Here is a 72,089-nt window from a genome sequence, read left to right as displayed (position 1 = left end):
AAGAAAAATAATTAGATGTCAGATATTCATCGGGTGTGTACTATCAAGGTTTTTTGTGTTAAAGATGACGTTGTAATGTTCCATGTGAAAATACAATTCTACCAACAGAATGTGGTATCTATTTCCTCTACTGCAAGCAAAAATGTTATAAATTAATGTTATTCCATCTCATTTTAGAGAAGTTGTAAGCAAAAAAAGGCAAAGCGGTTAATGTTGTAAAAACCTACAAAATAATCAAGTGAATGGTTTGATTTTGAATACATTTCAGGTGGACACTTACTTGCCTCAGTGAATTGAATTTATTTTTCTTTTTTTCCCCAATGCTATTCTTTATCTCTTTCACCAACATGATCAGCTTCTAAACTTCAACTTATGCTAATGTGAATGAGATTGCACTTTTCTTGAATTTCCTCGTCCCATACATTCATAATCTAAGTGGTATATATTATCATCCAATGAAAGTTCATAAGCTCATAAGTTCATACATGTTTCCTAGGCTTTTGCTGATATATATTAACTTAAGTGTTGTGATTTCTTTGGTATACAAGCTATTTCTTCCTAGCTTGTATTGTATAACTGTTTGCCCTGAAGTGGTGATTCTCAACTGATAGTTATTTTTTCCCCCAGAGAAATTTGACAATTGCTGGAGACATCTTTGATTGTACAACTGGGGGAGGGAGGAATGTCCTGGTATCTAGTGAGTAGACACCCAGGATATTGCTATACGCACAGGACAGCCCACACAAGAAAGAATTATCCAGTTCAAAATGTCAGTAGTGCTGAGGATGAGAAAACCCAACATGGAAAATGCTGAGATTTGACATTAGTTTTGGGTGTAGTGGCAACAGGGGTAGTTGTGGTAGATCTTAAGAAGAAGTATCCATTCCAAAGCATCTGTTCAAATGTGATTATCACAAGGTTTTTCAAAGCAGAAAAGTCTAGCCTTTTTTAACACTGGATAGCAAGATAACTTTCACTGATAAGGGAGCCTCAGAATGGCGTGTGGGTCCAAGACTGTCAGTTTCATTTAGATCCAACCAGATGTCCCCATTGCAAGTTTCAGAATTTTGTTCTTTTCCACTTTCCCATGAGAAACTTAGCAGGAGTGTGGATTTACCTGTCATTGTAATTCAACAACTCACACAATAACATTTTGCATTTCATTTTCACCAATATCAGTCATGTGGCTACAAGAAATAAGATATTTTTAGGAGAAACTCTCTGGTTATGAAGTTGCAAGTTAAGTTTAGAAATAATGAAGCTAAGATTGTTATTTCCTCTATATAAGTGCTCAAGTACACACAAAAATATTTCATCCCACATTCTAGTCATTATAGAATTCATTACTTCCATCTGGTCAAGTGTAACAGCCACTCGAGTTCCCAAGAAATGTGCTTCAGTTGGCACTTCATTACAATCAACCGCAGTTGGTAGCTTAATTAACTGTGATGCCACTCTAAGTCATGGATTACTAGCATCCATTTCCCATTGACAAAAATGCTCCGCACTGTGCTAAAGCTCAAGGCATTGCCAAACAATCTCGAAATCCCGTCTTCAGGCGTCTACCTCCTGAGCCCCGTCCAACTTCTTGTACCCATTCTGAATCGGTCTGGGTCCAACCAGGAGATAGAAACAACACAGTGTTTCAAGCAGAAGTTTAATATAAATAATTACTAACCTATGATAAAAGATGTAAGAAAAGTCTATAATTCTTCTTACAGCTATGGGAAGTACCTAAAGAAGTGAAAACTGGGAATGAGGGCTCCTTTCACAAGACTGTGGTTCAGAATTTATCGAAGAAGTTACAGCTGCAGATATTGAAGGGTGAATTTGGAGCTGAGAAGCAAGAAATTGATATCAGGTACATCTTCTATACTTCACTGTCTCCTCTTTCTAATCTCCTTCTAGTCATTCTTTTATTGGGCCAATATTATTGAGCATGTATTACATCTCAGGTACTCTTTTCAATTCTAGAGATAACACACTAGGCAAGACAAAGCCTCTGCCCTCATGTCATTCTATTAGAGGAGATAATAAACAAGGAAACAAATCAAATAATGTATTCTCAGGTTATATTGTAAAGAAATTAAAGCAAATGAAAAACAGTTTTCTCAATAATTAAAAAAAAATTTTGGAGGGAGGGAGAGAGCGAGCCAGGTGGAGGGGCAAAGGGAGAGGGAGAGAGAGAATCTCAAGCAGACTCCAGGCTGAACATGGAACCCAATATGGGGCTCAAGCTCATGACCCTGAGAACATGACCTGAGCCAAAATCAAGAGTCAGATGCTTCACTGACTGAGCCACCCAATCTCCCCTCCCAATAATTTTTTTAAAGAAAAGAAAGCAGATTATGGTGGTGAATGTGATTTAAGAGATATGATTATTTTATTTAAAATGGTCAGCAAAGTCTTTCTGGAAAGGTAACTTTTGAATAGAAACCTACTGCTCACCATTAGCACCTACCAACTAGCGCTCTTCTAGTTTTCAGTCAAAAGTCACAGTCAAATTCTAACATTTTCTTTCATAACTCACATGTAGATTAAGCAGATCAAAACTAAACTTAATAACAAAAGTGGTCAGAACAAATCTCTAATCCTAGAAGGGTATGGTATGCTAAGCAAGATATAAAGATGGAAGCCAAATTGTTTGGACTGAGTAAGCCCAGAGGAGGGTGAGGAAAGCTATCTCTTATTTGGCACTTACGTATATTAAGGAGACCAGATGTATGGAAAACTGCAAAATTCTAGACATTACAATAATGGCTTCTAATCTGCTTCCTTTTAAGACTTGCTCAGATTCAGTATTTGATGATTAGAACTGAGTTTAAAGGATTCAAGTGCTCAATCCTCTACCTAGGAAGGTATTTGAACATGTGAAATGGGAAGAGGTATTTGAATGTGTAAAAGGGAAGGAAAGGGAGTTGACACTCTGAAAGTAGCCACTGTAGACTATCCCAGGTCCTTATTTACAACATGTAATAGGTAGTTTCAACCTTTTACAGATGAGGAAACTCAAGTATTAGAATAAAATGTTTACCCTCCACCTCTATGTTTCCTTCCTTGCAATGATGTGACACACCAGGCAGGGAGATTTTCTTAATTTCAGAAAGCTCACCTTGGCATGCCTTGCAGAGTTCTTTTCTTGTTTTCCCCTCTTGGGAATTCTCTATGCCTTCCCATCTTATGTTTCACTTGGGCTGGAGCCTCCTATGGATCATTTCCTCTGACCACAGACAGTATACTTCATTGATGGAAAAGCTGTGTGCCCTGAAATGGTCCATCAGAGCTTGTGATTGAGATTCACTTCATAGTTTCATTTGTCATTCACACTAAGCTCTGTCCCCCTACTGACATCCATTAAAAATAAAATGTTTTAATTTCCATCTGGTACTTTCTTGTTTACTCCTGTTTTCCCAGAACCGGGAAAAATGAAAGTTGACTCTACTGGTCTCCCACAGAGGTTCAAATAGGAGATTGTGAGAGGTTAAGTATCTTGCCCCAAATCACATAAATTAATTGGTACCAGCCAGGATTCAAATCCTATTTTGGTTCTACCATAATTCTCAAAATATGTGCATGATAAATTAGTCCCATCATGAAAAAAAAAATCTATGATCAAATAAATTTGGGAATCACAACATACCATACCAAACCTCTTATATTTGGATTGTATATTTGTGTACTAAAAGCTCTGAGAGATCCAGGATTAAAGGGAGAAAATTTTGTTCATTTAATTATTCATTCATTTAACAAATACATATTGAATCTTGACTGAGTTCAGGGCATTCTAGGCAGAAGAAAGAATATATACAAAGACCCCAGGACAAGAAAAAACAAAGGACTTATTTGAAGAACTTAACATTAGGCTGATATGGCTGACATGTGGTGGTGCCAAGAGAGCCGTAAGGGATGAAGGTACAGAAGCTAGCAAGGGCCAAAGTGCACAGGAGTTCACGGGCTAACAAAAGAAATTCCCAACACGATCAGAAGCCACTGTTGGCCCAACATTAAACTTATTTGGTCACAATCCTCTTTATTTACATAATGTTTTAATAAACATGTGCTTCTTTCCACTTTGCTGACCCCCTTTCACTGCTGGAAATGGGTAGTAACCAAGATGAGCTCTTCAAGGTTTGAGACCACTTCATAGTCATTGTGAACCCAGCAACCTAGCATTGACTCTTCACAGAGTAAATATTCAAATAAATGATTTGTGGAGTGAATTGAAAGCCTGAAAGGATAGAAAACTATGCCATTTATAAATGTTTGAGAGAACTTGAAATGTTTTATACAGACATCTAGAAAATTTATGTTCAGAAAATAAGACATAAGCTTTCAAATGTTTGCAGTGGTACAAGAAGGTGAATTAAACTTATCTTTTAAGGTCCTAGAAGGTGGAACCAGGCACCATGAATGGTTGTTCCGGAAAAGCAGACACTAAAATGGACTTGTCATGAGGTAGGAAATTTCTTATCATTTGTTCTTAAGCGGAGATTGTAAAACAATTATGGAGAATATCACAGGAAGAACTTACTCTTCTCTTAAAGACTAGATTCCATATTTTAAAAGCCTCTTTCTACCCAATACTGTAGGGTTCCTAAGAATTGAAGGAAGGAAAATGATTAGATAAAGAAGTAGGTGTAACTGGAAAGAACTTTTGTACAACAAAAAAATTTTTAATTTTGCAGTTAAAGGAGAATAAAGAGAATTATTTAAAAGAATGGGAAGCAAAGGACTTTCGATAAAAGATGTCAGTATAAAGATATTCTTTTTATACCCCTCATTCTGACACTAATATGGAATTAAAAAAATAATGAAAACTACAGGAAAAATTTTATCACCAAGAAAGTCTATAAAACTCCCAGAACGCCAAGTCAAAACCTGTAAAATCTGTCAACAAAACTAAAGAATCTCCCTAATAATTCATAGAATTTTTCAAATTTTTGTAATACACGAGAAAGCCCTAATAATAGGAAATTTAAAGAGGTAAAGAGTGGGTTTGTGGAAAGGTCACTTTGTCCCTTTCCCTACTCTTTGAACTTTTTAAGGTAAAGATGTACACATTTTACATTTTAAAAACAATAAAAGGATAAAAGTGATGGAAGTAAGTTTGTACTGAATGTTTTCAAGGAGACATATCTTCAGAGTTATAAATCTGAATACACAAACAAATTAGGAGCTCCCTGAAGTAAAAGCAAAAGGTTAGCTGATATGAAATGTATTCTACTTCTACACCCTTCAATCCTATAAAAAACAAGTTACCGGAAACCTGAACTTCCAATATTATTGAAAAAAATTTGATTCCCACTACTCAGTAGAGACACCTGGCAGTTAATCAGAAATAACGTACTCATTAATAAAAGTACAGTCCTCTCAACAACAAGCACAAGTCCGTGTATAAGGTTGTAGGCATAGGCTGAGATTCTAATCTAATTATATCCTCTTCGTAGCTACTAGAATTTAGGTATGCAGCCTATGGGTAGCACCTTGACATGCTAATTTCAGTGGGAAAAAAAATGAGTGAGTGGGAAGGTATTTTCCCCAAATTCCAAGGTTCAAGTAGATTTCGCTGAAGAATACATTTTGTCTTATGTGAAATTTATTATGTTGGAAATATCCTGAATCCTAAGCCATGTTTTAAAGGGAAAATTACTTTTAATGCCACTTATAAGAATTGACCTGGAGCTTTACAGAATTCCATTCGCCTTTCTTTTTTAAGAAATCTACATTCCACCCAAAGCATCTGTAGGCTACAGAATATTATCAGACAACTAATACATCCCAATCAGACTGAATTTATTTATAGACAACGTTCTTTTTGCAATGTTAGATGCCTCATTAACTTGATTCAGCTTGTGCATAGCAAAAATATTCCCTCCCTCTTCAGATTTTTGATAGAGTGAATTATAATTTCTTGTCTCACTCATTATAAACCTTTAGTCTGGAGGACATTTCAGAAATGTGTAGTGCCACTTATGTGAATCCTGGATCACTTGTCCTGGATTAATTATGTGCTTTATTTATTTTTCTTTGGGAGGAATATGAAGTGGCGTAGCGGCCATTCTTACTTTTTACTTTGCAAGGAAAATAAGTTAAAATTTAATTTTGCTATAAACCTCTTCCCAGGAAAAATGAAAAGTGACTTTGTGTTTGAGTAGATCCCATTACATACGCTATTGTCAAGTTAGTGGGATATAGATGGGATAGTTGGGGTTTTAAATCTCCTGGAGCCTTAATAATTCAACTTACTTTTTAGATATGTTCATTTGAGAACAAAACTAAGAAGATACTATGTTACACATCTTTAGAATTTGAAATTTCCTTTTGAATATCACTATGCTCTTTTAATTGGCTTGCATTTTCATAAGCACAGGGAGAAAAAAGAATTTTTCTTTCTGAATTTTCTACTACAACTGTTTAAGATTTATCATTTTTTAACCAGATTTAATAGGTTAAATTGAGCTCAGGAAAAAGATAGTAATTTTAAAAACTCACTTATATTTCTTTTAAATTCAACTTTCCATGCTTTCAATGAATTTTCACACAATTAAATAAGAATATTTAATGTTTGGTATAAAGTGGCCACAAATTATACTGGGAAATATTTCTGCATTTTATTTTAAATAAGATGGTAATTTTGTGAAGAAGAAAAAACAGTTTTCTTAAATTACAGCCTGCAAAGTTTTTAATCTATATGATTTTATTAACCTGTTCTATATGCCAGAATACAGAATATGCAATTTATATTGTTTTCATTGTCTGCCAGATAATGGAGACATACTGTCTCATAGCTCTGTTATATTCACAATTGTTTTAATCAAAGTTGGTCATGTAACTTCAATAATAAGAAGTAGTTTCACTGCTGAGTCTCAACACTTGAAAATATGTAGCAGAAATAGGAACACCTCAAGGAAGTTTTAGGACTTCTATTTTTAGTTAAGGGAAAATATAGAAATTCTTTCCATCCTGCAAAGCAGACTTTCTATTTTGTTTTGTTTTTATCCCTTATTATGTGTCTTCTAAGTGAGCTGTTCAGAAGAAAAGATTAAAAGGAAATCTCTAAATATGAAATCCCCTATGTGATTGGAAAAGAAAAAAAAAACATTTTTGTAATTTTTTAAAAAGTACCTTTACCCAGTGTTTTGTCATCAAAGACCATGACAATAACTAGAAAGTTTTCTCCCCTTCTAGACCACAAACAGTCCTGGATCCATGTTGTTTCATAAAAATTCTGATTCTCACAAAAAAAATAAAAAAAAATAAAAAATAAAAAACCTGGGAATTTATGCAGAACAGTATGACCTACATCCATCAGATGGAATACCGTTCTTTGTGATGGGAGTAAGAATGGAGAGTTGAAAGGGTTTAAATTTGAGATGGCATTCCTAAATTCTTGGTATTGGTCTAGTATGCCAAATGTATGCCAGATAGTATGGATCATGGTTTAAGCATATATGACTGGCCAGTTCATGAGCTGTCTTTTTCAGAATATGTAAATGAAAGTTATTTGTAAGCCAATGTTTTGGTCCCAGAGAAACTCTGGGTTTACCTATCAGGCTTTGAGGCTTCAGGGTACATATGGTAAGCCCAAACTAGCCACCATCTTCTATTCTAATCACAGTTAAAGTCAGCTGTGGGAGGCTGCCGCCCTTGAATGGTTTATAATCAGCTTGAGACATGAAACTGACTCACTTCTGGAAGTGTGGGGGCTGTTCTTTCACTCTTTTCAGTACATGAATGCCACCATAAAATAAGATTAAATGCCCTGGGGTTTCCCCCGCTGCTTCTCTTCCCTATTTGTTAACTTTTCATGGTATGTGGGCTCATACTGTATTTATATTTTCTCAGCTTCAAATTATCTCACTCACAATTTTGCATTGGGCAGCCTGCTTTGCTATACTTCTAAAATAGGATATATTTTCCTATTATGCTATATTTTTATCACATTATTTTAAAGAGGTGAATACTTTAAAGATAAATAGATGTAATACTTAAACTCATTAAAGTTTAATATCTGTCTTGGTGCCCCACTCCTTTCATTGTCATCTCTTGGGAGATTACTTGTGAGCTTCTTTCACACTGTCTAAAGGTAGCTGTAAACTTGTCCTCTAAAATACCATTATTAGGGAATCACACTGCAATTACAGACTTTCTTCCTAAAGCTTCTAAACTTCAAGCTATAGTGTTTTATTTCCTTCTTTTAAAAGTATATTTGACTTCTAAATTATGGACATATCTTCTAGGATCTTATAGATATTTACCTTATTTAGGTTGTTATTCCCTCGAATTTTGAAAAATCTTGTAATGATCTGTCCCACTTAAGTTATTCTTGCCATAAACCTCAAATAATCTTCCTGAGCAATTTCACAAAGGTAAAAATCTGGTGTGACTGTAGCAGTCTGGGAATTATTCCATAAAGGCTGTTAACTTACAACCATAATCTAGAAGTATAAAGCTTATTGGTACCATGGAACAGAAAAATATATAAAAAGCATAATAAAAAGATACTTTTAAAAACCTTTCTCTATCATGGACACAGACATAGGCAGACTCTTTGAAACTCCCAGGATGCTTAGCATAGCACTATTGCCAAGGAGTGTTAGCCATGTATTAATGCACACCTGTGTTGGCCCCACACTGGCTAAGGTGCTGTTAGTTCTTACTATGATGGAAAAAGATAATAGGCTTTCTCTGAGTTCCAAGTTCTCTTGTCATTGGCACAGTATCTCTGCCCCTTACCTGGCCTGGAATAATTGTCCCATGTGGATAACTGCCTTCTGCATGTTTCTCAGTTTAGTAGTCATTCAACTCTGACATTTCTGTTCCTTCTTCAATACCATCCTTGACATTCTCCCTCGTTTTTGATAGTGTATTTGTCCTCATTATGCACTACATTACCCACCTCCATCTGCGGTCTTTGATCCCATAATTTTAGTCTCATACCGCTGATCATCCAGCATCTATAGTACATTCAAGATGTATGTTCCATTTTATAAATTGCAACTGCATAAAGGCATTAAAGCATGACATTTAAAAGGCATTAAACAATCAAAAAATTGATTCTTACCTCTAGTATTAACATAGCTGTATGAATCAGGATTCTCTATTTCTTCCCTTGAAAATAAATTGAAACTCAATTTAAAAAATTTTAAAGGGGCGCCTGGGTAGCACAGCGGTTAAGCGTCTGCCTTCGGCTCAGGGCGTGATCCCGGTGTTATGGGATCGAGCCCCGCATCAGGCTCCTCTGCTATGAGCCTGCTTCTTCCTCTCCCACTCCCCCTGCTTGTGTTCCTGCTTGTGTTCCCTCTCTCGCTGGCTGGCTCTATCTCTGTCAAATAAATAAATAAAATCTTAAAAAAAAAATTTAAAAACTTCACAATTCCAATTTTACTGAACTGGAAGACACTTATAATCTAGAATTTCCAAATTGATAAGCAAGATCCCAAAGCCATGTGAGATAAAACAGAAATAAAAAGTTATGTATGGGGCATGTGGGTGGCTCAGTTGGTTAAATGTCTGGCTCTTGACTTGGTCTCAAGTCATGCTCTCAGGGTCATGGGATCTAGCCCAGGGTGGAGTTTGCCCTTAGCAGGGAGACTGCTTAAGATACTCTGTCTCCCTCTCCCTCTGCCCCTACCCCCTGTTCTCTCTCTCTCTAAAATAAATAAAATAAAATCTTTTTAAAAAAATTTTTTTAATGTTTAAAGTTATGGAATCTTAGTAGGAAGATCACCCTGTAACATCAAATCTCAAAAAGTGCTACCAAAAAATACAAGCCCTGAAGGAAAGAGATATGCACTGAAATGCAAAAACTGTACTCCTATAGTTGTGAGTGCATGTACTGAGGTGAGCTGGCCTGTGTCGGCAATGACATTACTGACCCAGTCTGGTGCTTAGACAGAGGAGACAGGAAGATACAAAGAATAACACGAACGCTGCACATGTTCTGAAAATGTCTTTCTCTGGCATTTGAGTAGAAAAGAGACTTTGTGTTGTGAAAACCTAGCAAACTTACAAATCTATTCTGACTGTTCTCCAGCCTAAGAAACTCTTGCAAATAGCTAGTTGAGGAAATACAAAATAAGTCAGTGATGAATAATAAAAAGTAAATAGCACAGACATTAAAAGGAGAAAAAAAGTACAACATAGGCAACAAAGAAAATACTCAGCAGGAAAAATGCTACAGAGAAAATACACTTGTAGCAAAATATTTCGGCAACAATTTTAAAAACACAATAAAGCAAACTCCCCTCTGAAGGAAGACAGAAATACAGAACTCAAAGAAGAGATGGCAAAACAATAGAAAGAAATAAATTGTAAGCTGGTGGTCTTTGGAAAAGAATTAGAAGAAAAAAAACGTCAGTGTTAAAGACAGAATTCAGACAACTACAGGAGTTAAACTTCTCCCATGATGGAGAAAACGGTACAGGACTTACCACCTACCATTACCATAGAAAAACGGGAAAATACAAATAAAGTGTTTTTAGACATTGTACAACAGGCATCATATGACTGTGATCACTAAAAGAAGAGAAAAGAGTTAGGTGAGCTTTATAAGCAAACTAGATTTCTGCTTGGAAGAACTTTCTGGACCATACTGTGAGGCGGTAGATCCCAAGCAGAGCTCAGTCATACAGGTGTAGTTTGAAGCAATGACAACAGGGAGTGTGTGTCAGACATTTCCCAAAATTCACAAAGAGGTGGGAAAAGTTCAAGTTCCCAGAAGTCAGAGGGTAGATTCCTCACTCACTGAACACCTAGAGCATTCAATAGAGACACCAAGAGAGCTAAACTAGGCTAATGTAAAGACTGGCCCAAACTGCTCTACCACAGCTTCAAAGGAAGTCCTGATAGGATAAAACTGAACTGTAAGGAACTTAACTGCCTGGCAGAAAACAGTTATAGAATAAAAAACAATTTGAAGGAAAAGTTTAAAAATACAACACTCAGGAGCATGAAGTTCACAGTGTACAGCATTTAATAAAATTGTTACACATGTGAGAAAGCAAGAAAATTAAATCCATAGCTAAAAGAAAAATCAATCAGCACAAAAAGACCACAAGTTTAAAGATGAAAAAATTAGAATAAACTAACTTTCAAATAGGTATCAAAAAATATGTTCAAGAATTTAAAGAGTAACATGAACATAATGAGGAAAAACATGAAATACATAACAAAAATATAAAACACTAGAGAAATAAACACAATATGTGAAAAGATAAATTCACTAGATGAAATGAACAATGGATTAGACATAAAATATTTTAACTTCTATAAAGGAAAATTGAGTATTTAAGACAAATATTAAAAATTCATTTAAGGGTGCCTGGGTGGCTCAGTTGGATAAGGGTCTGCCTTTGGCTCTGGTGGTGATCCTGGGGTCCTGGTATCAAGACCCGCATCCTGCTCTCTGCTCGGTGGGGAGTCTGCCGCTTCCTCTAACCCTCCCACCTGCTCCTGATCTCTCTTTCTCCCACAGTCTGTCTCTCAAATAAATAAGTTTAATAAATTCATTTAAAAATTTAGGTAGAAATAAAATGTATGACAAAAGTAGCACAAAAATGGTAGGAGGGAAATGTTTTACTATTATTTGAAGATATATGGTGATGAAAGTGTGTCAGTCAGACTCCGAACAGGAGAGAGAACCACACAGCAGTTTGAACAGGGTAAGTATAGTATAAAGACAACATATTTAAATCTGTTTATTTTTTGAAAATAAAAACATGAAATATAAACCAGAGAATGATAAAATTGGTCATCTATATATACAGAGTAGAAAGAATCACATGGAAGGGATATGGGATGGAGTGACACTGTTCTGAGTATGACTTTTTAAATAGTTTCTGTTTGGAGGTATTCATAATCAAAAACTTAAACTAAATCAACACTTAACAAGAATGGGGGGGAAACACCTAAAACTAAATGCAAACCTGAAAGAAAGAAAGAAAGAAAGAAAGAAAGAAAGAAAGAAAGAAAGAAAGAAAGAAAGAAAGAAAGGAGGGAGGAAAGAGGGAAGGAGTGAGGGAGGAAGGGAGGAAAGAAAGAAAAGAAGAGAAGAAAAGAAAATAAAAGAACCCAGCAGTATTTCAAATAAAGGACATAAATGCACTGAAGGAGGAAAATATAATAACACAAATAAGTTTTGAACACAATGATTTTGTTATATACTGTCAATCTAGGGAAGAGAAAGAACTAACAAATTTTGAACTCTTCTTAGTACATTTGTTACTCTGTGTATAGATAATTGAATAAATGAGTTGATATTGTTGTGAGTCAGGGTTTTCCCTGTGGAAGAAGGGAGATACAAATATTAAAAAACCCTATAGATTTGGTTTGCAATTGAAGGCATCAGTATGCACTCTTAATTCATATATACATACATATCATAACTCTGTTGAAAGGATCTGGAGGCAATAATACACCAATAATGAGCATATCTATTGCCACAAAAAAATCAAAGGTGAGTCAAGAAAAGTATAAAATGAGCCTAGAACATCTTATTGTGTAAGGGGGATAGTATCCAAAAAACAGGATGAGGACAAATGCCAAGAAGGTAGAGAAGTTAGAACATAGGGTCTCCTGTTGGTCAAATCTGGAACAATTTGAGACTCAAAATAAGTAAGGTAGTAATGGAGTATAACCCAATGATTAAAATAGAATCCATAAGTCCATACTGGTGAAAGATGATAAATACATAGATGATAGATTGATAAATAGATGATAGGTGGAGAGAAAGAGAGAGAAATGATACATACATACATACATAGAGAGAGGCACACAGGAAGAACGTTATCTCCATTACAGTAAGATAACACCACAAATACAGAGAGTGATAGAATTGGAAAATTGTTGTTTTGCAACCCTCATAGTTAAGAGTGGTTCAAATAAGAATCACCAATGGATGCTAAATCTAAGGGTAAAATTATGAAAAACAGCAGGATTTTTACATGGTTCTTAAATGCCTCCCTGCAGAATTACTTATTGGTTGCAAGAAGAAAATAGTAATCATGCAGCAGAGAACCGGTTGATCAAAATTAATATCAGCAATATGGACCCATGAGTATGATACCATGAAAAGGATATCTCTTTTGTTGTAGTCCGGCCAGGTTGGCACAACCTGAATCTAATCATAAAGAAAAATCAGACAACTCTAAATTGAGGAACATTTTGTAAAATAATTGGCCTTAAAATAGGTCAGTGTTATGAAAGATTTTTTTAAAAGTCTGGGGGTGCCTGACTCGCTCAGTCAGTAGAGCATGCGACTCTTATCTTAGGGCTTTGAGTGTAGAGATCACTTAAAAATAAAATATTAAAAAAATATATTAAAAGTACTTTTTAAAAAGTCTGAGGAAGTTTCCAGCTTAAAGTAAACAACAACAAAAAAGACATAGAAATTAAATATAATACATGATCCTTGAGTGTCTGCTATGCCACTATTAAGAAATATTATAAAAGGGATGCCTAACTGGCTTAGTTGGAGAGCATGTGACTCTTGATCTTGGGGTTATGGTTTCAAGCCCAATGTTGGGTATAGAGATTACTAAAAAAATAAACTTTAAATAAAATACTGTATGTTCCCAATAGGGAACATTTTTAAAAAGGCATAAAAACATTCTTTCAAAGTTAAGTTTCTTAAATTTGATAACTATACTTGGATTACATAAAAGAAAATTTTTTCTTAAGAAACAAACACTAATTACTCAAGTTTTAAAGGAGGAAAGGGCTTAATATATACAACCAACTCTCAAATGAGTTAGAAAAATAAATCATACATACATATGAGAGAGAGAGAAAGTATGCATGAAAGAGGTGATACAGCAAATGTGGTAAAATATTAAAAATTTTAAAATTGGTAAATATGAAAAAATATCTGACATTTTGTGTACTATTCTTATAACATTTCTGTAAATTTAAAGTTTTTTCAAGAATTGGTTTAAATGTCATTTACAAGTATGTGTTGAATAGCGTAGCAGTTAATGTAGCAAGTACTATGATAATAATATAATAAAACTAAAAAACTATAGCATGGAGATAAAAATTGAGATATAGGGTACTTACATAAAATTCCTTATCTTTCTTATCAAGTATTTAATAAGTTATTATATAAAGGTATAGTGTGATAAAAGTCTGTTTGGTGAAGATGAAATAATAAAAACCAAAACAAAATATTCAAAATTGGCAGAAAGGGCATGCTATGGAGAGAGGTAGGAAAGAGACTTACTTTAAATAAATAAAATGTTAGCAATACACACAAACACACACGCCTACTTAAATAAAAAGGTTTAAACATGTAGTGCATTCAAAGTCTGCAAGTAAGCATTATCTGCAATAACCAAATTATGGAAAGAGCACAGTTGATGTCCATCAACTGATGAATGGATAAAGAAAAGGTGCTATACATATACAATGGAATATTACTCAGCCATCAAAAATAATGAAATCTCACCATTTGCAACAATGTGGATGGAACTAAAGTGTATTATGCTAAGTGAAATAAGTCAGAAAAAGACAAATACCATATGATTTCATGCAGATGTGGAATTTAAGAAACAAAACAGGTGAACATAGGGGAAAGGGAAAAAAAAGAGAGGGAAGCAAACCATAAGAACCTCTTAACTATAGAGAACAAACAGCGGGTTGCTGGAGGTGAGGTGAGTTGGGGGTGGGCTAAATGCGTGATGGGCATTAAGGCAGGCACTTGGTGTGATGAGCATTGAGTGTTATATATAAGTGAGGAATCACTAAATTCTACTCCTAAAACCGATATTACACTGTATGTTAACTAACTAGACTTTAAATAAAAATTTGAGGGAAAAAAAAAAAACAAAACAAAAACAAGGTCTGCACGTAGTCACTATCAGGACTATAGATGCAGATAATGGTAAACAATCCATGACAAGGAAGTTATAAACAATGAGAAGTTATAAAGCAACAGAGGGAGAACAGAAGGGACAGGACATACATAGCACCAGAAATGTTTTTGGTTTTTTGTTTTGTTTTGTTTTTAAAGATCTTATTTATTTATTCGACAGAGATAGAGACAGCCAGCGAGAGAGGGAACACAAGCAGGGGGAGTGGGAGAGGAAGAAGCAGGCTCCTAGCGGAGGAGCCTGATGTGGGGCTCGATCCCATAACGCCGGGATCATGCCCTGAGCCAAAGGCAGACGCTTAACCGCTGTGCCACCCAGGCGCCCCAGCACCAGAAATGTTTTTAAAAGAAAGCCTGACATAATGGACTTTGTCAGCTTATGCTGCTTTCCCATTCCCTTTACCCTTGGTGAGAGTTGATCTGACTGAGCCAGACCTGCAGACCTCAAAGTTTCACTGGAAATAAAGATTGAAAGACAGTCTGGCTCGGTAGAATACAGGAATGGAATCCAATAGAGTGTTTAGTAAGGACTTGTCTGTATAACCTTTTATTTTAGAATAGTTCTAGATTTACTGAAAAGTTTCAGAAGTCATACAGAGAACTACCATGTACTACATATTGTTTCCCCTATTATAAACATATTAGTATGGTACATATGCCACAATTAATGAACAAATACTGATACAATATTCTTAACTAAAGTCCATATTTTATTCATTATTTCCTTATTGTTTACCAAAGGCTCTTTTCTATCCCACAATTCCACCCAAGGTATCACATTAGCTGTCAGGTCTCTTGAGGTGCCTCTTGGTTGTGACAGTTACTCAGACTTTCCTTGTGTTTGGTGATCCTGCCAGATTGGAGGAATACTGCTAAGGTATTTTGTTCAGTGTCTCTCTGGTAGGGGTTTATGTGTTTCAGAGAGGAAGATCACAAGGCTAAAGTGCCATTCTTACGTATATCACGAATACATAGTATTGATATGACTTGTCATATGTTAACCTTGATCACCTGGCTCAGGTAATATTTGTCAGGTTTCTCCACTGTAAAGTTACTCTTTTTCCCCACCTTTTCATTCTGTACCCTTTGGAAGGAAGTCACTATGTGTAGCCCACTCTTAAGATGTAAGGTGTTATACTCCATCTGCCTAAGGGTAGAGTCTCTACATAAATCATTTGGAATTCTACTACACAGGAGATTTGTCTCGTCACCCCTATTTGTTTATTTACTCAACCATTTATTTATATCAGTATGGATTCATGGATATTTATCTTACACTTTGGATTATAATATAATTCAATACTACTTTATTTTGATGCTCAAATTATGTGAGCTTTGGCCGTCAGGAACTACTTCAGTTGGCTTCTGTATCCCTTTGGCATACTGCCACCACTCTGTGTGTGTGTGTGTGTGTGTGTGTGTGTGTGTGTGTGTGTGTGTGTGTTGAGTACTTCCTTACTTTCTGACATGTAAGGTTCTCCAGACTCATCTTGTATATTCCCTGCTGCAGCCCTAGAATCAGCTTTTTCTCCAAGGATCCCTAGTTCCTTTAATTGGAGAGTGGCTCTAGAAACCAAGATCTATGTATTAAGTGTGCTAAGTGTGCTTGCTGCTACTAGGTGTCCTTGCTTCTAGGCCCTCTCATCTAACAGAGTAAGGAAATACATGGGTTTATATTAACTTTTGTACATACACATATCTATAAATATTTCTATATGTATCCCTCTGACTCTGTATTAAGCTAAAGTCAGTTTATGCTGATGTCTCCCACTCTATTTTATTACCAAATAGATCATTCTAGTCTTTTCTTATTTGCCTTTATTCTCCAGTTCCCAAGTGACAAACTTGGCTTCTACCATCTGCCATCCATCTACAACTGTTCAATTTTAGTATATATGCATAGTGGCTTCAGAATTGTTAGTCCATACCTTATGGAAAACAAATATTAACCAAAGTTGTAACTGTTTATGTGCAATTCCTTTGCTTTTGGTCTTACAGACTCCACTCATTTCCAAACTTATAAGGCCAGAACCTTTACGACCCATTCCTGCAGTGAGGTTGTTTTGTTAATATCATACAATTAGTTTTGTGACAGTATGCATTCCATTCTGAGATCTTCCAACCTTCTAAAATATTTTTTATTTGCATACATTAAAATTCATTCTAGTGCTATAAAAAGTCCTATGGGTTTTGACAAAGGCAAACTGTTGTGTATCCATCACTCCTGTATCATACATAAAACTTCTCTCCACAAACCCCTGCTTCTTGACCTAAACCAACCTGCCTGCAAATATTATCAATGGCCATGCCCTTAAAAAAGTAATTATCCTTAAAAAAATTCCTAAGGGGCACAATCCCCCTTACTTTTAATTTTCCATACTCCTCAGCCCAAATCTCCTTGGTTTCTTTTTTTCCCCTACTTCCTCAACCCCCACTCCCAGCTTGCCTGCATTTCCTTAAGGAAGGGTTTTTTTCCCCGGTCTTTCCCTCCCACACTGTAGGACTACATGAATAGGCCAGATGAGCAGTCAAATTTTCCAAGAAGTAACTTCACCAAAATGTCCAATAATAGGCAAAGATCCAATGATGATACCCCCAGCACCAGCAGTGGTAGTTCAGATGCAGATCAGAAAGACCTCCCTGCTCCAGACCCTGAAGAAAAAGAAGAAAGAAAATCCTCTGTCACCCAAGGAAAAAAATATACCAAACTCTCCAGAAAAACCACTGCTGAATTATCTGCTATTGTGAAAAGACTTCAGAAGGAGCTAACTGACGTCATCCATGTTGCTCCTCCCTACTTCCATGCTGGGCCTAAAGGAGGTAACATTTATGAATGGAGATTAACTATATTTGATGCACCAAGTTGTGTGCATGAAGGTGGTGTGGTTTTTCTGTATACCACATTTTCATCCAGTTATCTATTTAAGCCACCAGAAGTTACTTTTCACACCGGAATCTATCACTGCACCATCAACAGTCAAGGACTTGTGTGTCTGAATATCCTTAAAGACAACTGGAGTCCTACTTCGACAATTTCAAAGATTTTGCTGCTCACTTGTTCCCTTTGGCAGACTGCAACTCTGCAGATACTCCAGTGGGAAGCATTGCTTCTCAGTATTTGACCAACAAAGCGGAACATGGCCAGAGATAGGCAACATAATTCACAAATTTCTATACAATGTAGAGGAATAGGGACATCCTCTTACTGTGCTGCAAACCTTTTTTAATTTTTAAAGATTTTATTTTTAAGTAATCTCTGCACTTAACATGGGCTCAAAACTATAACCCTGAGATCAAGAGTTGCATGCGCTACTGACTGAGCCAGCCAGGTGCCCCTGTGCTGCAAATCTTTATAGCTTTTGCAGTATGGACTTCTGCTGTTTTGGGGGAGGGAAAAAATTTTCCTTCTACCATTCTAGGGTTTTTTGGCTGGTCTAATAATCAAATTGACATAAAACGGATTAATAGGAGAAAATCAAATTTAATTACATACATATGGAGATCCCATAAAAATATGAGACGTGGGGATAAGTCAGGCAGTTGAGGCTTACGTGCCATCTCCACTGAAGGAATGAGATAGAGGCCAGGACTTCAGAGGGGAGAAGGGTGATTCACGGGTTAAGAAGAGCAGATGTTTAGTAATTAGATGTTTGTCCTGCCATACAGATGAGTCATTCAGATAAAAAAGCTATCTCTTGGTTATAGCACTTTCTCTGTGCTAGGCCCCATATATAAATTTTTTTTAGCTAGTTTAAGGGAGAGGTAAAAGTTTTTCTTGAGTCTGCTTGATTGCTTTCAGTTCAAAATAGTCCACATGCCAAAGTAGCACATTTTGGGGAGAATTGTTCCGAACCCCTTTAGTGTATATGCTTCTTTTCTCTGCTTTTATCCCTTGGAGACTGAAAGACTCCCCAAAAGTGTAAATGTTATCAAGAATAGAATTTTGTAGCTGTAGATTAGTATGTTTAAAATGTCTACTTGCAAGTCTTCATTCTTTGTGATACTAAAGTGTGTATTGTGGTGTACTAAGGATAGTGGTCCTGAAGTGTACCAAATATTATAGTGCATTTTATATTTTATATTATACATATGTAGTGTGTGTGTGTGTGTGATAGTGCCTTTTAACTTAATTTATTATCTGCACAAAGTTATAAAGGTATACATAGAGGATCACAAGTGAGGTTATTTATAGTAAACCTATATCTCTTTCTGACTGTGTGGTTCATGCTGTTGGGAAAAATGTTTTAGCTTTTATTTATGTCAACTTGTAATAAGAGAATGTTTTTTTACCCTTTGTAGCTCAGAGACCACCTGATGTATCATTTCAAACACCATAAGTATGCTCCTAAAGGCAAAAAAAAAAAAAAAATCCTAAGGGATTTAACAACAGCTTTATAAAATACAGGATCTGAACGGCTATATTGTAATTGCTTCCTTGAATATTTATAACCTCATGAGAGCTTATCTATATTACCATGAGCACCCATGCCCAGCACATACCTAGCACACAGTAGGAACCCAGGACCATTGCTGAATAAAGGTAGCAATCCCAGTTTATCCTAATTAAAATAACCTATGCATGGTTTTCATTCTAAAATATTTCTGATTTTCAAGTTTTTTCATTGGAAAATGTGGAAAGGTAACGAAAGCCGTGAGAGTCAATATCTGTTCTGTAGGTATATTTATGATGCAACACATTCATTACTAACAAGCTCTATAGAGTCCTACTAACTCAGAAGGGATTCTGCATACACATAAGGAATATTTCAACATGTCTTTGCCTATGTATTGGAAGTGTGAACAATTTTTTAATGGCCTATATTTCCTCTTTTAAAATGCTACAAGAAATTCTGAATAAGGGAATTTTACATTTTTATATCCAAAACAAAAAATGTTCACAAATTTTATTTTCTACAATTTGGAATATGTTGTATCTATAGGCAAACAAGGTCAAGCTTATAATTTTCATAAATGTAATTTTGCAAATTTCATAAAAGTTAAAACTCCTTTTACTTAATGTAATGAACAGGTGATGGCGACATGCATAATGCAATTTTCACAAATGAAGGTAAATGTGAGTTCATATTTCTGTATTCAAGAAAAATATGAACTAACTCAATAAAGATGAGCAATATTAACCTTAAGGAGTTAATCATCAGAGTGAATGAGGGAAAATAGTATAATTAGCAATATCTGAAGGTAGTCATTAAGGTGAACCAAGGCACATAATATAGTTTGCAATATAATGTAAACAAAGGCAAAGTTCCCATAGCAACACAAACTTTTCTTCAACGTACACATACTGTATTTTGGATTACCAGTTAGAGTCCTAAATTTATAGTTTCTTATGCATGTGTGTAATAAGGGTATGTCAACGTGATTCTGAAAACAATGAGATTTATATATTCAGATTCAAATATGTTTAAATTTGCAAGCCTCACACTTAATTTTCTATATGGCTGACATCTCCTAAAATTATTCTGGCATTCAAGTCAATGCCATGAAATTACATTTCTTTCCATCATGGCAATGTTTGTAAGTACCTTTATTGTTTAAGCTTGTATGTTTTAGGATACATGTATTATGTGGTGCATGAAATTCAATTTTTAAAATTTTGATGATTAAATCTAGTGGCAATAAAATAAAAGGTTATGTAAACAGGATATCTAATAGCTAGCTCTAAATTATTTCACATAACATTTAATAGTAACTACCATAAAACAATATTATTTGCTCATCAGGAACATTATATTGTTATTCTTTTTTCAGGGAAAAAATGTTTTTTCTACAATTCCAGTTCAAATAATCCACTCCATTATACCTGTATCTTTACTTTGTTTTCCTTCTTTATAAAACAGGGCTGTTTAAACGTACATTTACAAAGTTCTTTACAATCATTTTTATGCCATTGGGGATAACTCTGATTACTTGTAGTTTGCATGTGGAGAAAGAGGCAAACACCTAAGGTCACACAACAGTAACAACTAGACAAAGTAGTCACTCATCCTACTAACTTTAAGTCTTATTTATATAGGCCAAAAAATAGGGGGGAAATCTTGTGTTTTATTTCACATTCTTGTCTTTTATTCACCTGAATACAAATCCTTGTTTATTTTTATTAAGAATTGATAATCTAGTTTAACATATTCTGGAGAATCCTAGTGACTATTTCAAAGAGAAATTCAACTCTTTGAGGTTTAAATTATTGACAGATTTTACTCATGGTAATATGGAAAGAGTTTAAAAGAGGCTCAGTTTTATTAATGTATCTTTCCTCAATTCCAAGGACCTCAAATATTTATGTCTTTTGAATTATACTATGACAGGGACAGAAGGATCTATCCTAAGTGAAGATTAGTGTGAAGCTTTAAAAGTAACCATTTGGAATTCAGACTCTCAGTGGTGCATTACTGAGCATCTGACATATGGGAGATAATATTATTTTCTTATAATTTGAATAGGCAGAATAAAAATATAAAAATCTCACCAAGCTTTCCAGAAAACATACATTGGTATCCTTCTATTAGTTAAAATATATAAGAAGTCCAAGAAGTTGAAAACAAGGACAAGGGTTTAAAATTTCTCTTCTTTTAAAAATGAACCAAAATAGGGGCACCTGGGTGGCTCAGTGGGTTAAGTGTCTGCCTTCGGCTCAGGTCATGATCTCAGGGTCGTGAGATCAAGCCTGGTGTCTTGGCTCCATGCTCAGCAGAGAGTCTGCTTGAGATGATCTGTCTCCCTCTTCCTCTGCCCCTCCCTTCACTCACATTCTTTCTGTAGAAAATAAATAAATCTTTTTTAAAAAATGAAGCAAAATAAATAATAGTAAGAAGGATCATAGACAGCATTAATATTTTAGCATTTTCTAGCACCTAGACATGTTCTCATTGTGGTACAAATATAAATGGTTTCATTCATGTTGCTATTAAAGTGAAAATACATGTGTCAAGATACAAATTTTAAAACAAAGATGTCCAATTTCAGGGGGGGGAAATCATCCCTTTTGAAGATCATGATAAATATTCAAGTTTTCCTTCATGAAGGTAATATTTTTTGTCTAAGTCAACATACTTTACCATTTTTAAACTTTTCTCATCATATTTTTGACAGCAGGTTTTCCAATTTTGACAGCTCTTTAAAAGTAATTTTAACAGCCGAGTGATTTCTCTTCTAAGCAAAGTCAGATTATGTGAAATGTCAATGTAAAAACTATACACTCTGACACATAATCATTTTTAGTTGAATTTACTTATTAATTTTGCTTGCTATTACTAATAAAACATAAGTGCTTAGCTAATTGTATTGCTTTTTGAAATGTTTTAGAAGTATTAAAACTGTATCCTTTTCACTACAAAATGTCTCACTTTATCAGAATTAGTTTCCCTTCCGAAAATGGAGAGGAGGGGGAAGTAGTAGCGGGGCTAGGTAGATAAAAGGCAATTGAGAGACTGAGTAAAGTGGCTACTGTAAAGTGGAAATACAAGCCTGCACTGGTTTAACCAGCGTGGAGGTGTATCTGAATCCCCCGAGGACCTCTTACAAAATAGATGCATGTCTGTTCTCCCCTTACCCATACGACCCTGTATGCTCAACTCCCATTGCTGAAATTCTGATATACTCCCAGGGCAGAAGGATAGAGAATATCTTTTCATCTACCCACCTGATTGAAAACCTCTGAAAACAATTTAAATAAAAACTGACAATTTTCTTGACTGAATTAATCTAGTTAGTTTCCTCAGTCCTTTATTTCATAATCAAAGTGTTGCAGGAGGTGAAGTAATTATCTGGTAAATATAAATAAATGAGTTGTCAGTTCAAAAATGATCTTCTCTTTTTAGTATTTGCTCTAAACTCCTGTTCGCTGATCACTTTACTTTGGCAGTTGAAAGCTTTTTTCTCCATGGAATGACTTTGTCATAACTTTAAAGAAAAAGTTTTACAAAAAAGGATTTCATTTAGTTAATGATCTCCCACCATGTGTTAACTACCATCTGACCACTATTCTAAATGGAATTAAAATGTCATCTAATGAGTATCAAAAGAAATGCCAATAAAGCTAGCAAAAGTTAGAAAAGTCAAATTAGTGTCATTGGACAAATTCATTGAGGAATATACATTGTCTAGACTGTTCAATTGGATTTTAAACTATTCCGCATTCTCCTTCATTGTAGAAATGTTCCACTTCACTTTGAGGAGACCTACCTGAGAAGAATTGGGGGCATTCAGTATATTTTGTAGTATAAGCAAGTAAACAACACAAAACAGTTAAAATCACAAAAAGGAATTAGTAGCTCAATAGCATCACTCAATAGAAAGTGGAAAACAATAGAGAAATAACTTAAAGATACTGAGAAAAAAGTTATCTTACAAGGCTATCAATCAAATATAATAATAGAATATCATCTTTCTAGATAATGTCTCAAATGACTTACCTTCCAGGTAGCCTTTCTCAGGAAGCAATTAAAGGACATACTCCACAAACTCAAAGACATGAGTCAAGGAAACAGAATCTAGCAATCCATAAACAGGGAATAAAATTCAGGAAAGAGACAAACATAACATTTTGAGAAATTGCCAAATTGTTTTACAAAGCATTGCACCATTTTACCATTCCTCCAGCAATATATGAGAGCCCCAATGTCTCCACATACTCATCAACACTTCTTATTGTCCGTCTTTTTTATTTTAGTCATTCTTATGGGTGTGAAGTGGTATCTTCTCATAGTGGTTTTGATTTGCATTTCCCTAGTGGCTAATGTTGTTGGACATCTTTTCATAGGATTATTGGCCATTCAAATAATCCTTTAGAGAAACATCTATTCAAATTTTTTGTCCGTCTTTAAAATAAGTTACTTTTTATTGTGGAGTTGTAAGCCTTCTTGATATGTTCCAGATACATGGCCTTTGTTATATATGTGATTTATAGGTATTTTCTCCTAATCTGTGGGTCAGGATATTCTTTTAATCTAAAATTTAATTACATTTTTAGGATAGAGCTATGTGAAGTGATTGTTGGTGGGTGGGTGCTGGGAAGGGATTTGATTCACTTGACAATTATCTTGCACTTGAGACTAGAACAGAGAAAATCCAGTTTGTACAATTGAGTAATATGTTTGTTTTCATATTATGCAAATAATATGAAGTTGGTGAAAAGAAATTTTGAGTTTTCCTCAGTTTTTCCACATTCTCTATTCTATCTCCTCTCCTCTCTCCCCCTTAGTCTACATATACAAACAGGGAGCTGAGATAGAGAGCACTTGGACATTACTTAAAATGCTATTATAATGACAAAATAAAAACTTGACTGCTAACACTGAAGAGTTAAAAGAAACAAACTTGACAAATCAGCCTTCTGCAAATTGGCTTTTGGGAAAATGATCTTCCTCAGATAAATTCTTGTAAAGGAAACTACCAAAATCCTAGGTCAGTGTGATATGCTTGTTCTGTGTTAACAGAGTACATTTATTGGGTGAAGGTTCTTGAAGACCTTTTGAGTCTTACCAACACAGACAGTAGAAACCAATGATATGTGCCTGTATTCATTATTAATTTCACTACATAGAATTGCATTCAACACCATGTATTAAATACTTATTATGCACAGACACAAAATGCAAAAATGACCAAAAACAGAGAGCTCCTGTTTCATTCTCTCAAGTCTCAATTAAGTCCTATCTCTAGAGGGCAAAAATGCCTGGAACACTAAACCATTATTAAATGTTTGTTCATATTTTAGCCATTGAGTTTTGTGAGATGTATACAAAACAAAATAAGACAAGAGCCCTGCCTTCAATTTGTTTGAAGTCTATTTATTTTGAGACTGAAAAATAAATATTTTCTCCAATATGTAGTGTCATGATAGAGGCAAGTATGGCCCTTAATCCCATTTATAGAGATGGAAATGGTTAAGAGAAGATTTTATCAAGAAAGTGACATCTAAGCTGAGACTTCAAGGACAGAGATTGAAAAGTTGAGAAAGGAGTAAAAGCATACTGAGCCAAAAGAAAAGTAGATACAAAGGTCCAGAGGGGAAAGAGATCATCACACGTTCCTTCTGTTGTAATTTTTTAAATTCCAGGATAGGTCATTTTAAATTACTTTCATTCATCTGTAATGAATTTTATAAATAGGCACTAACTGGCATCCTTTTTCAAGTAGATAAGAAGATTAAATTATTACATGCCTGATATCAAAGCCTTTGAAATCAACTAGTGCAATGGCAGAGTTGGCAGGTCAGACCAGAAGAATCAGAGAAGAAAAATACATTATTGATTGTTTCCTCAATTCATCAGACATCACATAATTTGTAAATAATTACAAAAAATTAAAGTTTAATAAAAATATTTTCTTTACACAGCTTTCCCCAAATCTTCACTCACTCATTCATTCATTCATTCATTCATTCATATATTCATTAAACAGATACTTATCAACCTTATCTTCGGCCATGTTTTCAGCACTGGAGATTTATTACAGACAAAATAAGATGAAAAAGACAAAACCCCTGACATCATGGAGCTTGCATTCTAGTGGGAAAGAGAAACAATAAACAAGATAAATAAGTAAAATATATAGAGTGTGTTAGTTAAATGATAAGGAGAAAAATAAAGTAGGGAAAAGTCATAGGAAGTGTGGGAGAAGGGTTGAGATTTTTGATAGTATAGTCTGGGAAGGACTCATTGAAATCTGTGTAAAGGAAGTGGGGAGTCAGCCATTTGTTTGTTATATGTGTGTATGGCTGGGGCAGGGAGAGCTTCCCCAGCAGAGGGAATAGGAATGCAAAGGTCCTGTTACGGGAGCAATTTTTGTACCTTTGAGAAACAGCTAGTAGGCCAAAGTGGCCAGACAGAGTGATGGCGGAAGAAAGGAAGTGGCTGTAAAGTCAGAAGGGTAAAGAAGAGCACAGGTCATGCAAGGCCTTCTAATCTTTGCAAGGATTTTGGCTTTTAGCCTGGCTAAAATAAGAAAGTGATAGGAAGTTGAACAGAAAACTGAGATTAGCTGAGTTAGATTTGAACATTTCCTGGCTACTGGTTGAGTAAAACTAAAAACTAACGCGAGACAAGGGCAGAAGCAGAGGCTATCTTAATAATCCAGGGAGATAAAATGAATGGCTTGAACCCAAGATGTGCCAATGAGGGTGGCAAGGAATGGCTGATTTTTGGATACATTTTGAGAATAGCACCTACATAAATCACTGACAGACTAGATGTTGTATGCGGAGGGGAAAAAAGGTAATAGCCAAAGGCCATGCTAAGGAATTTTAGTTTGTGTAATTAGAAGAATGGAGTTGACTTTCCCGGAACAAAAAAAGAATGGGTGAAGAGCAGGTTATGGGAGGATACCAAAAGGTTATCTTTGGACATGTTAAACTTAAGATGTATATTTGCTACCCAAGTGGACATATCTGGTGGGTAGCTGTAAAGAATGTAATTCACAAAAGAAATCTGAATCAATCACTTATCTTTATATGCTGATTTATATACAACATGTTTATAGGTTTATATACTATGTATTTATGTAGTATATTTTATATATATGTATGTTTTATATTATTATAGATTTATATATTATATATTATATATGTATTATTTATACATTATATATTAAATCATCATAGCAAAGCCTTGAGAGTGGATGACTTCAACAAAGTAAATATTAAGGGTCAAAAAAAGAATTGATGTGAGTGCTGAAGAACTGCAATAATTAGGAGTCAGAGGAACTGAAGGAAATATCAAAGAATCTGAGATGGAACATCCAGAGGTAGGAAAACAAACAAACATAAAACAAAACAACATGTAAGCTTGTCTTCCTACAAGCCAAATAAAGCAAGTGTTGTAAGAAGGAGAGTGATCGATTGTGTCAAATGTGCATGAGAGTCCAAGTTAGATGAGGCTTGAGAATTGACCATTTGATTTAGCAATATGGAGTTCACCGACAACCTTGATAAAAGCCATTTCGGTGAAGTGTTGGCAGTAAAAGTTTGTTTGGATTAAAGAAAGAATAGGAGAGAGAAATTGGAAACTACATATAAAAACTCTTTTTCAGGGAATTTTTTTTAAAAGAAATGAGAGAAGAGGAAAGGTTGTAAAGAGAATGAGCCAGAAAGAGAAGTGGAGTCAAAAGTGAGTTTTTTAGAAGTGAAAGAAATAGAGTGCACGTGTGTGTGTATGTGTGTGCTGATGTGAACCACCCAGTATCAAGGGAAGTATGTGGTGCAAGAAAGAGAAGAGAGAATGGCTAGATTCACGTTGTAGAGTAGGGGACAGAAGGATAGGATCTAGTAAACAAGGAGAGAGCTAGACTTTTGCTAGGAGTATGGTAATAAAAGATTCAAGTAAATTTGCACAAATATAGATAGGTCAGTGATGCAGTAGAAGTAAGAGCTCATATGAGATGTCCATGGACAGATGAATGGAAAAAGAAGATGTGGTACATATATACAATGGAATAGTATTTCAGCCACCAGAAAGGATGAAATCTTACCATTTACATCAACGTGAATGGAACTGGAGAGTATTATGCTGAGTGAAATAAGTCAATCAGAGAAAGACAATTTTCATATGGCTTCACTCATAGTGGAATACAAGAAAGAGCACAGAGGATCATAGAGGAAGGGAGGGAAAACAAAATGGGAAGTCATCAGAGTGGGAGAAAAACCGTGACTCTTTACTATAGGAAAAAAACTGAGGGTGCTGGAGGGGAGGTGGGTGGGGGATGGCGTAACTGAGTGATGAGCATTAAGGAGGGCACTTGATGTGAGCACTGGGTGTTATATGCAACTGATGAATTATTGACTACTACATCTGAAACTAATGATGTACTACTCTAAGTTGGCTAACTAAAATTAAAAAAAAAGAAGAAGTAGGAGCTCATAGAAATACTCTTCTGTTTGTTTCATTCTTAGTGGGGTAGAAATTATGGCCGCAGTTTAGGAGGAAGATGAGGAAAGACATGCTGGAGATTTTGAGGAGAGATGTAAAATAATCATCTGCATCTTATGAATGAACTAGGAAAACGTAGTATGAGTGCTACACAGTATTAAAGAGCTGCTTGTGAAAATTGACCCCAAACTTAAGATGAGATCAGTCAACATTATTTTGTTTTGTTTTTCTCCAGCCACAGTCAATTGCAAGTGGGCAAATGTTGAGTAAGTTAAGGGTTTGATTTAACAAAGGTGGTGTTTATCCAAGTGAACTGTAAGGAAGCGAGAGTAGGGCAAAGGAGTGGATGATGTTTGCTGGTGAGTGATTATCACGGATATAAGTAGCATTAGTAGAAAGTTACTCCAGTTTAAAGCCCAGACATATTTTAAACACTTTCAGATTTCATCAATTGCTAAGTTTTATGGTCTTCCCTGATAGTACAGAAAAAACACAAAGTTTTATATGAACCTTCTTATTTTGTGATACTAAAAAGGATGCTTTATTCCCTGCTAGTTCTTTAAACTGTTGTCATTTGAAAACCAGAGTGCTCCATTATCAATATAAGTATTCAATTGTGGGCTTCTCTAAAACGGCAAAAAGTAAAAAAAAAAAAAAAACCTTAAAATCAAGTAACAAGTAATATTAAATTATCCCTGAGTGCACATTATTTAGTTCCTCGTTAACTTAATTGTTTTCCAGTAAAAGTGAAATGTGCAATATGCAAATTAAATAATATTACATGTCAGAGTTTGAAAGAAATATTCATTTAACATTGGAAGAGGGTTTTTTTTTTCCCAGGAAATCTTGTTCATTTATTTTGTGAGAATTTTTGTTTGTCGCTATTTGTTCAAAACATAATACAATTCTGAGATCCAGTGCCTGCTGGCAAAGTTGGAATAGCTGTCAGCAGGAAATGGCAAACTAATAATAAGTGCTGGTAAAATATTTATATTATAGTTTACTGGGAAGCTGAATGTAGTTTTGTATTTCATTAGTGCTTGAGGCAGTACATAGTAACATAGTTGTGCTCCAAAAAAATGGATAGAATTCTAAATACTGTAGTTACTTACTTATCTTTCAACTATCTGCTGAGGAAAAAAAGAATGACTAATAATAAAGCCTTTTACAAGCTGAAATTTAAGAAATTTTCAATGAGGTCCACAGGGCAGTAATTAGTAGCATCTCACGTTCGGTGTTATTGGACACTAGGCTGCTGGATCAACTACTTCTGTATGAGGCCTAGTAATTTAGCTCTGGTTCATAATTTTCAATAACAGAGCTTCTCAAGAGGGAGGGGTGGTCCTAAACCACTGGAGGACTCAGAAGTATGGTGATGTGCAAGTACAACACTGTGTTTATGTACTCCCCAAAGTGTATCAAAGCTCAGATCCAGAGAAATAAAAGAAAAGTCAAACAAAACAAGCATTAGACTGCGTAAAATAAGGTATGGACAAGGCAAACAGGTGAGGCATTGTTTAGGTGGCTAAGGTAGATCAATATCTGTTCTTGCAAGCCAGGAATCCTGCCTGCTTTCCTCTGGCGCTCTGCAGATCGTCTTACGGCTTGCAGACAGACTGTCGCCTAAACCCAACTGACAGACAACCTATTTCACCCCTGTAAAAAATCATACGCATCTTCTTCCTTTGTGGTTCACCGAGGAGAGAAAAAATATAACTGCCAAAATAAAATAATGCCAGATTGGCTTTACCACATTTTAACATCCCTTTTTTATTAACTTAATTATAAAAGACTGGCTCCTAATTTCTCTTTCATATATGATTTTAATTTACTCAATAAAATAGAAATATGTTGTGAGCATAACAATGTGCGTTTGTGTGTGTGTGTATGGAAATATGACCAAATGTATCCAAATAGTAAACATATGTAAAGTGTCTTGCACATAGTAATAACTCAATAAATATTAGTTAATATCAATATTCCTATCATAATAATTTTTAAAACCTAACAGAAGGCTAGGGAGAATCTCATTGAAAATGAGGAAGTGGATGTTTATATTTACCTTGAATTCATAGAATAAGGAGGCAATATTTCAGTGATTTTGAAAACATATTTAACAAGCTCATGATAGCTGAACTTTGAGTAAAGAACAGAAAATCAGATTGTTTATGTTTTGTGACACAGTACCATCAGTTTGCCTTGTTCCAATAAACTAGAAATTCATTCATAACTATTAGCAATCTTTTAGTTTTCCCATATGTTTTAATTTTGATGAGAAAATGAAAATCAGAAATATTTTTTCAGAAACAGTTATTATCCTCTAGTTATATAAAAGATAACCAAGATATAAAACCTGTCCTCTAGTTCCATAGGGCTTTAGAAGAGTATCCAAATTTCTTTGCAAATTAAGCACTAGACAAAATGTTTACTTTACATATATAATTTTTATTGAGCTTTTTTCTTTTTTTTTTTTTTAAGATTTTATTTATTTATTTGACAGAGATAGAGACAGCCAGCGAGAGAGGGAACACAAGCAGGGGGAGTGGGAGAAGCAGGCTCATAGCAGAAGAGCCTGATGTGGGGCTCGATCCCATAACGCCAGGATCACGCCCTGAGCCAAAGGCAGACGCCTAACCGCTGTGCCACCCAGGCGCCCCTATTGAGCTTTTTTCATCTCAGAAGTTTAGCTAGAAGTTAGGAGAATCCTTTTACTATAGTAAAAGTAATGGTAATTGCTATAAAACAAATGTTCTGTGTAAAGGAGAAATTACAACAAAGGCTACTTAACAAAAAATAAGTTATAAAAAATATAAACAATTCTCCTAATTCTGCCTTGGCAAATGGGAGGTATTTTGAATGGCATTGACTGAGACTTCTCATTTTTCATATATGTACGATAAGTCATGGATTTCATTTTATCCAGATTTTCATATCAAAATCCATCCTGCTCTTTTTTTTTAACTTCTGAGTTGACTAAGAAAAGGAGGGACAATTCTAATATAATATTTAAAATACTGAAAGTCAAGACAAATCCTTATCTGTGGTTGTCACGATTTTGTCTTAATCTTGAAGGTGGAAAAGCTCCTATTTTGTAGACTGGTGCATATCATATCTCTAAGTAATAAGAATATGTCTTTTCATCACTGCTACAGTTTTCTGCTTTCCAATTTATGGTGGAAGAAATGTAATTTACTTGTCAGATTGAAATGTTTGATATAAATCTTTATCCTATCTTTTGAACTAGCATTTCTGAAACACTACATTGTAAACAAATGACATGTTTAATTAAACAACTACTTTACTACTACCTGAACAAGAGAGTATGATTATATTAATTTAATAGCAAGCCATATGACTAAAACTTAAAGAAAATGTTTTCAATTCAACAAGAAAGTATGATTATACTAATTTAAAATTGATTGGAATGTAAACAAAGTATTTTAATTTCCTACCTTTGAAATATCAAAACAGGTATTTTTAGGAGTTAAAACTAATACAATTTAGAACATACTAGTTTACATTGAAATTTCTTATTTAACTCAATAATCTACATACAAAGCTAAATTTAAAAGTCAAAAAACAGCTTACTATGATGCTAAAATCTTATTTTAAAATGTAAACGATTGTGATTTTCCAAGGGATTCAGTTTGTTTTTTTGTGTGACTGATTTTTCACTGCCACAGCTTAGCAACTCTGAAATACATTAGCTCTATTCTAATAAGAATGAAAATATGGTAAGGTAAATTTAGCGGAATAATTAGGCATCCTATAATATACATGATTGTATATGTGTGTATGCATGTGTATTTGTGTGTATATGTATGTAAATATGTATGTTTAAGTATATGATATATATATGATCGTTTGAAAGCTGAGGATTAATTTCACTTTCAGATTTCATAATAGGAAATAATAGATTTGCTGTAATCATTCAAAGGCACTTGTTGTTGAAGGTCAATCCATTTTTACTCATATGTGGGAACAAAGAAAAATTAAAAAAAAAAAATCACTGGGTTCTGACCTAATCAAAGCCATAAGTTGTTTTTCAAAACATGCATTGTTAGGATCTTAATTATCTTATTTGTGTTTGTTTAGATAGATAAACAGATGAGACATTTCTGATGAAGATGTGACAATCTTAGCGCTGTCATTTACCTTTCAAGGATCATAGAATTTTTGCTTTTAACACATTCCCTCGAGTACCTACATGTTTTCATTATAAACCAGTAGTTGAGAAAACATGTCAGATGCTAAATTCAAAATCCACCATGCAGGAAACATGGGGAAATGTAACAACTGTTTTGGAAGAAAATGCCTTGAAGTCAACTTACATAAAATCTTAAATGGTTTGCCAGTGAATTATAATTAGCATTTATGTTACAACTGCAAATGCTAAACAATTTCTGCTTAACTACTATAGGACTAAAGTTATTTTTGTCAAATATGCATAAAACCTTGAGCTAAAATGTCTATGTCCTATAATATGAAAGTTTGGAGATATAAGCGTAGCATTTATAATACCAACTTAAGTTATGAAACAAAAGGAGCAAAATAGTCTAAAGTCTAGAGCACTTAAAACTTCATAATCTTTAATACATGATATGAAATCTCATAAAGAATATGCAGCACTCAAGGTGATAATTTCTTATATGAATATTCAATAACTTCTATGTCCAAGTAGACTGAAACTCAGAAATTTTACTAGAGGTTCACATTTACTAGAGTAAGTGAAATCAAAGTTTTAGAATGCTTGTGTAAAGATTAAATTAACTGAAATTATTTTCTCAGTAAATGCTTCCTCATCTTCATCAATCATTATTCTAAAATATAAAGAAAGCTACTTAGAGAACACAAACAATATAATTAATAAAAGGCTATATACAATGATAGATAATGCAAGACACGTGAATTTATAATATGTAACATCTAAAATATTTAATCGTATTTCTTATATGACTACACACTTAGTAACATATTTCTACTTAATAAAATACTAAAAATGCTATTTTCTACTTTTTTGATGTATATTTGCAAACATTTTCTCACAGAATTGTTCAATTAAATAATATGCATTTCCAATTAAAGAACTAATATATAGTTATGGATACTCATTTTTCTAAATTTATTTATTTTAGTAAAGACTAAAGTTGCTCAGGCTATTATGGAAACAAAAACTATGATGTTAGGGACACCTAGGTGGCTCAGTTGGTTAAGCCAAGGAGTCTTGGTTTCAGCTCAGGTTGTGATCTCATAAGTCATGAGATCCAGCCCCAGCCCCACACGGGACTCTGCCTTTCAGCAGAAAGTCTGCTTGGAGATTCTCTCCCTCTGCTCCTTCTCCTATATGCACGCTCTCTCTTGCTCTCTTTCTCTCAAATAAATAAATCCTTTTTTAAAATCATGATGTTATTTTCAATTCTATAACCTTTTAATTTGCAAACAGGTAATTACAGAAAAAATTATAGAATGAGCTAAAAAAGCAGTTAGAAAACAACATATATTTCATGTAAGAATTACTAATTAGTGTAATAACCATTAAAAATAGAAGTTTGTGCATAAATATATAATTATCCAAAGAATGTCAGTCTTTAACTTCACTTAATTACTAAAATGGCCATTTAAGGGCACCTGGCTGGTTCAGTCGGTAAAGCATGCAACTCTTGATCTCAGGGTCCTGAGTTCGAGCCCTATATTGGAAATGGAGCCTAATTTAAAATAAAATAAAATAAAACAATAAAATAAAGTCTTTAAAAAAATTTTAAAAGTTTAAAAAAAATAAAATGTCCATTTAAGAATGTACCTTAATGAGTATCACAAATATATCTTTTGATTAAACAAGAATAAGGGAGGGGTCCCTGGGTGGCTCAGTTGGTTAAGCATCTGCCTTCAGCTCAGGTCATGATCTCAGGGTCCTGGGATCAAGCTCTGCATTGGGCTCCTTACTCAGTGGGGAGTCTGCTTGTCTTCCCTCTGCCCCACACCCCTATTTGTGCTTGCTCTCTCACCCTCTCCCTCTCTCGCTCTGTTCTCTCTCTCTCAAATAAATAATTAAAATCTTTTAAAATTTTTTTTTAAAAAACAAGAATAAGGGATAGTTTGATTCCTTTTTTTAAGTTTTTATTTTGATTTCTGAAAAAATATCAAAACAAAAGACCAATTTTACATACACATATTAATTATGAGAAAATAATTAAAATATTTATACCTTCTAAATACTATCAATATAATTTAAAATACGCTTAGTGAAAATGAAATCATAAATATACATAACCAGTCTCCAACAGATTATTAGTATTACTAAATGTGAGTGTTGAGTGCTAGTTGCTATCATTTGCAATTTGTTGGGTAAAGAGTAAAATAGGAAGTTTTATTGTATTTCCTTAGCCATGATGAATAAGCACCATCAAGAAAACATTATAAGTCTTGTCTTTTGGAGAATGCCTGGGACCCATGTGCTACATAGGTGTTAATATAAGGAACTCTCTTATCAGTAAAGTGAAACTTCAGAAAAAGTCACATTTTGAAGTATCGTAGCAAAGCTTGCACCGTGTGTAAATTTTACTGTCACAGCAATTCTTCATAGGAAAAAATTTTTAAATCTAAGGTTGTCAATCTACAGTTTTTTGAGTATTGTGGTCACTTAGAATTAGCAGTTAACAATGAAAAAACCTCTTAAAAGCATTGACTTTTTACACTTCATTCTAACAAAACAATTCACTATTTACTTATTTTACAGTTAATCTCCATGCTAAATCTGAAAGTATGCTCTCAATAACAACTATAATAAAAGAATGTGGAGATAATGACACAAGATGATAAAAGCAAGGAAAATGCTCATTTGAGGATATAATCTCTTTCACATATATGATCTTTAAGTAGACATGAAGAAGTAGGAGAAATGTTCCACAAAAAGTTACCCAGAGAATACCTATGGAACAAAAGCCTATCAAAATGTGTAGAAAGCCTTCTGAGTTTCCAATCCCTGTTGATAAAGCCTTTCTAATATGGGATATTTTGCTCTAGAAAATTATGTGCAAAAAAATTTGTAAGCAAAAGTTCCTTACCATTGTTAATTAATGAAAACTTAGAGAAGAATCATAAAACTTAGTTTTGTTGGTGGAAGTGTTTGGATAGTTGGTAAAGCAGAGATAATGCTATATGTTCAGCAAACCCATTTATTTTTCTTCCTTAACACATAATTAAATTACATTCCCAAACCTCCCCTGCAGTTAGGTTGGGCCATGTGACCGACTTTGGGCCTGTGGATAAGCTTTATCTTTCAGAATCCTCAACAAGCTTTCTTCCCTCTCTATCTAGTACAGAGTATCCAGTGGAGGACTAGAGGGCTCTAGAAGATGGCAGAGTGTGTCCCTGAGTGACATTATGGTATAAAGACCCACCCCCACTCTCTATCTGACCCACACTGGAATGTGACATAAAGAAGTAATAAATCTTTATAGTATTAAGCCACTGAAACTTGGGAAAGGCTAGAAGATTATTCATTCATTAATGTATTTGTTTCTCAAATATTATGAATAATAAGAATTACCAGGGATAAAAATAAAATTTGGTACTATAGAGGAGGGCAAAGATGGTAATTGCACTGGATCTAAATAGTAGATTCGGAATAGTTTTTAGGAACTACAGTTCACCCTTGAACAATACAGATTTGAACTACACAGTTTCACGTATATGTGGATTTTTTAAAATAAATATAGTACAGTGCTATGAATGTATTTTCTCTTATGGTTTTCTTAATAACATTTACTTTTCTTTAGCTTACTTTATTACAAGAATAAGTATATATAGCACATATAACATAAAAAAACAGGTATTAGTTGACTGTTTATGTTATCACTAAGGCATCCACTCAGTCAACAGTAGGGTATTTAGTCAAATTTTGGAGGAGTCAAAAGTTAGACACAGATTTTTGACTGCCTTGGGGTTGGTGCCCCAACCCCTGCATTGTTCAAGGGTCAATTGTATATGATCTCAAGTATTCTGCAACTGGTCCCTGTCAAACTCTTGCTTCCCCATTCATATGCTTAATTTATATCATCTTATTATGATAATATTATAAATATTAGGGATAAATGCTTAAAGCATTAGCTACCATTCATTTCTTGCCATACTCTGAGCATAGTGCTTAGCACTTTATATGAATTATCTCATTTAATTTCAAAGTTACCCTATGAGACAGTTTTAACAATATACTCATTTTACAGAGGAAACTGATGTCCATGAAAGTTCAGATTATCTTCACCTATTGGGGCACCTGGGTGGCTCAGTTGGTGAAGCGTCTGCCTTCGGCTCAGGTCATGATGCCAGGGTCCTGGGATCAAGTCCCACATTGGGCTCCCTGCTCAGAGAGGAGCCTCCTTCTCCCTCTCCTCCCTGCTTGTGCTCTCTGTCGCTATCTCTGTCTCTCTCTCTCTCTCAAACAAATTAAAAAATATTTTAAAAAAATAAAATTAAAAAAAATTATCTCCAGCTACTAAGTGGTGAATCCAGAATTCAAAAGGTCTTTTGACTCTATGGCCACCGTATTAATATACAGCATTGCATTAAGTGTGATATTTGGTTTCAAACGATTACTGTTTGAGCAAAGATAATTTACTTCAACTACTTTCCTACCCACAAACAGAATCATATAGTTTTTTTGTACATCCAAAAAAGGCCGATAGGCAGAGTTGATCTTAGCAAACGTATTGTAATCCTGGATCTGCCCCTCATAGTGAAAACCTTATACCCTGATTTTATCAACATGCCAAGAATCCATCCATCTATTAAGGGTAGATACACAGTAATCACTAGTGTTTTGGTCCATAAATCAAATTATTCATTTATGCTGAATAATTTAAATGAAAAAAATCTTCACTGAAGGCCTAGAATATAGTTAATTACTCATCTAAAGATAACTACCATTATAAATGATATATATAAGGGGCGCCTGGGTGGCTCAGTCAGTGAACAATTCAACCCTTGATCTCAACTCAGGTCTTGATCTCAGGGTCCTGAGTTCAAGTCCCATGTTGGGCTCCACACTGGACATGGAGCCTACTTAAAAAAAATTAAAATATATATATATTTGATATATATATGAGAAATGATACATATGAAATTCATGTCATTAGTATATATCCTTGGAGCAGAGATACTTTGGAAGCCAAATAATAATCAGAATATTACTTGAAAAACATGGATTCAGAATGAAGATATTTTTGTGAATAGAACGTTTAATAGCATCAAGTATAAATAGCCTGATACTCATTCACACTATGAATAGCCTTGTGTTTGGGACTGAGTTTCAATGGAATTAAGTCCCACTCCCTCATCTCTGGACCATATTTGTATAGGCCTTGCCCATATTGCTTCTGACTTCCCTATTAACTGCTTTCATGGCTAAAATTCTTTCTGTGGCTATGTCAATTCCTTCAATTAGTTTATGTCAAACCCTGCTGCACAGGAATTTATCTCGCCCATCCTGGTACTGATCTATTTTGTGTTGATCTTGAAATTCAACAATCCAAAGGCAACCTCATCTTGCATCCTTTATTTCAAATCTTTTGCCAATACCTCTCTCATAATGGTTTATAAGAATTAAAAAATGACAAGAATTGAAAGAAGTAATTCCAGGATAAGATAACGCTCACTGAAAAATCCTGCCTATTTATGAGAAATTAGTGAGGATAAATAATAGCAGCTGTTCTCTTTTTCTTTCACATAGTGTAGAAGCAGTGTATCCACAGGATTCAGTTAATCATTTTAACACACATCTTGACTACTGGGGTAAAGCTCTCCAAGCTCCTCCTACAAGAGGCACCATGTTTCTCTTTATAATGGTACCAAACCCCATGCTGAGCTAGATCTATTGGTCTGGAAGGAAGCATGGCCCAGAATTCATCAAAGCTGCCGTACAGTGTCAGGAAAAGATGCTATTATACAAGTTGCACCCCATCAATGAAAAACTGAGCTTCTTCAACCTTTATGCTGCCAATAATGCCATGCACTTCAAGAGCAAAGTCTAGTGCCACAGTCCCGGTGTTCCTTTTTCCAACTAGGCAAATGCCAAGAAGAGCACTTCCCTACAAACAAGTGTGTGGGAGATAGTAAATGCAATAACAAGGTTAATTAAACCACCAGGGTGCTTCGAGACTGGAATGATTCAGTCAGACAGAAACAAACAATTTTTATTCCTTTATTGTTGTTTCTTTTTTATCTGTGAGCCAGGGGGTGGGAAGAGGACCAAAAATTCAGACATGGGAAAGATCTGTATGAACTTAGGAACTAGTCTAGTAGTTTAGAGTCTGGAGAATACTAGAGAGAAAAGTATTTCAAAACCAAAAACCAAGAAGAATGTTGAAGCAGCTTTCTCTGGAGACACAGCATGCGTAGTTAGGGAGTTCCCAAACACATTTCTGCCTGGATCCAGCTACTTTTCTTTGAGTTGGAGAACACAGATTTGGAAACCTCTGACTGACAACAGTACAATGATGAGTAGATATCCTTTGGTGTGAAGTGAATGCCATCAACCTTCATAGTACTGGCCAATGAGAAACCTCTGAAAATAACAACATGAAAAGAACAAGAAAATAAATGATCAATACAGAAAAGGCAAAACTTCTTAATAATAAGACATAAATAGGCAAAGGTAAAAATTAAGTTACAAAAGCAAAAACAATTTTAAACCATATTAATACAATATTTGTAATTTTTTAAATTCTTGTAGTGTTACAGCATGTTGTTAAATTCACCAAATTTTATCTTTATTAGAACCAATTTAATTGATAATTAAATGAGGGAAATTCCATTAAAGTAAGCATTGTCTACGGTGTCACTGAAAAAGTTTGGTAAGATCTGAATACACAAACTATTTCAGTAAATCAAAAAAGAAAACACATGAAAAATTGTTGTGTATAATTGAGCATACACAAAGTTACCCTCCCCAAAAATTATGAATAAAGAAATTTTAAAGAATTTAAAAGAAAAAAGTTCGAGTATTTTTTTTAAATATGGCAGACCCTAAATTCTAATTATCTTACTCTATCTTTAGCAACTATGAAAGATAAGACACAGCGCACCAAACTCACCAACTATCATATGGTTTCACTTGGTTCTTCTTAACAGTTTACTGTAGTCAACAACAAGCTGAACCATATTAGTGGAGAGAAATCAAAAGAAACATAAAACTCTAAAAGAAAAAAATATATATTCCAAAGAAAAAACTTTTTAAAAAATATCTAACAAAACACCCAAGATTAGAGCTAATTACTGTCTGGCAGAAGTAATGAATGAAAAAAAAAAAAGCTGAATGAAAGCTTTATTACGTCTCCATTACTACTGGATAACAGCTTGAGGTACTTCCACAAAAGCTGGGGTTTTTTTGAACAATGACTTTGGGTTTGTGTTTCTTTTTCCAAACACTATAGTTTAATAGTATATGCACAATAAATAAAATAATGGGCCATTAAGCTTTTCCTAAGACTCTTTTTTTAATAAAGATTTCATCTATTTATTTGACAGAGAGCACAAGTAAGGGGAGCAGCAGGCAGAGGGAGCGGGAGAAGCAGGCTTCTCACTGAGCGGGGAGCCCAATGTGGGGCTTGATCCCAGGACCCTGGGATCATGACCTGAGCCGAAGGCAAACGCCTAACTGACTGAGCCACCCAGACTCCTCTTTTCCTAAGACTCTTAATGATAATTTTCAAGAAAGAATCTCAAACTCAATTATAATGGTGGAGGAAACTTCCATTTTTGAGAATAATGATGTGTTAGTCCTATGTAGCTATGTCCCAAGAGGCAGGATTTGACTTTCAAGTCCTGAAAAGTCATTATCAAGAGGCTTTACTTTAGCCATGTAACTACAAATTTGATCCAGGCTTCCTTTCCTAAAAATGGGATATCAAAAAGAATAAAGGACTAGCCATACTTACAATCCTTTCTTTAAATATATGGGAAACATGATGTCCATGTATATAGTTCATTATTTGAGTGGGGCATTTGGTTTGTCTTGTCTACAACAATTAAATGGGGCAATACACAGAAACAAAGGCCCATTCAGACTTTTTTACATTTTCAGTCAGAAAAAGATGCTCAGCTCTTGAGAATTACCTGTCCTGTTTCGTAGGTAGCACCTGTATTGCTGCTACACATCTGTGAAAGCACAATATCAGCCAACTGTTAATCAAGGATCATTTCCCTTCAAAGTGACTGATGATCCACTGTTAAAACAGCTTATAAAAATAACTTTTCCTTCGAAAAGGTGCTTCAGGGTTTTCAGACACATCTCACCATTCCTGCTAGCTTAATGCATGTTTGAAAGTTAATTTCTCATTAATATTTAAAGTAGAAATGGCTTCAGAACAAATTTCAAATGATCCATTACATTTTAGAAATAAAATATTATTGGCATTATTTTCATCTCGATTACAAGGAATAATAATGTCCAAGATTGGCTTTTAAAACTGTTAATGAGCCCTGGCAATGTGAAAAAGATATGGATTAGGTAGATGTAATGAGATATGATTAAAGGGTGCAGGCACTGAAGGGTGCTGGGAGAAATTCTTTTCTGAAAGAGTATAATTAGTGTCTGATAAAAGTACTTAGTAGATAAGATTTTTGAAGAAGAAAGGTTAAGATAAACACATACTTTATGACAAACCTGCTTAATTTTTCCCCTTTGGTTCTCTTACATACTCAATATTATGTTGAAGTTTCATACATAAATAATGTTTGTCAAATACTTCATGCAATTCTACCAGACAATTAGAGTGTTTTAATTGCCAGACACGGAGAGCAGAAAATGTGTTGAAACATCTTATTCCATTTTCAGTGTACATTTCTTTGTTGATTTATGTAATGTAGCTAATAATATGCAACCTACCCTAGTTTTAAACAAACAAATGAACTTCTAAAAAGCAAGCTTTCCGTAAGTTGCTAAGCAACTCCAAAGGCACATTTTATCAACTTAATAAATCACATTTAGATGGCCAATCCTTAAGGAAGATTTCTAACTCCATTTTATAAAAAGTAGAAAATCCAAGCAGGTACCCTTCTGATTCTCCTGTTTCTAAGGCCTCAGGGCTAGACAGAGGCACTGCCGTTTTCAGAGGTACATTGCGCTCACTAAACAAATAAAACATTTTGCCGACTGAAGTTGTTATGTAATAGAAGTTCGATTCTGGAACTCATTGTGTACCTCTCAGAGTTAGAGCTCATGCTTCATTCCCATAACTGACGGTTTCTCAACCTCAGCTCTGTTGACATTTTGGACTAGATAATTTGTTGCTGTGGGGGGCTCTCCCATGCATTGAAGATGTTTAGCAATATCCATCCCTGGTTTCTACTTGCTACATGCCAGTGGTGGCCCCCTAGTTGTTAAAACTAAAAATGTCTCCAGACATTGCCAAATGTGCCTGAGGTGGGGGCAGGGAGGGTGGTAGGGTGTCAAAATCACACCCAGTAGAGACAGTTGAGAACCACTACAGATGAATAATGAGTAAAGATGCTGTGAGAAAGGTATCTTGAACTTAACTGGTGATGAAGATATCGTGATATTAGTTTCCATCAGTCAACACCTAATATCTCCTAGCACCACCAACAATGAAGAATAAAGGAGTAGTACTGGTTTCAGGGGTACTGTGGCTCTTGCTCCATTCAAGGCTCACTATTGATCTTATCATTTCAATGTAATTCCTGTATAAAAACTAGGTAGAAAGGGCCTTCTCATAGCTCCGTCTCTGTAGTAGTATCCCATTCCAGAACTGCACCAAAATATTTTCTCCTACTCTTTCTACCTCAATTTTCACTATACTCAGTTGCTGACTAGAATCATTCTAAATATAAATCTCAATTTTAATAAAACCATCCTCTGCTCATAGGGCCACAATAGGTCTCTATCACTTCTATTATCAAATACAAACTCCTCATGTGGTCTTTAAGGTTTCCTACAAATTACCACTTAACTCCATCTTACCAAACATCTTTCTCATTCTCCATTCATATCACCTTTACCCCCTCAAACACAAACATCTTCCATGTGCTCATCTTCCTATGTGACACATAAAGGACAAACTCATTTCCTCCATGAAAGTTTTCTTAATCAATCCTTCCTTTACTTATCAGTATCATATTTCTGTTAGAAGAATGGCGTGACTGCAAGTTAATATGTGAGGCAATTGTTTACTGAATGTTTCCAATATGCCAGACACTGAATATTGTTTAGTGGCTATTTCTATCAATTTATGTTTATTTATGCTCAACTAGACTGCAAGTTCCCAGAGGATAAGAACAGGTCTTATTTGTATCCTTCTGATGCCTCTTAATAATGATGCTAATAAATATGCTTTAAATTTAATTAGCAATTATAACCTGTCAAATTCCATTCATCGTTATTAACTTATTGATTATATATTTTCACTATTTCATAGGTAATGAAAGTGGGACATTAAATACTCTAGGGACTAATCTATGGGTTGCACAACTGGTGCTTAGTAGAACATGCTGTTAATATATGCTGACTGACTGAATTTAGTCTCACAACTTCACAACTATAAAATTTCTCTCCCGTTTCTAAAGTTCTTATGGCATTTAAAAACAAATGTGTTTGTGAAGAACAAGAACAGCTGAATGATGCAGAAGACACAACGCAGAAGTGAATTAAGGTTTTCAAGAGTTAAATTATGACATAGCAGGAAAGCAAAAGAGAAATTAGTTACTGCCTCAAATTGGGTACAAGAGATTAACTTCATAAGACCTTGACTTATCATCATAGAAAGTAGAACTTTAAAAAGAAAGCAAAATGGAAAGGAAAAGCCACAGAAGGGCTAATAAACCCCCAAATTCTAAAAATCACAGCATTTTACTTCATACATAGGAATAAGTCCGAGAAAACCTTTCCTACAACTTTAAGAGATTTCCTGTCACTGGTTTGGGAAAGTCCCTTAAAAAAAAAAAAAAAAAAAAGCCTGTAAAAATCATTTATCTATCAACCTCTCAATTGACTCCAACAAAACACAAGTCAGAGGGCAGCTGATTTCTGAGGCTACTCACTAACCCTAACCACTATGTGCCCAAAGAGGCAGCATATTTATTAATTCTTTCAACATTTATTGCATGCCTACTAAGTACAGATACTGGTGTAGGCCCTGGGGGGAAAACAAAGATGCCTGAGTCTTAGCTGCTGATGTGAATTCATCCAGGGAATTCAGAAAGGGGCAGGTACGCTGAAGAGAGAAAAAAAACGGTTATCTTCAATGGGCCTTTTCTCTCAACCTCTGGCCCTCCTGCACTCCACTTCCCCCTGGGGGAAGCAACGAAATTAAATGAAATTCAGAAGAAAGAGAAACGACGGGAACAGGTGAAGGCCCCAAGCAGCTACAGAAAGGTATTCAAAACAGCTCTCCACGTATCCCTCCGCCACGTGATTCGGCGGAAGTGCGGGGTAGCGGACGGTCAGGGCCCTCACCGGGGGACCGGAAGTGCAGGCTGTGGAGTGCGCGGGAGAAATTGCCCTGAGCAGAGTTTAACTCTAGAACAGAGGTCGTTCGAGGCCTCTCAGGAGTTTCTCTGACCGCAAGGTCCCATCACAGCATAGCAGGCTTTCTGCAAAATGGGGATTTTTGAGCTTTTCCGAAGAGGTTCCTAAATGTGGCTGTAAGCTTGACGTGAGTTGTGCAAGAAAGGGGCCGCGCTCCTCTCGCAGCTTTTTCCTAGGCGACTCCGCACCCCCCCCACCCGTTCGGGGAGGGGAACGGGCACTCGGCCTCGAGTCACGCGAGCGGCGCGCTGACCTGTCCGGTGCTTGCCGAGCGGCGCCCCCTTCCTGAGAGAGGAAGACTGAAGTGGGAGGCGGGACGGGGTCCCTGCGGACGGGATGTTAGAAAGCAGGCGCACTGGGGCACCGAGGTTCCGATGCGGGCACTGAAAATGTGTGGGAGGAAGGGGCTTGTGTTAGGGTGGGGGGCTGGGGGGCGGGGGGGGCGGGGGAGGGGCTTCGTTCTCGCCACCGTCCTTCGCGGAGGCCCGGCGCGGTTCCGCGGGGCTGCTGGTGAACCTGGCGGAGGCGCTCTGGCCTTAGCGGACGCCCGGGCTGGGGCGGCGCTGTGTGAGCGGCTGAGGGAGCCGGGGGCGGGGGGAGTGGGGAGTGCACCACGGGGCTCTTTTCAAATTAAATTGTTAAGAATAACCTTGGCTCGGAGGGTTTATCCAGAGGGTAGAAAAAAAGAAACTCGGCGTCTCAGTGTGTCTTCCCCGTCCCCGAATTAATCCTGGAGCTCTCAGCGTGGCCTGCCAATGCGGCACCCGGAGGAAAGACAGCACCTCTTTCCCTCTCTCTCAAGCTCTCCGTCTCCCGCTCCCTCTTTCTCTCCCCGTGGACAGAATCTTCCCCGCCCCTCCCTTCACCCCACGCACCTCGTTGAACCGTCTCAGGAGTCCCTTATATATGCCACAAAACACAAAAAAGGCCACAGCGTTCCACTTCACTTTATCTCAGCGTTAGGCGACTTACATCCGAATAGGCTAACCAAGAGAGTTTCTTGCTGGTCTTAATATAATTAAAATGCGTCAGTACTGTTTGTTCCTAAAGGCATGAGAGTGAAAATTGCTCGACTCGGTGCTGAAGGTCAATAGATCTTCACAACTTGGTTTATGAGATCACTTTTAAGCTCTCCTCAATCGAGTTTCACTGAGAATTCAGTAGTGAGAGGAAATAGCTTTTGAGATGAATTTTCATCACATTAAACGTATGACTTCTCACTCTACTGTCTTTGAATGTCCAAAAATGAAATGGAAGCTGTAGGTTAATTTCCAAAGGTCTAGGAACCTAAAGGAACCCTAACTCTCCTTCCCTGCACTGCCTGCCCTCTGGCATCCTAGAAACGGGAAGAAACCCTGGGCTCTGTGGCCACAGAACTGAGGACCCTAACAAGTTATAATTGTTGAAAGGGGGAGGAGGGAAGGAGGAGAGAAATGGAAAGGAGAAAAAAAATAACATTTGTGTTCATTTACACATTTCCTGTGCGGAACAAAAAAGTCCCACCATCAGCAAAAGAAGTCTCTTCCTCCAAAATAGCAGCCAAAGAGGGAAAATTAGAATATGCATAAATTCCTTCATTTTCATTCGCACAGAGCATGATTTCCGGCAGATTTGTATTTAAACTGCTCGATTAATCCCAATTTCTGAACAGCATTTTACTTAGCATCTTCCCGAAACTCACCTAAAGAATATTACTCTCCTCCCATCACCCTGTTTTGAAGCCTCCCTCTTTCCTGTTCTCCAACTGCCAATGAGAACTTCATTGATAAAACTGTACCTTTATTTTTGCCATCCACTGTTTTCAAAACTGGATTGCTGCATTGGACTACACTTTAATACAAACTGGCTGCTGTCTGTGAGCCCTAACTGCAGATGAGAGCCTAGTGGAAAGGATATGTTTTTGAAATGTGTACCTAAAAGAGACTAAACATGATAGGACCAATAGCCTTTTGCATCTTCTCTCATGGTATGGAATCCTTTCCTACACAAGTCATATTCTTTCACCATTAGCAATAGTTAGGATGCTTGAACTTTTCCTCCCCCAAACCTCCCCCTTTACCTGTTCCCCATTTTTAAGGAGCATGATAGACAATCATGGCCCTCTTCAAAGGAATATTACTCTTCATAAATATTCAAAGTGTGTCAGTCCATTAAATCCCCCCACAGCCCATTTCTAAAATATTTGCTTTGTCACTTGTGCAACAGATCTGGTTGTATCTGCCTTGAAAAGTTCTTTTTTGGAAAAAAAATGTTAGCATCATTTGAAACCATTCCTTTCAAAATATCATCACTTGACTTGGGCTTACTTCTTCTATCTTTGAAACTGTACATATGTCTTTAATAGTAGGATGTTAATGTTTAAAGAATGAAATTACTACATCTTGGTTTATTGAAAACATATATAGATCACAATTCCTCTCATCCCTAAATTTCTTATTCTTACAACACCCCAAGACAGAAAGAAACCTGTATTTGCTTCTTAATACAGTCTAAGCAGAATGTAGTGGTTGTGGCTTTCCTTCATCATTTACAGATAATAAACCCCAATTACTGGTGGTTAAAAAGTTACAAATGCTAATATTTCTTTAGTTCTTAGTTTCTATTAAAAAAATGAACATACATATTTGAACTATATGCAACATGGTATATATAATGTGTATATATGTGTGTATAAATGCGTAAACATTTAAATATCGGGCTTAAAGATTTGGTTTGGTTAAAGATTTTTCAAGATACTGGAATACAGAAGCTTATTAATTTTGTTAAATAAGTGTATAAACAGCGCACGCAAATGTCTGCATGACTTTTACTACTTTGTGAAATAACTGCTTTTGTTCTATCTTTACTCTGTCAAATATTCCCATTATAAAAGTATTAATGTAGTGTCTTTTTAGTTAGGCATGTCTCCAATGACTCAGGTTCTCAGTTATATACAATTAAAACCAACGTGTTTGAAAATAAATTCTTAAAAGCCATACTTTGGGGGTGTATGTAACAGGATTGAGGGCACTTTAACTGGAAATACTGATTTCTTTTAATTTTCTTACTGAAACAAAATAACGCTTGTCTCTGAATCAAAGGAAAAATTCAAATAAAATCACAATAACAGAATATTTTCCTTAAAGTATTATTTTAATTAGAACTGGATTTTATATGGAAAGCACCAGTTTGATTTCAAGTTGCAGAGCTGTACTTCCAGAAGAGCTGAAGTGAACTTGGTAGTTATTATTTTGCACGGAGAAAGCCTGGGGAACCAATGAAGAGCAAAGCGATATATAGTTTCAGCCAAAGTCGCCTTGCCCCCATTGCAGACTGAGCATCACCTCAGTGAATTTATCCTAGAAATGAAAGCTTCTCAGTCTTGGTCGATCTGTAGTGAAATAATATTCTCATGAACAGGAATTTTTTCATACTTTTTAAAATGAAGAAAAACTAGACAGAAACGAGAAAAGATTGTTCAGCCTCCCTGCTGTGAAAGGTGCAGAGATAGATGCCTGGTACTACCAGCAGGGAGGCCGGCCCTTCCTTTCTTTCCCCTCCCTTGCTCCCTTCAACTACTGTTGGGTTTAGTTGTGGGCTGTGCACATATGTGATGTTGAAGACAATATCTAAAGAAAAAAGTTTTCTAGAGGACAAAACTGGCTATTGATAGTTATGCCTTTCTTTTGTAATTTGTTTTTTAACAAGGCATACAGATGTTATTTTCTCATAAATTTTCACGGTTGCGTTGATTTGCAGGAAGACACAACAAAGCCTAAAGATTTAACAGTCACCCTTCCTTGCTCCCAGTGCGTTCTTCTGTAACTAAGGTCTGTTTCCATTTGGCCTTAGCTGCTGGGCTGCTGAGGAATTTCTATCTCAGTCCTGCTCTCCTCTTCTATAACTGCCCTTCGTCTCCTAACCAGCTTTTTTCCCCCCTCCACAAATGAAGGCAATTATCAAACAACCTGCTTTAACCCCAACATCTGCCTGACAAACATTGAGTCTCATTCCCTCCCCACCTGATTTTTATTTTCTTTCCTTTCCTTTTTCTTGGAGTGGGAAGGGGGACAGAGGTTTAAGAGATAGGGAGAACAGTGGGCTGAGAGGAGTTCGATTCCTGCAGGTACAAACTCACTGGCAGATTCCTTAGAGCCTAGACTCAGGAACTGCTGGCTGTTCTTCCACGTAGAACAGTAAACCTTGGCAGGTTTACAATTGACAAAAGCACCTCTACCTCCTCCGCAGGAGACAGGCTTAGCTTTACTAGCTGGATTACCACTAGTTATTAACATCTTCAACCTGGGTTCTTCCTTTCACTTCTACTCCCCTCATTTTATTGTCCCCTTTCTGTCGCTTCATCCCGAAAGGAATCAAAAGAGTTGATGGTCAGGGGGACCTAATTCCTGATTTTTGTGTCTTGCCCTTTGGGCTGAGTTCTTCAGGGCCAGTATTCTCTTTAGACTCAAAGGAACCTCGGTTACTTTGTCCTCCTAAACTCCTCAGCTTTGTGAACATGATTCCCAAATATGACAGCTTGCCCATTCATCAGCAGAGCTCCAGCCAGAAGGCACCAGGTCTTTCTACCCAAGAGTCCCTTCACATGTCTGCTTCTGTTTCCAGTCTCCATCCCAGATTAATTTACTTGGGAATGGTGTCCAAGGGGGACATGCCTATAGCAATCAAGAAGAATGGGTACAAAAGCACTTAATGCTATTAAAAAGACCTACCATATTAGACCAAGGGAGTCTTTATTAGACCACTTGAGTTGGACTGGAATGGATCATCCATCTAACCAGTGAAACAAGAAATCAGAGGAATGCCCGATTGCAGCCATAAAACACATTTCAGACTGAAATGGATTCCATCTTCATCCTGTCAACCAGAGAAATTATTTTAAAATTGTTTCTGCTATTATTGTTTGCATTATTATTAACATTTTATTTCTGTCATTATTGCTGCAGTTTTTGTTATTTTATTTTTGTTGTTGTTGCAGCTATTATACTATTCAACAGAAGTTTAGAAAGATTAGTCAGATTAATTAGTTTATTGGTAATTTAAAGCTGAAAACTGGTAATTAAGCCAAAAACCTAAAAATGATCGGGGATGATTCATACCAATGTAGGATTTGGGAGGAAGAGAGTCTAAATTTTGGATATAAAATTTGGCAGCTGTGAAATAAACAGGACTTGGGGATCAGAAATATGATAATTGAAATATTCTTAGTCACTCAACCTCTCCCCCTCCTCCAAATTCAGCTAAGATCATTCTGTGATTTGCTTGATAGAGGAAAAATACTATATTTGCTTTTGTTGACAGAGAACAAAGACCCCATGCTTATTCTTCATGTGATTTGCATTTGCACGTGGATTCCCTTGCTCAGGACATCCAAATACCTAAGCTTACTCCCCTCCAAGTTTGCCTCTCTTTGCTCTTGTTATTCACCTCACTGGAGAGGGTGCATCGTATAAGACAGGTATACAATTTCAGCCCTCTCCACAGACAGATTCCATGGAATATAAATTCAATAATGCAATTCTCTCCACAACAAGCTCTCTGCTCTCTTTCAAATATAATTAATGTTTTGATAGTGTAGTTCTTTAACTACATATATACACACAAAAACAGACGCACCCTCTAGCTTTGCTGTTTGTGCATTTAAAACAGAAATGGATGTGGCTCTTTCAGTGACTCCTAAAATTCCTCAACTCAGTCAGCCCACAGAGAAGAAATCTGTTTAGGTAATAACTGCACAGTCTGTTGTGTGCCCAGAAATATTTAAAACAATAAAAAATGCAGGCCCCTAGTTTTTGATAGTCATTTTTTGTCAAATTTCCTAGAAAATAAAGGATATTCTGAATTGATATTCTGATACAGACATTCACTAGATAACAGTCAAAATCAACAAAAACACGGTCCTAAACTACTGGTTGTCTTTTCCAAGTTTTGATGATGGAAACTGAATTTCAATACCTTCCATTTTATCCAATTGGTGCTAAATTAACACAGATGTATAAAAACTAGCAACCATAATAGACAAAACTACAATGACTTCCATAGAAATTGCTTACTCCATCAAACACCTCAGTCATGTTTTAGGTGGATTATTTCATTTAATTGCAATAATTGGTTGTATATTAACATATAATATGAAGTAGATAGAAAGAAAGATATGTAGATGACAATATGGCTAGTAGGAGTTAAGTGAGCAAATGCTGCTGAACTCCCATATTCAAATGTACCATATCCCTGATATGTCATTTCTACAAGCTGATTACAATTATAAGAGGACAAATAACCTTTCAGACTATAGGACATGATATATTTTCAGTATCTGATAACGAAAAATACATAACCTATGATTCTTAATCCAATGAAAATGTAAACTTTAATCTTCCCATATTGTTACTGAGTTGAAGAAGCTAGTTATTTGGAACTAATACACTGATTTCCAAGCATCTTGGCCATTTTGTTTCACTCCTGAGTGTGTATGAGGTGCTGGCAGGGGAAGCATTTTACACATTTCTCCACAAAATTTTTAGAGGGTATATGTAAAAGGGATTTCTTTTACCTCTTTTGAGGTTTAATGTTCTTACTCTTCTTGTAGTATTTGGTGTTTGGAATTGTGAGAGAAGATAAAAGAATGAACAAGGAAAGGAGAACATGTGGCTGATTCCAAGTAGGTCGTTTAACTGGAGGGAAAGAAACAAAAATATTTCCTCACTGCAGTTGTGCAAAGAAAGGGAAAAGTGTGTGATCCGTCAAGAGCTCACTTGTGCTTTTTGTTATTGTTTTAGATGGTGGCCCATCAGGGTTCCTTTTCCATTACTTTCCTCCAAATTGTTTTCCTTGAGAGCATAAATGTGGAAACTACTTGTCCCTTCATTCTCTCACAGGCTGATATTCAACAGCAAATATTTTAGTTAAATTTTCAATAGAAACAGTGTTTACAGTTACAGAGATTCAGTCTTAGTACAGAAGAAAATTACCAATCCCAGTTAGATAGACTTAACTTGATATTTGCTTGTGGTGAGCTATAAAATTTTATATATGTGTAAGATTTTTACAATATCGATCAGCAATGACATGTGAGCTATCAAAAAGAAATTTTCTCTGAGACTATGTTTGTTCTGATTTCTTCCTCGTTTTCCCTTTCAATTTGTTTTTGAAGCAGTGACATGATTACTTCTCTGACTCTCAAATGAGGTTTCCTTTGGCTCAGATTAATATTAAAGAAGATCACATACACGGTTGGAAAATATTGTTATTTTTCTTTAATGGGGAAAATTGGACTCCCGCGTGTCAGATCTGTGGTTTTCCGAAGGGCAATGGAAATGGTACTGACATCACTTTGCACTTTAACAATCGGATTTGGTCAGGGTACAAGTTGTTTGTTTAACCCGACAACTCGGTGCACTCCGTCGCACGCTTTGCACACTCATTAAAACGATTATTCACGACCTGTCGAGTGTTTTCGGGTTCATTCACAGGAAAGGCTTGGAGCAAGCGAGAGCAATTCAAGTCAACACTGTCCACTACCCCGTGCACGTGAGGACGAGCTGGTGCGTGCGTAAAAAGACGGAGGGAGGGGTGGGTGAGCACGCCTTAGCTATAAGTCCTGTTCATCCGATGCTCTGGAATTCTCAATCTCGTAAGAATGCCAAGAGTGCTTGGTCTTAAAAGGCTATGTCGCTGTGTTAACTTCAAGGGCTTGGCACAGGATAGAAAAATAAAATAAACCAAATAAACAAACTCAAATCTCTCCCTCCACTCCTCCTTTCAACCTTCTGCAAAGCTTGAGGTCCCGGGGCTCGCCCACCTTCTGCCTGCAGCTGCCGGACTGTGAGGCTCCACCTCTCACGTCGCGGAAGCTGAGGATAAAGTAGTTTCAGGAAAACTCGCTAGGGTGAAGAGATTAATTCTCTTTCCACCTCCCAGGCCCCTTTCGTTCTCAAGAAAGAATTCGGTTACTTTTCCTTTCTACATTTCTCTCGAATACTGGAGGGGGTAGCAGGAGCTGGGGGTGCAAGAGATGAAGAATATGACTGTTAACCATATTTGGTAGATGTCTTCCAAATTACTAGGAAAGACTCATCTCCCAAACTGCAAGCAAAATCCTATAAAACGAGGAGTAAATAGCCCTCGATAAATTAGGCCACTTTTTTTTTCAATTTTCAAGTCATCTTTCAACATTTTGTGATGATAATAAGCACAAACACGAATGAATCTCAGTCTCCCACAATTGCCTGTACCAATAAAAGACACACCCTGTGGTCTTTAGCTGTTGTATTTCTTCAAATGAGCCCTGATATATAACATTCACATGTGAGCTATTAGTTCAAGAGAAATGCCTATCTTCCTAAGGTGTAATCGTAGTATACACTAAATAATAGAACAGATGAGTGTATATATGCATTTAATATATACTGAAGAATTCTGGAATATCCCGTTCACTATGAGTACCTCCCCCAATAACTTAAAGTTAACAATACCATTTCTACATTCAAATCCTGCTGCCCCTTGATTTTTCATCAACATCCTTAGTAAACCCAGCGGCCAGCTTATTGTTATGAGAAAAACCTCGTCATGCCAACGGAAAAAGACAAGGCTCACTCATCGGTTTCACTCTATCATATCTGACATAATAAAATCATCTGTTTTTCTATTTTATTGAAACAGCAATACAATATGTGAAGAGAAGAATGGAAGTTTTCAAGTAGCATGAGGTTTTAATCAGAAACAGTTTTCTCATTGCTAAAAAGCAAGTACGAATAAGTAATTTTGTAAACTCTTTGGGTTGCTATAATTCACTATCAAGTTTACTTAAAATTGATCTGTCAAATGTGTTTCCTGTACAAGCTCTTTCATTAAAACCAACCTGCAATAATAATCAAGAGGCAGATGCTGAAATATGTAAGTAAATAACTTAAAGTCTGCATAAATACAAATCAATGCAGTAATAGACAACACTATCGATGTAGGAATGATCGATTTTAGTCTTCCAACCTGCAATCAGAGCTTGCAATGTATAATTAAAAGTAAAATTTTCAACTCTACTACTACTACTACTGGGAAAATAAATAAATAAATAAGCCCTGCTTGCTTCCTATTCTACCTGATTCTACTTTATTCCATCTAGAGTATTTCCGAAGGGGTGGGGAAGTACTCCACTTTTTCTAAGAAAGCTTTGTCAAACCTTAAAATGCTATTAATTATAAAAATTATAAAACTATCAAATAATGAAATTACCTCCTTTTTCTTGTTCCGAATTTTTCAATCTTTATCATAGCCTCTAATTATTCACACATTTTAATAGGAAGAACCCACGATAGTGCTTACTATTTTTAAAGATTCTTTTCCCCAACTCCTCTGATACTTTGGATTTAAAGATTCTTTCGTCTTTTTGTTAAAACGAATAAGAAAAATGTAATTTCTTTAATATACCCTGAAGCTCTCACACCTATGCCTGCATATACAAACAGTCTGAAACAAGAAAGGGGGAAAAAGCGTCTGCGTTATTCCAAAATTGTTTCATACGATGATTGTAAAACAGTGTCTGACTGAGAGAAATAAATATGCCTTGGATTTCTAGAAATCCATATCTAGAATGGTTCAGATTTTGCTTAACATTAAACTTCCTTTTTCAGACTATTTATCCTTGGAGGGCAGAATTAATTTAGATTAGCAAGAACCAGTGTATGATGGTTTTGAGTATTTAGGTTCTGAAGAGTAATGAAAATACGGTGTTCATATTTTTTTCTTAATCAACAAAGATGCTTATTTACATTCATCCTTGAATTACTGTGGTCCTTCTGGAGCACGGGCCTCTAAAAAAATTTCTTAGTTATGAAATTCAGCTTCTTTGAAAGTGATCTTTCTTACATAATATCACCTAAATATGGGTTTTGATTATATTACTATGTGACCAAGCATTCTCTGACTCCTCTCCTTCCCATCCAGGGGCAACTAGACTCAAATGGAAAATATCATCAGTTATTGTTTAGGGCTAATTTAACAGATAATTTAACTTCAAACAACAATGATCAGGTCATTCCATTTCAGAGCAGTGAGAAAATGAAAGAACCGAGAAACAACTCTCCCTAACTCCATACAGTTTTGGTCTTTCTGCCCAATCAACGGCATCAACAACAACGTCTGCCCTACAGACGTGGAGTAAGATACGTTTGCACCTTAAACGTGTTCTGATTCAAAGAAGGAGACACTAAGGGAATCAGAAAGGAGGGGGAATAAAACTGAAGAAGACCCAATTCAGGGAGTGCTAGCCCTGTAGGAAAATTCAACCTAAGGCGAAAATGAATAAACAAACACGTCTGGCAACGGAACACTTTGTTTCATTCGGACCCGAATCCCCAAATTTCGCAACGTGCAATGTGCTTTCCTCCCGTGCAGCTTTTCCGCAGGACCAAAGACCAGGGGAGAGGATCATACGGATTAAGCAACAGACCGTCAAAAGGACTTGGTGCGCTTTATCTCCCCTCTCACCCCCGCAGATATAATTTTGAGAATTATTTGATATTATTTTAAATGCCTTTTCTGATGACAACAATTTCGAGATTTCTGCCTACTTCAAGTTTTGATAGAGGGCCAGGTGAGGATGGAGTTAAAGCATCAAAATTGGGTCTTATGGGGGGATGGGGGCAGTCGGAAGTGGACGAGCTCTAGTCTGCACGTCCTTTTCTTCCCGTCCTCTTTCCAAGGCTGAAGCACCGCCAGAGAGTCTCCCACATCCGCGGGATGCTCTCCACACACCCAAACCCCGTCCACCCTCTCTCCAACCCAGGGCCACCCTCATTGTTAAGATAACTCCTATCCCAAGGCTAGCTCTTTTCCTTTAAGAACCCTTCACCTTGGACCACAGGCTTGGACAGAAGGGAAAATGGGGTAGAATGCGAAATAGAACGGGAGTAGGGAGTGGAAAAGAGAAAAGATGTCTATTACAGAGAAAACGGTTTTGTCAACTAGCAGATTAAGTGCTGAGATCTGAAACCGCACCAGGTAAACAAAAAGAAACAACTTCCAGGGGGAAAGGGGTGTGTGGGGGGGGAACAAGAATAAAAAGAAAAAAGGTGGGGAAGCGCGCCAGCCAAGGCTGTGGAGTCGATTTTCCAGGCATCAGCCAGTGTGAGCTCCCAAACTCAAAGCTCTCCTTGTCCTGGGCAAGAGCGCCCTCACCTTGTTGCTCCCTGCTCAGCGTCGGGCTTCGCGTCCGCGGCAATCTCGGCAGCCCCTTCCCGAAGCGCCTCTCCTACCCGGCTACCCGCCGCCAGCGCCGCCCCGACTCAGCAGCCTAAATCACTTTTCTACTTGATTCCAAAGGCCGAGAAAACAACGCCGCTGGGTCCCTGTCGCGGCGCCGTGCCCTTCTCCAGCTTCACCCAGGAGTCCCTGAGGCGCCGGGTAGGCTAATAGGAAATCTCGGCGAGGGCCCCACATTCGCTTCGGGTGAAGCTAACCTGTGTCTGGCGCGCTTCAGGCACTCTCGGGACAGCCTGGGTCTCGAGCTTACACTGCCGTCTCCTAAGTGTGCATTAAGAATCAATTATTTGCCTGAGATTCCCAAGGCCGGGAACCGGGATATTCCCATCAGGGACAAAGTCAAACCCAGAACGGTGCGCTTTTCCCGAGTCCTCCGAACAGGCGGAGGAGTAGCCTCCCACCCCGGTCCCTCTGCACTGTACCTGGAGCAGTTCCGCTAAATCCCGCGGGGACCCTCGCCTGACCCAGGCCAAGGAGCTGGGGGCGGAGGGCCAGATCTGGGAGAGGTTGGCAAAGTTAGTGTGAAAATAGGGGGAGGAGGGGCGTTCTACCAAAAAAAAAAAAAAAAGGGTGGGGGGGAGAGAGAAGAAGAAAAGAAAAAAGAACTTTAGAATTAGACAAGTCCTTGGCTCTGGAGCAAAGAGCTTTGTCTCAAATAGGGAGAACAAATGGGTAAGTTTGAACGTTAAGAAAGGTCCGTTAGGGTATTCTGGAAGCTGCGGCAAGACTCAGAAATCTTATTTCCACGAATTGAATTACTCTGTACTTTGGGACCTATTTCAGTCTCCCACTACCCCTCCTACGCATAAATTCGACTCGTTTTCTGTTCATTCCTCTTTGCCTTGTCTTCATCCTCTTTACTTAGGGATCCACGGTGACTTTCTGTCTACGTGGAAAAATCATGCATTCTCTCAGCTACTTCTGTTGATAGCGCGCCCGCTAAGGAAATTTTTCCAAAAAGAGAGGAGCACTTTAGCCCCGGACCTCAAAGTCGCGGTTTAAGCCTTAGTCAAAAGCAATCTGGCATAGCTCTCCTCCCCGAAAAGCACTTGCACTTACCAATCTTGGGGTAAGAGCGTCCCAGTCCTTAAACCTTTTTCTTCTGCATCCTTCGGCCAACACCAGGCAGAGTCTTGGGTGAGGGGAAAAAACAAATAGAAATCGGAAGGGAGAAAAGACACTCAAACACAACACTACCTCATAGATTCCCCGGAGCCACTTTGGCCTACATCCTCAGGATAAGGTCCAGGCGAACTAACCGCTAGAGTGGGGAAAAGGTCGGTTTGGGGGCCAAAAACTAAGAGGTGGATTATTTTAACTGCTGGTGGTTGGGGGAGGGGAGGCCCTAAAGGGAGGGTAGGGAAAGGGAGATGACTGGTATGAGAACACGCAAAAGAAAATCGAGAATTAAGCCCCTTTGAACTCTTACAGGTAGGTAGTTCTTAGGAAGAATGCAGACGTGTGTACTCGCGAAAGGAAAATCTAGATGACCCCTATTGTTTCCGTATCTCCAGGATCTGGCCTCAATTGGCTTCAAGTTGGGGTGGGGGGAGAGAAAGGAGAATTTTAATTCAAGTTTCACCTACCCTGCTTGTTGGAATAGCTGCGCAGATTTTCACGTTGGAGAGTTCCATCTGTCTGGCAGAAGCTGGAGTGGTGTTGGGGGCAGGTTATCTGGCGAAGTAGGAATGTACAGGAACCCCGCCCTCTAGGCACAGTTATACAACCCCAGCAACCTGTCTCAGCCAGCTCTAAAACCTCTAATGATCTTCACCTTCACCCTTTGTTAGCCTATTTCTCCAGCAGGCATTTAGTTCCAAACACAACTAGCCACTTCAGATATTTATAAAATTAATTTCTCAAAAGCAAAATTATTTCAACACAAACAAATTCCTCAACAATGTTGTAGGAAACACGTTTTTAAAACCACATTTATATATTTAGAGACGTAAATATATTCAATTTATCCATCTATTTGGGTGAAATATCCACCAACTTAAATATATACAATTATATCAATACTCTACAAGACTCATTTTTTGGGTGTTTCTACACTTGATTTTATGCAAGTCATATAAACCACATGAAATCTTCCATTGCCATAAAGATACTTGTATTGACCCTTGTTAGTTCTGGACTTCATGTTCACTTGACTTCCAGATTTGTAACAAGTTGCAGAAACATATTTGGAAGAATTCTCTCACTGCTCTAGTTTAAATGATTTTTCAAAGTTTTATATAGTATTAATCTGTTTTAACTTTATATCAGACACATTTGGGTAAAATACTTTAAACCTGGAGATAAACTGCAGTTTGGGATTTCAAGTTTTAAGTTATGATCATTTTCAGTTCCAAAATCTCAAAAAGAGCAAGCTTCATCTCATTAAAAATAATTATAAGTATGAAAGAAGAAAAGCTTCAAAAAGTTTTGAAGTGTTTTTCTGGCATAAGCTAATTTTAACTGGCAAAGGTTGGTGACAACAAATATCAACACAACATTACAACCAATTTGTTGCAAAAAAAAAATCTATTAAATGCCATGCGAGAACACTGTAAGCTTTTGAAAAAGATAACTTGAGAGATGATGGGACAGATTGAGATAAATGAAATGTTCATATTGGGCTTCAGGAGGCCTTCACAAATTTCTCTCTCTGTATATCCTCCCCCCTATCTGTATGCGTATTCAACAAGCTATTTTTACTCTAGTCACATCCATTATATATGTAACTCGGAGATGTATCCAAATAGAACTTCCACTCCAGTCCTTAGGTCCTATGAGTTCAAAGAAGTCAATTTTATGCTTGACCTCAAAGTATGAAGTTTGCCACTGAAATTCCATTTCTCAATCATGCAAATAAACATTTATCACAAATAAGTATACTTATTTAATATGGCCAGAAAAAAAAATCAACCTCATGGAGGAACTCTTTCTTCTCTATGTACTTTTTACCACAATACAAGAGTTCAACTTTCTTTTTAACTTTTGATAGGCAAAAGACTATTTCTTCTGTGCCAATACATTCTCATTCCACAAATAAAATCCATGGTAAAAGCAAACAATACATCATCACCTTTTTCAGTCTAAACACATGCTTTGCTTTGAGCTGTTTTAGTTCACAAATATGTAATGGGGGCTTTCCCTTGCCTAACCTCATTTACTTGGACTCTATTACTATTTTTAATATCAGTCATACGTTTGGCTTCTAAAACAATTTATTTGTGGCATTTTCTTTCATGCTTCATTCTGAAGAACTGTTACATTTCAAGAAAGTTGGTCCTCTGGTGAAACTGCTCTCTTACTAAGAAAATAAAATCACGTCCAGTCTGCTCAAAGGAGATAATTAAACTAGCTGTCTTGGCCTATTTTAGTCAATTTCCCATTTGTGTATATTTGGTTCCAGCTCTTTTAATTTTCCTGGACTTTATCTTTCTATCTTTCTTAGATAGCATTCTCTGTCTCTTTCTTTCTTTTTGGTAGTGGGAGATGCCCCCCCCCACACACACAAGATCCTCTTTCCCTTTCTTTTCTCTCTGTCTCTCTCTTCTCCATCTCTCCCTTCCACAACCCACCCATCCCTATGTCCCAATATTAACTATTCTGCATTTCTATTTCAATCTATTTGAGTCAGCTTGCTCTTCTCCTAAGCTTTTTTTTTTTTTTTTTTTTCTTCTTTTTCCCTGAGCAACTCTCTAAGTGTTTGCCGATAACATCTTGGGGACAGATTATTTTTCATTGGGCCCATTGTAAGAAGTAGCCAGCTTATTGCATTACTGCAGAACACATTTCAGACTATACAATTGTAACAAATGAACAACTTGTCCTCCATAGACTCTCCACAGGATCCAATTAGTTACTAAACCTTTTACTTAGGTTTTCTAATTATTTTCTGGAGTAATAGCAATTGGGATGCTGAAACAATTCAAAAAATGTTTTCATTTTGTTTCAGATTGATATGTATGCATATATATGTATATATATATGCATGCATATGTATACTGTAAGTTAAAACAAAATTATGACTGTAAGCAAAAGGAACAAATCTCTAGATTAAATTATACAGACATTTAAAAGGGAATGAAATAAATACCTCTATGTTGTAAAAATGAAAGAAAAGGAGAGAGAGGCATTTTACTTCTTCTGAACATCTAGAATTTTGTTATAATTAAAAATAAAATATAAACATTGATCTGCAAGTCATTACAACAGGTGATCACTTCAGCAAATCTATATTGCAACTTCAGCACATCTTTATTAGAACTCTTTCATTGTGGGTAAACAGCCACAAAAATAAATGCTGACTTAGAAAGTATAAATACAAATATTTAAACAAAAATATTTGCAGCATTCATAGCGCAAATTGTACCTGAACTGAAGGGCTCTGTGTGTCTATATATATATTACATATGTGTGCATTATATTCACTTCTATCTAACCATATACATATATTTATTTATAATTTGCCAAATGCTATAAACAAGATACCTGAAACAAAATATATAAAAGGTAAGCATTCTATCAACTGATTCGAAAATAAACACAAGGTAAATAGCTATGCACATAAAATTATCATTTTTTTGCTGTATATCTACAGAAACTTGAAGATATCAGCTGCAAAGACTATACTTTCTTTAAAGCTAGTGTTTATTAAATAGCCCGCTCCTTGTAAAATTTGATTCCACAATGGAAAAAAAATACTATTTTAATTTTTAAAGTCTCCATTCAAATGAAAGGAGCAGTTGAATTTTAGTTGGCTGAGAAAGCCTTTGAATTCCCTAGAACTTTAATGGTCTTTTTAAATTAGCTCTATTTAATAAAAGAGACAAAAGTATCAAGATATATATGAATTTAGCCTATTTTTTATTTCTGTGTGTTCATAGTAAACATTTTTGTAAGTGACAAACACGGGCATATGACCACAGTATCACAATCAAGAAATTTTAAGACAACATTAACAATCACTCAAATTTATGCGGCATTTGCGCAACACAGGTTACATATTTGCAAGGTTTACCTATAAGTACAATAGGTATTAACATTTCACTACATTTAGAAAAAATAAAAGTGACCTGTTAGTGACCACATACATCAAAATATACACAACACAAACTGAAGGCAATCATTAATTTTGTCCCCTTCCGATTCATTTGAATGGGCAGTGCTGCCAACTGAAACAACTTTCCTTTTTTTTGTTTTTTTTTTTTTGTTTTTGTTTTTTTAATACTTAGCATACCAAGTGCATTTTAGAACCCAATCTTTGGTCTAAAAGTAAACAAAAGAAAAAGAAAACAGTTTTTTAAAGAAAAGGACAAAACAATAAATGGCCAAAATAATTTCTTGGGCACCTTTACTACGAATGCTTCTTAAATACAAATTACAGTTTAACATTTTAAAACTCTCCCCATAATTTAGGTTGTTCTCAAGGTCTGCGTCCACCATAAAGATCCATGATAACTTATAATACTGCACACATGGAAATCTGGCGGCTCTTAGAGATAGACTTGTCAGGTTTGAATGAAATGGCAAAGCAGTCACTATTTAGATACACAATCTACTATAATTTTGACTTCCAAACCTTATATTCTACAATGTATTCTCCCCACATTGCACCTCGCTGACACTCCACACCTTGTTAGAATAATAAACAATCCTAAAGACTGAACAAACGTACAGAAATGGGGGGGGGCTTAATAAAAAATACCTGGACTTATTTTTTAATTATCATTTACAATGCAAATGTGTGTAAAACGTTCACTTACAGTCTGGTCCCAGGGATGTTAATGTATTAAAGGGTTGGAAGAAGACCCCTGATTTTGATGTGTGAAATAATCAGACAGTCCCCCGGACAGTCCCGTCGTGAAACTTGGCAAAGAGGGTCTTAAAGACTCACAGGGCAGGGTCGAGGGGGCCTGCGGAGATGTGGAGGACGACGCGGCCCGGGCGCTCATGGACGTGCTGCTCTGCGAAGTCATTGACGGGTGCGGGACGTGGGGGAAAAAGTAACTGGTCTGGCCCGCAAGCAGGTTGACCGAGCAAGGGTTGAGGGAGTAGGTCCCGGAGCAGGGCACCGACAGGCCGCAGGGCACCGAGGCGGCGAGCGCGGCGGCCGTGAGGTGGTGCGTGGCGTACGGGATCTCCCCGTTGACCAGCCGGTCCACGCTCAGGCCGTTGGCCGTGGAGAAGGAGTGGTTGTTGCCCAGCGAGTTCTGAGTCAACACGGAGCTGTAGGGCATGGGGTGGCTGGGGTAGGCCGACGTGGTGCCGTTGTAACTCAAAGTGCTGCTGGCGCGGGGGTGGTGCAGGGATAGGAAAGGCGACATGGGCCAGTAGAGGGAGCCGGCGCGGTCCATGAAGGTGAGGCCGGTGGAGGTGAGGCGCGCCCCGCGCTTGAAGGCCAGCTTGGCCCGCGACGTGGTGGAGCGGCGCCGCAGCTTGCCCGTGGTGCCGCCGATGAACACGTCGTCGCTCGACGGGTCCAGCATCCAGTAGTTGCCCTTGCCCGGGTCGTCGTAGTGGCGGGGCACCTTCACGAAGCACTTGTTGAGGGACAGGTTGTGGCGGATGGAGTTCTGCCAGCCCTGCTTGTTCTCGCGGTAGTAGGGGAAGTTCTTCATGATGAACTCGTAGATGCCGTTGAGCGTGAGCCGCTTCTCCGGGCTCTGCCGGATGGCCATCATGATGAGTGCGTTGTAGCTGAACGGCGGCTTCTCGTACTTGCCGTTCTTCTTCTCGCCCTCCTTGCCCCCCTCCCCGTCCTTGCCGCCCTCGCCCGCCCCCTTCTTCTCCTCCCCCCCGGCGCCGGCGCCCTTCTCTTTCTCGTCCGGCCCGACGGGCGCCAGCTCCCCGGGCCCGCCGCCCGGCTCGCCCTTGCCACCCAGCCCGTCCGCTTTGGCCCCGTCCAGGGCGGCGGCCGGTGGCGGCGGCGGCGGCGGGAGCAGCAGCTGCTGGGGGCCCTTGTCTTCGTCGGCTGCCGGGGCGCCCCGCGCCTGGGGGGGCTGCGGTGCCTGGGGCGGCGGCGGCGGCGGCGGCGGCTGCTGCTGCGGTGGCGGCGGCGGTTGCGGGGCGGGCGGCGGCGGGTGGTGGTGGTGATGGTGGTGGTGGTGGTGGTGCTGGGGGTGGTGGCTGTTGTGGTGGCCGTGGCTCGCGTGGTGGTTGTCGTTCTGGACCGCCTCTGGCACCAGGCTGTTGATGCTGAACGAGGACTTGGGGATCATTTTCACCTCTTTCCTATCTCCCATGTCCAGCATCACCCAGTCGTCGGGGGGGAAACGGCGGCGGCGGCGCGGGAGCGGGACAGCGGCGCGGCGGGCGGCGGCGACCGGTGGGTGCCGAGCGGGGCGCGGGCGGCGCGGGCGGCGGCGGTGGCACTGAGCGCTCCGGCAGCAGCGCAGTTGGACCGCAGGCTCCGGCGCTGGCAAGTCATGTAGCAAAAGCAGCAACCACCCCTCAGGAATTAGAAGAAAAAAAAAAAGGAAAAGAAAAAAAGAAAGAAAGAGAAAAAAGAAACAACCACCGCCCCGGGGGTGAAGCTCCCTCGCTCCCAACTCTACTTCTTGGTCTCCCCCCCACCCCCCGCTCCCCCCCCCTTCTGCTGCTTCCTCCTCCTCCTCCTCTCGCAGCAGCAGTCACAGCAGCAGCAGCAGCAGCCCAAAGGGGGGGAGAGCCGGGCGGCGGGCGGGCGCGTCCCGGAGCGGCCGCGGCGAGGCTGGGGAGACAGCGATCGAGGCGGCTATAGCCACAATTAATTTTCCGAGCTACAGGCGCACACTAGGGCTGTAAAAAAATTTTTGGTTTAACCTTTCCTACCGCTGGGCCAATCAGAGCCGGCGGCGTGCGGGAGCGTCTCTCCTGCCGTCGACCAATCGGCGGATCCGGGCCCACCCACCCCCGCCCCGCCCGCCGGCTCCCGCCCCCTCGGCGCTCGCCTCCCCCTCACCGCGGGCCTGGGCCTCGCGGCCGCGCGGAGCCACGTAGGGATACGCCGCCGGGAGCACGCTGCGCCGCGGCCCTTCTCAGCGCCCCCTCCACCCCCTCCACCCCGCGGGTCTGCTCGACCGAAATCCCCCTCTTAGGGCAAATAGCTCACATTTCCGGCTGCCTTCTCACTGTATTGGGTCATCTTCTTTTGAGCGTCAATATTTGTCGTTATTGATTAAAGTTTGTATTCAATTTTATTTTTAAAAGCGGGGGCGGCGGCGGCAGCGGTGGTGGAGCGAAGAGTGGGAGTGCAGGGAGAGGATGCAAGGACAGGGCAGGAAATGGAGGAGGAAGAGGCGAGGCGCTACTTTCCCGAGTCGGCCCCGCAGGCCCGGGTCGGCATTTCTGAGCCCATAGGAAAACTGTGCCCCTGTAGGTAACACTTCAGCGAGGCTTTGGATGGTTGGGGAGGGAAGGCCCACCCCTGGCGTGGGAAGGGGGGTGTCCTGCACCTTGGGGGAGGAGGGTCTGGATGGGGTTTGGAAACGGAGGGATGAGGAGGAGGAAGTGGGCTGGCGAGCGCGGGGCCAAACAGGGGTTACTTACTCAGTTCCTGCGGCCGGGCGGCGGCGAGCTCGGAGCTCGGGCGCCGCGGGGAAGCCGGGCCTGGGGCTCCCGGCGCTGCTGCGGCGGCGGGCGGGGGCGGCTCAGTGGTGGGCGCCTATGATAGCCTTCCGAAATGAGGGGTGCTCAGAGAGAAAACAATACCAAACAGTCTCGAAATAAACCAGGTAACACATGCTATGTATATGTGTCTCTTCCTTCCCCTTCTCTCCTGCTCCAGACCGTCGCTCACACGCTGGGTGACTCGGTGTCGTTTTCTCTTCGCCGCTCGAGCGTCTCCTCAGCTTCTAATCCGAATTGGAAGCGAGTAGCCGCGAGCGATCACCCTGGAAATGTTTCATTTTGCTTGTTGACATTGGAGGGAAAATAAGGGTGGGCGGCTATTTCTTTCCGTTTTTTTTTTTTTTTAAGCCTTCCTGTTTTCACTCCCTCTTTTCTTTTTTCTTTCCGTTTCTCAAATGCTTTTGATTTGTGCGGGCCTTAATGCTGAAATAACCGCATGCTGAAGCCAGCCCTTTCCCACCCTGAATGCAGATGGAAGGCAACTAGAAGCCTTGGGTACGTGGGTCCCACAATCCCAGCTTCTTGGGCTTTAGAACTGGGAAGGTTCGGTTGAGGGCTGAAGTGAGTGGGGAGATTGTGATTCGGGGGCTTTAAAAGGATCCCGTGGCCAGGGGCAGGGCTAAGGCCCAGCATTTCCCAGGGATTGGAATTTGGTGCGGAGCACACTGATCAAAGGCTGTTTCATCCCACATGGGTACGAAACATACCACATTTTACGGAGGATGTAGCCCTAGAGAAGAGGGAGGTGGAGGAGAAGCATAAATGAAAGGCACTTTCCCCCTCCTCTATTATAAATAATCATAAAATGTAAACATTTACTCACTTTGATAAATATCAATTAAATTGTCTGGCAGATTTAGTATTTAAGAAAAGGAAGGAAGAAAAAGCGGTGCCTATGTGTGATGTTTAAGTTCAATTCCAATATAAAGAATGCAATTGATGAATACAAAAATACTCAGGTTAATATGGAGTTATTGCCCTCTCCCCACCCCATTCCCTACCTTGAAATCCTGAGGAAGAGAAAGAACAAACTCTGAAGAAAACAGCAAACAATTACAAATAGCTAATGATTTTAAACATCTCTATTAGGAATACCATAAAGAAACTTTAAACATTGGACTAACCTCATCTGTCCTTCCGCTGTATGTATGTATCCCCCCTCCCATTTCTACATATTTCCTTACTTAAGCTATATTTACATGTGGGAAAGTTCAAGGGTCCCGGCTATCAACGTTGATAGTGACATGGCCCCAAACACTGACTTCTAAGCTCCAATTTCTTACAGAGCTGGGTGAGCTAATGGGCTTTGGGGACCGGTTGGAGAGATCTGTGAGCCTTCCTCTTCTTTCTGCTTACTTTCCTCCTTTTAGTCTTCTCCCCTCCTCAGGCCTGTTATTCCTACTTTTCCTCAACTCACTTTCCTCCCTCCTCCCCTCTTCCTCCCACCTCCCCACTCGCTACCCCCCTTCTCCTCCGTCTATTCCTCTCCCTCACTCCATTCCTCCACCTACTCCTCCCCATTTCTCCCCCCACAACCCCCCTTCTCATCACCACTTATAATGGCACACAAGGGCTCCCTCTGAGGTGGACGGCCCGGTACGTTTTCGTAGTCGGTCTAGCGTGAAATGATTCGGTGTAACCGGATTCTTGGGAAAGGACAGGTTACGTAAACATTTACTGATGTGGAGTAACTATACTATTTGTACTCTGATATGCAGGAAGGAAAGTGTTGATTAACACAGAAGAAAAAAAAGCGAAATTAGCTGATTGCATGCTCATAAGTGCAAGCTGTCATTGAACTGCTTTTAAAATAGACACAGCTGGGTGTTTGTGTTGAAAAATTTCTTGTGTTTTTGCTAATACTGAAATAAGCATGATTTTGTATACCAAACATTTTCAGATCATTAAAATTTGTAATCTGTGCTGGTTTTAAACACAAAGAAAAGAAACAGAATCATTTCGATGTAAAATTTGCTGATATTATATTAACTCAATCAGGTCTGTACAAATTGTGCATTGTGCCTCCTAAAATCTGTTTGATCAATTTAATACACAAAGTGCCAAACGTGGGTATTGTTTGTTAACATTGGACATTTTATTCAAATCTGAGCTCAGCAGCAAACTGGAGGAGCATTCCTTGAATACAACACCAGCACTGACTGATGAATTTTTAATGTTTTAAAGGTGTTTCTTAGGTCAAAGCTGAGTGTGCATTGTTTTGTAATCTTGCATAAAATTTTAGCAGGTGAAAATAAGTTTTTCTTTTGTTTACTTTCAAAAAGCAAAAACTGGGGTCTGCTAATGAGAGCTGTAATAATCTGGTTTGATGTGCCAGGAGCTTATATTGACTGGGAAAATATTTTGCATGCAAATTAAGAATGTGTTATATTATTTTAAGGATTGCATGGATGCAAGTCTCAAAATAGGATATTTGTGTAGGAATAAATAGATTATACTAAAGATCTATTCTCCCTGATAACAGAGGTCACTTGCAATCTGGGGGGAAGTGAATTTATCATCCTTTTAATAATTTTAATGGACTTTATGATGAGATAGAATACTGTGTGTATATATATATATATATATATATATATATATATATATATATATATATATATATGTAGGCTTGTTCAACAAAACATGCACTATTTACTCAGCAGCCCACATTTGTCTCAGCAATGGCTTCTTTTTAGAACTGCTACTAGATGAAATGGAGGGGGAGGGGGTACTTGGGCAGAGCATTGTGCAAGTTGAAAGTCCCTGGATGGAGCTTTGTAAATCCTACCAGTCAATTTGGGTGCAAATTGGATTTGAAGGACTGCCCACGTCCACCTCGGGCTTCTGTCCTAAACACATGAAGCCACAACTCTGTATTTCCACCTCACTCGGTCCCTATGATTACTTTCAGAAGACAGAGGGCATCCAGTGGTCTCAGCTCTAAAACAAATTCTACTAGTTTCTCATCATCAGCTTAATCTTGATCTCTCACACATGAACATCTATAAATGTACACTGTTAACGAATCAAAGCATAAGTCAGAGCAAATGTAATTTTCTGGTATATACAGTGGTAAACATCTCTCCTTCTCTGTCTGCTGTCCCACCCCATCACCTCCCCCCAAAAGAGGACAGGCCTTGTAAAGAGTGAGCAGTTCCAACAGAAGAATTGCTTGGGAAATGAATTAGATTATTTCATCTCTAGCTTTAATTAATAACCAAGGCTCCACAGCCTATTGCATCTGAGTAGGGAGCAGCACGCTTAGTTTTTTCATTTGGCGGTATTACATTAAATCTTCCTTAAGGCCTTTTTCCTGCTTTCTGTCGGTTTTTCACTTATTTTTTTCCCTTGTTACCTGCTGGTTAAAGAGGGCGGGCCATTTTTTACCTAAAATGCACTTTGCTTTCAGCTCCCTGGACAGAGTGTCCTTGGAGTGGCACCAAGCTCTGGCTAAAGCTCTCTTCCTGCAGATGCATAGGGAGTCCCTGACCCCGTGACGTTTGGGAACAAGTGGAACTCACGCAGAGGCATCCAGGTATTTCCAGAGACTGACGAGCGAGGTCTGCAATCCCTTCCTAACAGCAGGTAATGGTGCTAACATTTAGTGATTATAAGTTACTCTTTAGCGTGTTGTATCCTTGTTCTGTGGGTTTTGGTTACAGGTTATACGATTAGGTTTGCGAGAACAGTAGTGAACTAAACTTCTCAGTAAGAGGTCTTCACACCAGGGAAGTGTTACTTTTCTGCAGCAGCCCTGCCTCGTCACTCATTAGGGAGCTGCAGGTTGTCAAGCGGCTGCTCTCAGCACGCACGCGCGCACCCCCAATATCCCCGGGGGCGCGCACATGTGTGCGAGCGTGTGTGTGCGAGCGTGTGTGCGCGCGCACAAGCACACACACACACACACACACACACACACACACACCGCACTAAAACTAAATTAAGAAGCCGATGATTAAGACAAGCGTCTACTAGGCCTGTCATTTCAGCATCCTTCCATCATAACATTGTGGCACCGGCAATTTTGTTTGAGAACCTCGAGAAAAAAAAAAAAAAAAAACTATGGGAGAGCCTCGTATTCGAGAATCGAAATGTTTAACTGGTATAAGCTATCGAAGCTCCAGAAGTGAGAAAGTCCAAGGTAAGGAGAGAAGAAGGCCTGGGGAGAGACCCCTGGGACTCCCCAGGTAGGTTTCTGTGATGCTGTCAGAGGTTCCAAGCTCTCTGAAGGCAAGTACATACTCATCCAAAGAAACCGCAGGAGGTCTGCAACAAAATACACTCGGGAGTAGCTTCTTCCCAATGGAGAGCCAGGCACAGAGAGATGGACAATGAAATATCACCCCAGGGCCAAGGACTTTTAAAAAGTCTCTCGGAGCCTTTCAGTCAAATACTCTACACATTTTTCGTAAATATAAAATGCCCACTACCGTTTACTTGTTTCCTGTTATTTGCCAGGCCCCTCAAGACCTCCAGGGGTAGACAATTTTCGGAAGGAGTTGAGTCCCTAATAGTGTGTGGGCAAGCCTGTTCCATTTCTTGACCTGATCCAGTTGGGAGATATGCTCCCACACCTTTTGGGCAAGCGTGCTCTGAGAGGTCCTTTTTCTCCTCTCCTTGCCCGAGGAAATGGCACAGCTCTTCCTTCAAAGGGGTCAGGAAATGCTAAAGAGAAAGACAAAGCATTGGACGGGTGACGGTAAAGGAGAATGACGAGAATGATGGAGGGCTTTAGCTTTAACCCTGGAGTCTGTCTGAAAAGGGAGGAACTGAGATTTGGCAAAAGTCAGCACACAAGATAATGGATTTTCCATCAGTGGGACACCAAAAGAAGGAGAAAAAGAAAGACTTCGTAAATATATCAGGCTGAAAGAAGAACTTACAGGCCTCAAAATTCTGAGCTCCTAACTACCCTGTCACTGTTCTCCTGAATTAGTTGGAGCTCCAGTTTGATCTCCCGTAGGAGCCTGAATAATCGACTTTGGGAAGCGTCATAGCACTCTTCGGAGAATGTGGTGCATCCAGTCCCCTCTATTTGGAAGCACCCTTTAACAGGCCCCCCCAAACTCCAGTCTTTGTGAGGAAAGATGGATCGGTGTTAGTCGCGGTTTTTAGGTGGTCAACTCTCAAAGGTACACGAAGAGCACTGAACAGCCCAGGGTCCGTATAGGACAGTGATGAGCGTGTTTGAGAAAACGCTCGAACCCACTAATGGTCTGTGAAGGAATGAGGAGAGAGAAAACTGTGAGCGTTGGCTTGGGCAGGCCAGAAGGCACGCTGAGCAGCCTCTATGACAGAGTCCCTCTTCTCATGGGGAAAGTCAATGAGAGAAAGTAAACTGTTTGCTAATCCAGTACATCAACTCCCTTTTTAAAAACCCAGATGGACAAACCAACGAGCCAGTTTCGACGTCCTGCCTATCTCATACCCACCTGCCTCCTCACTCTCGAACTGCGGTTCCTGTGGGTCGCCCCCCTCCCCCTCCTAATAGCGATGGAAAATCTGTTGGAGCAGCGTTTCCCAAAAGGTCCTGATCTTCTCCCTCCCCCGCTCTCCCCGAGAGGCTTTAACCCCGACAGTTCCCGGCGAGGAGCGTCGCGGAGTCCCGGCTCCCGGGCCAGCCGCTCCTCCCTGCGCACACCCGCGCGCCTGCCCGCGCTCCTTTGTCGCCGCCGAGCCTGCCGAGCGCACTCGAGCTAGAGGACTTGCTTTTAGGTTTCGTTTCCGGATTCCCCCCCCTTATAGTTACCTTTCCAGACGAGGTGTCTCGTGTTTGCACATCACGCCGGAAGCACGCACACAGATCAATATTTTTGGGCTAAGAGGTCATGTGCTACGATGAACGCGGAAAAAAAAAAATAGAGACCAGTTAATGGTTTTAAGCTTATAATTTGTATAACCTCAGCTCCTAGTTAAAAGACTAGGGTACGTGTAGGTGAAGTTAATTCGAATATTCAGTTACATGTAAGGGGTGTTGAACCCAGTAGGGGAAACCAGTTATACCCCTATTTCGCTCCTGCCCTCTGGAAGGAGCCGCATACGGGGAGGAGAGGAGCGGCCAGGGTAAGCTAGACGCAGAATCGCGTCAGGACCAAGTTTCCGTTAGCATGTGAAAACAAAACACCCCGACTCCTCCGTTTCAGAATCTACAACAAAGGTAGCGGGGGGGGGGGGGGAGGATGGTCACTTTTATTTTAAAAACAATCCTCGATTCTTCTTTACCAATTTTAGTATCTTCCTTCTGCGTTTGTCCTAAGGCACGCAGGAGAGAAAGTAATGTTCACGAAAAAAGCACGGTCGGCAAAGTTTGGCTCGTGAGCGTGTGAACTATGAATCATCACGGTGAAGAGGTTTTCTTTTTTTCTCACTCTTTCCTTTTCTCTTCGGAGCGTGAACCTGTTAGATAAGAGAGATGAGGCCACGAGGAAGTGGAAACGTTGAAAAAAGCCCAGCTCCTTTGGAGAGCAGCCTGGCAGGCGGCGGCCGAGCGCTGTCTAGGAGCTGAGCGGCGCGGGGCTCGCTCCGGAGCTGTCCCAACTCCTGCCCCGGCGGCCGCGGGCCACACCCAACGCTGCCCTGGGATCGCTGCCCAAGCAGCCTACCCTTTGGCCTTGGAGTAAACAGCCCAGAGGAGGAGAGATCGGCCCCCAGTCGGGCCGAGTGTCTGCTCTCCAGCTCCGAGCACTAAACTGGGTCCGCAGGTTTTCCTGGAGGAAGCTGGAAGTCCGACCACAAAACAATCAAAGGATGGGAGACAATAGATTTTTAGAGAAGTCTGGAGTTACACTTGAAACATTATTTTTCTCATTAATTGGAAGTAATTCCCTTTCCCTATTTATATGTATGTACACGCTATTGATTACACACGCGATTTACTTGAAAAATGCTTAGAGTATTTTTTACCACACAGTCCTCGTTCTTTGTCTCCTCAAGCATTTTCAGCTGATAGTGTGGCTGGTTGGGATCAATTAGCAGTGGATTTTGCCCCAAGATTGCTCCCCAGGGCGGACAAATGGAGCCAACTCATCTCCAGCGATGTGTTTCGCCCACGTGCATATCCACGCCAGGGCTTTAGAAACAGTTCAAAATCCCCAGCCTTGGTTTCACTTGATTTTGTTGTTGTTGTTATTGATAAATATTGGGTCATACACCAGGCACTTGTCAGAGCCTTTGGCTCAATCTCGCAGCTGCAGCTCCTAGCGGGGCATTTGAGTCGTGTCCTGGGAACTGGAGGGATGTATTGGGAGAAGAAATGCACATTCCCTGTTCCTTCAGTTGCAGAGATGGTCTCTTAAAATCCTATGTCCTGTCTGTCTGCTGTCACGTTTATTTCTTGATTTGTTCAGATATGTGAATATTGGATAGCTGCTTGTGTCTTTTCATGTATCTTTTTGTTGAAATTGTCTTTAAAAAAAAAGGAGAAACTATTGATCCCAGTCCTTTAAGTATATCTGAAACCAAAAAGAACATAGGCGAGTAGACAGATAATTGCAATTACGGGCTGAGTAGGGGTTTCCCGGTGGTGCTAGTTGGGTAAGTAGGACATTTGGGGGTTGTGTAATTGGAGTAATATATACAGTTTATCTTTCGGCCGTGCTGTGCATACTCTTTCCCTTGATACATATCGCACATGAACTGAACCCATGGTCGGCTTGTCTTGGCATGTTTGAGGCTCCAGACACCCAACAGTATCATTACAGGAAAGAGACAAAACCCCAAAGACTCCAGGCAGGGAGCCGACTGCCTTTGGGGTGAATGGGGAGTTTGTCTTGGCGTTGGACTTTTCGGGTAAGCGCAACCACTGGTTCAGACTGCCTGGCAGCCAGAGTTCAGGTCTTCCCTGTGCTGAAGTGCAGAGAGGGGGTGGGGATAGGGGTGGGGAAAAAAACAGCTGATTTTCGACATTTCAAAAGGACTCTTTCTATTTATCAGTGTTACCGAAGTGTACGTTACTGGAGAAACAACAAAACAAGCATAGAGCTGCAATTTTCAAGAAAATAGGATCCCCAAATATAAAAATAAAAAAGTAGCAGATAAGATGTATAATTCAATCAAATTACACAAAATTGCTTGAAAATCCAGAACAGTAGCGATCCATTATGCCTCTGTTTTATTAGTGACAAGTACAATTACTCTAAAATAAAGAACACTGGTGAATATATAATTGGCTGTAATCATGTTAGTGTTTGAATAAAAATGACGGGAACATTTAACACTTTGACAACAAAATGTTCAGAAATAACTTATTTATTCAAACAGTTTTTATTTTCCACCAAGTGAAGGAGAAACACAGTTTGCTTAGGAAAATCAATGACTTTTCCCTACAATAAATAAATATCCAAAAGGGGGAAAAACAGCCCCACACCTCTATATTATTACTATTATTTTTTTTTAAACCAGCAAGAAGCTTAATCCTGTGTTTGGAGTCAGCACCCGCCTAACAGTTGTTGGGTACCAACGTCCGCCACCTAGAGGAAGAGCTCTGCAGCTCACCCAACGCCAACCCGTTTTCCCGCGGTGACCTCGGGAATCAAACTTAATATTCCTTTGCAAATCGCTCTCCAAACTAACTCCCCCCTCCCACACCCCCTCACATCCCCTTCCGCCCTACAACATCGTCACAATATTTTCTTAGTAATTGCTCTGTGCAATTGACAGAAGCGCCAAGTCTCCGGCAGCGCGGTGCTCTCCCAGCAAAGCGCCAGAGCGCTTTGGGAAACAGGTCAGGGAATATTTGGGTCTGAAGCGATAATCCATTTTTATCCAAAATTCGTCCAGAGCGTCCTGAATCCGGGTCTCATAAAGCAACATCTGATGCCGACACCACCACATTCCAGGGCTTTTTTTAAGGGCTTTCTTAGAGAAAACAGCCCGGATTCCTCTGTCGGCCAGTTGCTTACTGCGGGGCTTTCCCCGACTTCTCGTCAGTCCATGGTCCCCTCCACCC

At 38.5% G+C, this 72,089-nt stretch overlaps 1 protein-coding gene and 1 pseudogene across 1 annotated transcript; one reads left to right on the top strand and one right to left on the bottom strand.

The window, feature by feature from the left end:
- Positions 1–17,424: 17,424 nt before the first annotated feature.
- Positions 17,425–18,017, top strand: LOC113266055 (ubiquitin-conjugating enzyme E2 E3-like; annotated as a pseudogene).
- Positions 18,018–59,854: 41,837 nt separating this feature from the next.
- On the bottom strand, positions 59,855–61,789 carry FOXG1 (forkhead box G1). Its single transcript, XM_026513535.3, has one exon. It carries the CDS (start codon positions 61,786–61,788, stop codon positions 60,319–60,321), a length of 1,470 nt encoding a protein of 489 aa, XP_026369320.1. The 5' UTR covers position 61,789; the 3' UTR covers positions 59,855–60,318.
- Positions 61,790–72,089: the final 10,300 nt, after the last annotated feature.

Source organism: Ursus arctos, unplaced genomic scaffold, assembly GCF_023065955.2.
Source record: "Ursus arctos isolate Adak ecotype North America unplaced genomic scaffold, UrsArc2.0 scaffold_37, whole genome shotgun sequence".
NCBI lineage: Eukaryota > Metazoa > Chordata > Mammalia > Carnivora > Ursidae > Ursus > Ursus arctos.
This window is presented reverse-complemented; position numbering and strand designations above follow the sequence as displayed.

Excerpts from the sequence above, each read along its gene's own strand:
- FOXG1 (XM_026513535.3), bottom strand. The coding sequence starts at position 61,788 with ATGCTGGACATGGGAGATAGGAAAGAGGTGAAAATGATCCCCAAGTCC.